The 72,089-nt window shown below is 33.1% G+C and overlaps 2 protein-coding genes across 2 annotated transcripts in view; both read left to right on the forward strand.

The window, feature by feature from the left end:
* The first annotated feature begins 3,963 nt into the window (after positions 1-3,963).
* On the forward strand, positions 3,964-36,080 carry LOC143071856 (mortality factor 4-like protein 1). Its single transcript, XM_076246469.1, has 13 exons — positions 3,964-4,080; positions 7,074-7,120; positions 7,766-7,833; positions 8,899-8,985; positions 14,521-14,840; positions 15,521-15,633; positions 16,587-16,691; positions 19,135-19,236; positions 20,658-20,743; positions 27,750-27,849; positions 28,259-28,328; positions 32,282-32,366; positions 33,511-36,080. The coding sequence occupies exons 1-13, from the start codon at positions 4,053-4,055 to the stop codon at positions 33,599-33,601; spliced, it is 1,302 nt and encodes a 433-aa protein (XP_076102584.1). The 5' UTR covers positions 3,964-4,052; the 3' UTR covers positions 33,602-36,080.
* Positions 36,081-70,588: 34,508 nt separating this feature from the next.
* Positions 70,589-72,089, forward strand: part of LOC143071857 (F-box only protein 33-like) — a 21,485-nt gene continuing 19,984 nt past the window's right edge. Inside the window, exon 1 of the mRNA XM_076246470.1 lies at positions 70,589-71,004. Coding sequence (XP_076102585.1) covers positions 70,619-71,004 — 386 coding nt within the window. The 5' untranslated portion in view covers positions 70,589-70,618. The remainder of the gene's footprint in view (positions 71,005-72,089) is intronic.

Below are 72,089 nucleotides of genomic sequence, written 5' to 3' on the forward strand. Positions count from 1 at the left end.
ACTGTCCTGAACATGTTGTAGTTATATTTTTGTATGTTTTTCAAATTACGGACACATGTTAGAGTATTTTATGTAAAGTTTATTTAGAAGAGAGCTTTATTTCGATTATTGTAATAAGTTCTTATGAACTATTTTTGCACCGACGTTGCGCACCTTTTCGTAGTTATTGGGCTGTATCGACGTCATTTGATCAGACGTTAAGTGCAAAGATATGTACCTTATAAGGAAGTCTCCTTATTAGGTCATTGATTTCATCCCATATTTGGAATATTTCTCACGCGAAATAACAACACTAGCGTAAGATTTATAATATTTTACGTCAGTTCCAGCTTGTCCCTGCCGCCGGTTAGCAGCTTTATTTACTTTCTCATAAATTTCAAGGTACAGTTGTCTTTCTAAAGCAGAAGTTTTAATATCTTTTAAGTTCCAGAATATTGCAATATTTATGCAATATAATTATTTATGCAGTTCATTTAATTGTTCCAGTTTCCAGTTTTTAACGGAGGCAGAAATTTAATAGTTTTAAAGAGAATAAAGTTTGATAATGAATTTTAACTTTAAATAGGAGAAAGGTGCGTAAAGTCGGCAATAGTGTCCGTTTGTTTTAAATAGTCAGGGTTGTTGTTAAGGGGTTAGGAACATTGTGACTTATTTATTTGCGTAGTATTTTACTTGTATTTACATAGAGAGTTGCTGATAGTATCTGTGTTTGTTGAATGCTGATTTTGGTGTAGCTGTTTTAAAGAATTCTCTGTTTGTCTAATCTATACGAAATATTGTTAATTATTGATCGCTGCTTTAAGAGATTTATATCTGTCCATTCTTGTTCCTGTTGTTTTTTTATATTATGTCTGGTGAATAAAACTTGTTATACATTTGAAGCGACTTTGTGTTTACATTCAGAACATCAAACTAAGACTGATCTGATACTTAATTACAATACATATAAAAATACCATCGTTTTACACACACACATAAAAAGGAGACCGTTTGCCGACCTAGAAACTATATTTGTGTGATATGCAGTATGCAGTAGCGGTAGCAGTAGTAATTCTGAGCATTCATATTTCCTGTTTATTTCTTTTGGTTTGTTGTTGGTGTCTGTCTGGTCTGTTGGTTGGTTTGGTTTGGTTGGTTAGAAAGGTTCTCTCACCGGTTAGCGAAAACGTTACAATATTTATTATCCAAAGTTAGATAACGACGGTGTGCGGTTAAAGTGAGATTCTTTTAATCTTTGTCCTGCTTTATGACTCTTCAAAAGCTATTATTACTAAGTTTTAGGGAACCAATTTGCGTACTTGAAATGAAATGCCCCCTGAAGTTGAATATTTTTTTTATGGTTTATCAGGTTTTTTAGCTGTCCAAATGGAGCTATTTTACTTCATTTCAGAGACACAATTTTCAAACCTTAAAATGAAAATGCATACTTCACAAAACTTTAATTATCAAATTCAAGTTATTATGACCAGGTTGTTGGACACCTCTGTCATATTAGTTAGTTTCTGGGGGAAAACTAGCCGTAGTTGAGATAAAATCCAAGTCGCTGGAAAGTTTACATATTTATTCACATCCATATATTCCAAATATTAAAACATAACTGAATAACAACATACAAACAAATATAAAATACAAATTCAAAAGACTGATTGACATACGGAAAATGAACCAATCAAACATCTTTTTATCAAATAATATTAGTTCGCGTTTAGCCGAAAGGACTCGGAATAATAATAAAAAGCTAATATTATAAAAATATACAAAATCCTAAATGTGAACTTTGAACGAACAATTGTCGGGTCATATTATTAGAGCGTAACACAGTTTGTTTACACTGAAAGTTTTATTCGGTTAGGCTTTGTCAAATGCTTTAAAGGGATTTTGCTGTGCCTGGTCGAATCCCATCTCTTTAGCACTTATATGCATATAATATTGCAACATTGTGACTTCTATGTAGATGTATGTGTTGCATAGAGAGACTACACAATCTGCTTTCCGTCATTGTTCACCTGTTCCATGTTTTAATTGCATGACATATTGCGTTTGAATGCTTGCTCTATCGAATATTTTTACCCAACCTCCTTAATAGGCGTAAGAGTAACAACCAGTACTATTAAAATAAAGCATGATTTTAACCATTTGTTTGTTTTTTTTTCAGTGTTTTTTTCTTCATTTTTTCTTTTTTTTCTCGGTTTGCAATAGGAGGCAACTGCATACATGTCTCTATGTAATTTACGGCCCTGATCATGATGGACTACTGTTAGATTTGTTACAGTCAGTCCTGTCTACTTAATTCTTTATATATAAGTTTGCTATATAGACAACTTTTTAAATATATGATGAGTTGCTACTTTTATAGTGATCACGATTTATATAGCAGCATGTTTGGTCCGCCTTTTTCTATATAAACTTGCCCTATTTTCTTCGAGCCAACCTAGTCAGGGCAGTATATTTGTCAGTTATCCTCTTCCCAGGAGATTACAACACAAAACCCCTAATATGTAGAGTTTTCATCTTGATAAACACGTAGGAATATACTACATTTAATGTTCGTAATTGTAATTGTAAGTTTTAACAACCTTTATTTAAGGGCATATTACTGAGCTACGAAATAAAGAAAAAATAAAGAATGATTTTTTTTGTTCAGTGATTACAGTTAAAATAATAAAGCATGCGAACCAAGAGTTTAAATGCCTTGCTTGCCAACTTTGTTTGGTTGTTTGCTCAGTCATTGTAATTAAGATTGACACCTGAATTCAATGTAGAGGCGAAGTAACAGTTTGTTTACTATATAAAAAAAATAGTGGTTGGACAATGGATATTATATTGGAAACAATTTTGATATTAATTGACCAATAAAATCTTTGTGTATAGTAAACAAACTGTTATACTCCACCTACCCATTGAATTTAGCTGTCAATCTTAATTACAATGTCTGAGCAAAAAATAAACAAAGTTGCCAAGCAAGGCATTTATAATCTTGGTTTGCATGCTTTATTATTTTAACTGTAATGAAAGTGAAATAGCGAGTGATAATTCGCTTTTAGAATTGCATCCAATTTGGTTCAATTTGGTCAGGGAAAGTAAAGTAGGACTGGATCATATCGCTGATGGATTATGCACTTACAAGTGATTAATTCGACCTCATTGAATCCGTAATTACTGGGTATGTGATCTTTAATGAAACCTCTCTCTGCTAAAGATTGGCAAAACTAGTATAATATTCTGAGCTATTCCAAAGGAATATAACGTTAACATTGAGTGTTAAATAAGGATGAACCATTATACTGCCTAATTCAAACAACAACAAAAAACCCTCTTATACAGGTAAAACGGTGATTGGCATACTTTTTTAATCTCCGTATGAAATCTAACAGACCTAGAAAATCCAATTGCACGTGGTCGCTATCTATTTATATTCCTATCGGGTTTGATAACGGCCGACGGCAGTCTTTGGAGATCATCTCGGTGGTTAATTAGACAACGTCTAAAATATGTTGAAACATATCATTATATCCATGTTTAACCAATGAGAACACTGGGAAATTTTGCAGAATAAAGGAGAAAAGTACAAAATTGAAAAAAAGGGAAGATAAAACGAAGAATAGAGAATAATTTGGCGCTAAAATATAAAGAAAAGAGACTATTGTAAAAAAGCAAGAATAGAGAAAATGTACGTAATGACTTAAAGAATAAAGATATCAAAGGTCTCCAGACTCTCTTGTATACTTTCTCATGTTTCTCGTGAAATTATTTTCTTGAAAAGATCTTCATAGTTGCCGGATATTGTTTAGGTCAAAATGCAATTAAAAATTAAAAAAAATACATATATGTTTTAAACTGTAGACCTATCTGTTCAACTTTTCAAATCCGTTTCAATTTTCAATCTATTTTGAGCTATTTGGGAGAAATAACTTAGAATACTGTATCAATTTTTATTTCCGTCTTTTCTTACTTCCGTGTTTTAGACAGTCTCAAATTATTTCACACACAAATTGATGACGTAAACACATGTGCAAACATTTTCCCTTAATATCTAAGCTTGGATAAACGAAATGCCGCCTAAATATAAGTTCCAAGAAGGTAGTTGATGCAATAATTAAGCAATAATGTGAATCTGACATTTATAAATAGATTTGCATCCTGTCTTTTCGCTGCGATGGATTTTTGTTTTGTTGCAAATTATTCCAAAAATTATACAAACACAACAAATTTATCTCGCTTACACCAAAAAGTCACAGGCACTTGTTTCTATCTATGTGCGGTTTACTTTCCACACCCGTACGAAAAATCACCTTGACAGAAACAAGTGCCTGTGCAAACAGTCCAGAAAAAAATACCCCCCTCCCCCTTTCCCCATTTTACATGTCATGCCTAAGTTTTCCTCTAGAATATTTATCTGTTTAGCTATAAATGACTTATTTCAGGAAGATTTTACAAGTGAAAGATGTGGAAGGAACATTTAGGGAGCTACCATTTGATTTTTATGGGGGGGCTAGGATGAAATTTGAAAAAAATAGGCAGGACAGGAGTTTTGAGTAAAAAAAAAAGGCAGGATGAGACAATTGCCAAAAAAAAAAGTCAGGACGACAATTTTGGTAAAAAAAAGTCAGGATAAACTAAAAAAAAAAAAGCAGGACCAAACAGAGTGAAAAATAAAAAGGCAGGACAGAGTTTACAGCTAAAAAAAAATGCAGGACAAAATTTTTCATCCTAGCCCCCCCATAAAAATCAAATGGTAGCTCCCTTATTTAAAAAACCATTTCTACATTTGTAAATTGTACATTTCACTATTTTAGTATTTGTCTGCTATTACTGGACATTTCAAAGGTTCCCTTATAATTTAATATAATTTTGGCATCATATTAAATAGAAAGTATCTGACACCACTAAGAAAAAATGATTGTTGTATGACATCAATAGTTCAACAGGCGCAGGTCTTGGGTTAGTCATGTTAATACATAATTTCATGCTTGCATCACATCTGAAGATTGACCAATCGGATAATTAGATTGTGTTTATCTATTTGAATATTGGAGTTGAAGCGGTGGCAAATCCTCGGGTTTTACCATATATAGGTACACAAACTTAAAACTTAATTTATTTTTTGTTGAATCATTAAAATAAAATTTGAGATCGTTTTTTCAAATCTCCTTATCATACTAGACATGTGTTTTAAAAATCTTTGTGATATCTTTTACCGTTTGGTTTTAAATTGGAATTAAAAATTGTATTTTCCCATAGAGTTTGAGGTAAAATCCCGAGAATTTCACCTCCTAGAAATTTCAAGTGCCAGGATGTTCGAAAATATGTATTGGTGCAACAATTAAGGTGTATTGTACTGTTTTCATTATTCCGTTTGGAAATCAGAGATGCATCTTTGCTTGAAACCATATAAGACTTGCATTTGGCTGGGTCTGTCAATAGAACAGGAACAGAGGTATCAGACCTGCCAACTATCCCGATTTTCGCGGTATCATCCCGATTTTTATCCCTCAACCCGAATCCCGATATCGGGATCGTAAAACTAGTCAAAATCCCGATTTTCACCAAATATACCCGAAAAAATTATTGTTTACCAATTTTAAAGTTTTTCTGATCAATTAAAAAAGATCTATAATTTTACCTGGGGACATATTATGACAAGTTAACGACCCTACGCTAATCAACAGTCACAACAGGTGTCATAATTAGTGGTTGTATGTAATCAGATTACCTAATGGTTCGTATCAGTCCTCAAAATTAATTTGTATACACAAATTTGGTCAAACAGCCTTTCAATTTTAATCAATTTATCATACAAGCACAATTTGCAACATTTGCCGTAGTTCCACAACAAAATCATAATTAATAGAAAGATGAGAACTGTAATGAACTCTCCAGAAAACATCGTTTATCTTGAAATCCGTTTAATTTTTGAAACCAGACGTTGTGTGTCTGTTGATTTAAAATCGACGCCATTTTGTATTCACTTCTACTGTGTTACTGTATAAGCCTCCGCCGGTAAGAGAACCTCTGAATACAAAGAAAGATAACTCAATTTTATCCATTTTCTCATTGATACTGACAAGACCATAAGTAAGACTAAATCAAAATCTGTCTTCATCCTTCTAACTTTAGGACATGTAGTTTTAGGTCTTTTGAGTCAAGGATCATAGATAAGAAGGTCTTTGGACGGGGAAAAGGGGGGGGGGGGTCTCTACTTTGAATCCTTTATTTTTAATGCCATTTTTCTCTATTCTTCAGTTATTTTGTCAATTTTATAATTTAATAGTACAAGAATCATGCAAATAAAAGAAATCAAGGCCTACAAGCTCATCATTAGTATACCAAAAGAAAAAAGAAGAGAACTTAGACTATTTTAGGAGTAAAAAACAATGCACACAGAAAAGTCGCTAAAATTGTAACCCTTAAAAATCTGGTCGCGGGCTAAATCCCCCATGGAGATTTTCAAAAGTTGGCAGGTCTGAGTTATTTGTAATCATAAGATTTTATTCTACCGGTTTTGACCCAGCCACATTCTTTGGGTGTCTGACCAAAGTCAGGAGCCTGTAGTTCAGCTGTTGTCCTTGTTTTATGTCTGTCATACTTGTTTTTATGCCTCACCTACAATAGTAGAGGGGCATTATGTTTTTTGGTCTGTGCTTTTGTTCATTGTCCGTCTGTCCCGCTTAAGTTAAAGTTCTGGTCAAGGTAGTTTTTGATGAAGTTGAAGTCCAATCAACTTGAAACTTAGTACACAAGCTCACTAAGATATGATCTTTCTTATTTTAATGCCAAATTAGAGTTTTTATCCCAATTTCAGGGTCCACTGAAAATAGAAAATGAAAGTGATAGTTGGGCATCTTTGTAGTTCTATCATCACTATGGACATGATGGACACTGTCTTGTTTTCCATTGTTTCAAATTGTTTTTAAGAGTCAGAATCTTTTGTAGTTATTGTTACACATAGTAGCCACTTAATGGATCATTAATTTAATATTGAACATGCATGTTGATGATTTGGTGAAATATTAGTGATTATTGTTTTTCTTTTTAAGTAAACATGAAAGTAACAAATATGATATTTTTTACAGGAGAGAAAGTTCTTTGCTTCCATGGACCTTTATTATATGAAGCAAAGGTATGTATCTGTATGTCTCTAATTTTTGTGCTATATTCACATTTCTTGTTCGGTGTGAGAAAAGTATTTCTCCTCTATAGTGAAATATCTGTTCTCTGCAAATGATCGGTCAAAAATTAATTGTGAAGTCAAATTTTCTTGGTTTCTTCTGAATTTTCTATTGTGACAACACGAAAAAAGGCAACCATGCTTAATGATGTCACATATAACATGTATAAAGAACACAATTTTCTGCAAATATTTGAAAAAGGAACAAGCTTAAGCCTCCTGTTAAATACTAGAATTTATCAGTTTTGAGGGGAGAAATATCGTAACACACTTGTTGCAACGGTGAAATCTATACTTCTCTTCTTATGCTACATGTATTTAGTTATAATGCACAAATAAATGTGTATACATTTGCTGTAAGATTTCTTTGATTGGCAGCACATTAATAGTAATGTGTTCTTATTATTTTAGAATTGGTTCTACACTCTCCCCTGAAATAGTTTTGGCTTAATAATACACTAAACATACCATCTTCTGTTGTATTAATAGATTTGTTTTTTGCAAAGGTAACATTTAAAAATGAGTTGATAATCATACAAATTAGTTTTATATTTAGAATTTGAAGTCACTTTTCTTAATTAATTTGCTTTTTTTCAGTGTGTTAAAGCAGAAGTAAAAGACAAAATAGTGAGATACTTCATACACTACAATGGGTGGAATAAAAAGTAAGTATTTCATTTACAATTTAATCATTATAAGCAAACTATAAGACACACATTAACAATTTAATCATTATTAAAGGCAAACTATAAGACACACAGTAACCAATAAAATTCCTGATAAGACGACCTTTTAACACAAAAAGGTTATTTTTATGCCCCACCTACAATAGTAGAGGGACATTATGTTTTCTGGTCTGTGGCTCCGTTCGTCCGTCCGTCCGTCTGTGGTTCCTTTCGTCCGTCCAGGTTAAAGTTTTTGGACAAGGTAGTTTTTGATGAAGCTGAAGTCCAATCAACTTTAAACTTAGTACACATGTTGCTTATGAGATGATCTTTCTCATTTTTAAGCCAAATTAGACTTTTGACCCCAATTTCACGGTCTACTGAACATAGAAAATGAAAGTGGGAGTTTCAGGTTAAAGTTTTTGGTCAAGGTAGTTTTTGATGAAGCTGAAGTCCAATCAACTTTAAACTTAGTACACTTGTTGCTTATGATATGATCTTTCTAATGTTAATGCCAAATTAGACTTTTTACCCCAATTTCATGGTCCACTGAACATAGAAAATGAAAGTGGGAGTTTTAGGTTAAAGTTTTTGGTCAAGGTAGTTTTTGATGAAATTGAAGTCCAATCAACTTGAAACTTATGTTCTTTATAGTATAATCTTTCTAATTTTAATGCCAAATTAGATTATTACCCAATTTCACGGTCCATGGAACATGGAAAAGGATAGTGCGAGTGGGGCATCTGTGTACTTTGGACACATTCTTGTTTTCTCTAATGAAATGTTGTATGTCATGTATGTATTGAGATTGTAACAGAAAGAAAAAGAATATTACTGGAAGATGAAGAATTCTAATATGTTAATAAAAGTTCGGCAAAATATATTTAATTGAACTGAAAATTAAGTTAACTTTATAAACAGAAGAGGAATTCAATTAAAATCTGACAAAGGGTAGCAGAAGTACTTTATGGAGTTGCTGAATAATTTTCATCAACTCATTTGTATTTCATGAAATGAAATTTATTGTTTATTTTTGAAAGCTTTTTAATGCATAATATTTTGTAGTTGGGACGAATGGGTACCAGAAACTAGAGTATTGAAGTGCAATGAAGCTGGACATCAAAAACAGAAGGAACTACAAAAAGCGCACCAGTAGGTTTTATTATAACATTTGAGTTTAAGATAGTACTATACATGCAATCGAAATGTTTTTTTTTTCTAATGCCTTTAAAACTGAAGCTGATTTGGACAGTAGTACAGTTAACTCTCGTTGTCTCGAACTCGGTTGACTCGAAATTTCGGATGAGTCGAAGTTTTCACGTGGTCCCGAACTTTATTCCATACAAAAGTATGTAATTCGACTCCTGATGAGTCGAAATTGGATGAGTCGAAATTTCGGTTGAGTCGAACTAAATCTACGGTCCCAAGGTTAACAAAAGCATTCAAAATTCATTTTTTATCTCGAACTAATACACATATGTCAAAACATGACCTCCGGGATTTAAATGGATTGAAGAGTTAATCTGACAATACACGTGTAATTAAATTTCCGGTCATTGACCACTGTATTGATTTATGACATGCTATTTCCATGAGTGTTTACCTAAGATTATCTTTTATAGAATTTTGATAAATAATTAGTGATACATTGTTAATGTTCATGAAAAAGTATTTAAAATGTTTACAAAACAATTAATTTGTGATTTACACTAATGAGCTTGGGTGTGTATAAAGTGAGGATTATGGCTTCCGTTGATAATCACCTAAAAACTACTCAAACGGCGTCTTTGATATTGTTATATTTTCTTTTGAAAAGAAAGAGTGAGATAAAACAAAATGAATAGAAATCAAAATTTTCTTAAATCTTTTGTATCCGAGAATAAACAATTTTGTCAGCTATAACCGACCTGAATAACGAAACTATCGATCGGAATTTACACTCTTGGAAAAGCCATAGGATTTTTTTTTAATTGAAACAATTGAATAAGTAAAAATAATGTCATTATAATAATAAAAGACTGTGACATACAAATACATCGATCTGATACTAGAATATCGATCCCCTTGCCATATTCACCCGGATTTATTTTAGCTTTACCAAGCTAAGCAAGAGTTGTGTCCCTTAGATTGTCGAACTTCCGGTGTTCGTTTGAGTCGAACTACGTGTATCTCGAAATATTTCTCTGGTCCGGCTGACTTCGACATAACGAGAGTCGACTGTATTAATACACATGGAAAAATGTATTGCAACAAAGAATTGAAATTCAAATTAAAAAAACACTCTTTATTTTTTTGTGATATAATTTGTTGAAATAGAACTAGTTAAACATGATTTAAATCTCACCTGAGTTTAATCAATAAATATCAATTTGATAAGTTCTTATCTGCACATGCAGCTACTGTACTCGTAAACAATAAAATAGATGTTTTTATCCTCATTGTTTTCAACACTTTAAATAACCAAGTTTATAAAGTTATGTAATTGACACCTTGTAATGGGTCCTCCACAACTCTTAACTGCAGCAAGATGACAGTTTATAAGCATGAGAGAAGCAGGTATGTCGCTGTGAAAATTGCACATATTGTTGGTCATCACCATTCCACTATAAGTTGTTTTGAGAATAAAAATCAGGCAACAAAAGATGTTAAAGACCCATTCGCAGTCACGTCTCAGTCATTACAGCTGAACGGACGTGCTGGGCCAGCTCTCCTTTACCCGCTATCTTCGATGAGGGTTTACAGTTAGATGAACAACGACATACTACTTAAGATGACAGAAACCAATCCATGCCGTACAGATAGACGTAGTAGTTGGCGTACCCGCGTTAACATGCACTCCAAAACCATTGTATCATGGGGAGTGTTATGCCGATTAACGTCCGAGGGCTGTATCCTAGGCTGTTGGGTGATACGACCTTCATTTCACTGCCTCACGGCTTTGGTCCTGATAAGGCTTCCTGTCATCTTTAGAACTACGTCCACCATTCATCTACCAGTACTCACTCATCGAGGTTAGCGGGCTGCCAAGCTGACCAAACTGGCCCTAAAAGCAGCCGTTGTGAAGAAGTAAAATCCAAAATAGTAAACAAACCAAAATCAACTCACCAAAACCAAGATGGCGGCCTCCATTCGGCGTCCTTACTACCTGTTCCTGACCCACGGCAGAAATTATTCAAACGCTCACCAATCGCCTTCGGCACCGAGCCGACCGTGCGAGGGCTGTATAGCCAGTCAAGGTCGTTAAACACTTCCATTTGTTTGTTAAAGACCTGCCAAGATCAATAAGACCCCCTTTAACATCTGCTAGAGATAATCAAGTATATTGAATGTTGGTCAGAAGGAAACCCATGACAAACAATACAATCCTAATAAGAGATTGGTTGCCATATAGGAGACTCTGAACAAGAACTGTTCGAAATCGACTCATCGCTACTGGTTATCGTGAGATAAGACCATTTCAGGGACCTTTTCTTACGAACAGACATACAGTGGCCAGTATCCAATGCAGGGTTGGGGAAATGCTATGCCCGACTCGCCCGACTTGTACATTTGAACAACGGGACAAGTAATTATTTTTGTCTTGGTTGCCCGTGGACAAGTAAAAAAATATACAAGACAAAGTTCAAATCCAACAACAACATAAAATTAATTTCAAAACGTATAAAGATGTTTAATTTATGTAAAATAAACCAATGTTCAGCAAGTAAAAACATCAATGTTCATGACGATAAATATTACATGATACCGGAAATAGATCGATTACCAAAATAAATAAAAATAAGTATGCGAACCCGAGTCGTGTAACATTGCATTGGCTTTGTCCATTGACCCGGGATCGTCGATTAAGTTTCATCCATCATTTACTGGAAGTGTCATTTCTTTAAATTTTGTATCGAGATTAAGATTGACAAATACTTAATAAAAAGCTGAGCAAGCAAGGCAAAAAGAATTTTAAATTTTGTATCGAGATTCAGATTGACAAATACTTAATAAAAAGCTGAGCAAGCAAGGCAAAAAGAATCATGAGTCAAGTAGAAAACCTTAAATGCAAATGGAGGACACAGAGTATTTAAAAAAAAAAACGGAAGCAAGAATTTCAGACATCGTGGATATCAGATTGCCCCTGGATATCTATAGATGGAAATTCGGAAAATAAATTAAGTTTTTGTCTTATTTATAAATGAAAGGTCAACATAATATGTTGTCAAACTGGTAAATAGAAGGGACGCTTTAATTGCACATCAAGACAATAATAAATAATCAAGAAAAAACAAGTGTGTCAGTTGAGAGAAACACCACAAAATCAATAGTTAATCTATTATTTAGTTAACATTTCTTCAATCACTGTCCTAAAATTTAGTATAATTATTATGTACCTACTGGCTACAATTTTTATTCCAAAACTGCTGCAAAATTGTCCTTTACATGTCATTTAATTGGTTGGTTTGCTGTTAGGTTTCTGTCCCATTAATGTTAACCCATTTCCTACTTTTCTAAATTTTTGACACATATAAACAAATGGATTTCATTTGTTTGTGATACACAATAGTGCTAAGTAAGAATCATATATTAGCTAACAAGAAATACTTCAATATTTATTGGAATCATCAGGGCAAGTAAAATTTTTAAATTTACTTGCCCAGGGACAAGTGCTCACAACAAATATTTCCACACCCCTGAAAGTAGTGCAGAGCTCGCCAAAGTTGGAAATTAGCATCGTGGAGGAAGATTCATTGTTCCAATGGAATTCAGTTTATCTTCCTTGGCCAGATCGTAGCCCGGAATTGAACCATATCGAGCATATGTGGGACACTATTGGGCGTAAAGTGTGCAAAAAGACACCCCCAGTTCAAACAGGTCATAAAATAAACAATGCCCTTCATCAGGAATGGTTGCGGTTACCTCCGCAACAAATTAGTCGACTGGTGGCAGGAATCGGAAGATGTTCAGAAGTGGTTATCCGTTTGAATGGAGGCTGCACCAAGTATAAATTTTTTGGCGTATAATGATCAACCGTGATGTCAACAATCATCCTAAGATTAATTTTGAAATGTCTGACATTGTAAAGTTCGACTACAGTAAAAGTTGTAAAATGCATTTTTTTGTACAAAAAATACTTCAGTTTGTTATCAAAAAAATTGTGGTTAGATAAAACAATTTTTTTCATACATTTATTTATTCGTTTTAATGCCAATGTTATCATTAACTATGTTTCAATTTTATTTTACAAATATTTTATCAAATTCTATCCAAAATAAGTGGTTGATTTTTCAAAGTTTAAAAAAATCAAGGTGTTGCAATACTTTCAGGGGTGTGGAAATATTTGTTGTGAGCACTTGTCCCTGGGCAAGTAAAACTATAAATTTTACTTGTCCGGAAAAAAAGTTACTTGTTCTGATGATCCCAATAAATATTGAAGTATTTCTTGTTAGCTAATATGTGATTCTTACTAAGCACTGTTAAAATTGTGCCTCACAAACAAATGAAATCCATTTGTCTATATGTGTAAAAAAAATAGGAAAGTAAGAAATGGGTTAACATCAATGGGACAGAAACCTAACAGCAAACCAACCAATGAAATGACATGTAAAGGACAATTTTGCAGCAGTTTTTGAATAAAGATTGTAGCCAGTAGGTACATATGCTCAATTTGAGGAGAGGACAGTAATTGAAGAAATGTAAACTAGTAAATAATATTAAAAACTATTGATGCTGTGGTGTTTTTCTCAACTGACACTCTTGTTATTGATTATTTATTATTGTCTTGATGATCCATTAAAGCGTCCCTTTTAATTTACCACTTCGACAACAAATAATATTGACCTTTCATCAATAAATAAGACAAAAACTTAATTCATTTTGTGAGTTTCCATCCTAGATAGCCAGGGGCAATCTGATATCCACAATGTTTGAAATTCTCTGTTTTTTATTTTAAATACTCTGTGTCCTCCATTTGCGTTTTATGTTTTCTACTCGACTCATTACTCTTTTTGTCTTGCTTACCTGGCTTAATATTTAAAAGTATTTATCAATCTGAATTTCAATACAAAATTTAAAGAAATGACACTTCCGGTAAATGATGGATAAAACTTAATCAGTGATCCTGGGTCAATGGACAAAGCCAATGCAATTTTACGCGACTCGGGTTCGTATACTTATTTGAATTTATTTTGGTAATCCATCTATTTCCGGTATTATGTAATATTTATCGTCATGAACATTGATGTTTTTACTAGCTGACCATTGGTTTCTTTTACATAAATTAAACATTTTTATACGTTTTGAAATCAATTTTATATTTTTGTTGGAATTGAACTTTGTTTTGTATATTTTTTTACTTGTCCACAGGCAACCAAGACAAAAATAATTACTTGCCCGGTTGTTCAAATGTACGAGTCGGGCGAGTCGGGCATAGCATTTCCACACCACTGACTTTTTTCCATGTGTATAGTATAGTCTCTTAAGAGAATCTGAGTTATCTCAAAATATGCTTCCTTTAATTTCAGCCCTAGCCATAATTTTCATAGTTCTTTCTTAAAATTTGTGTATTAAACCTCATCTTGCTTTTATCATCTTGGCTTCTAAGGTATAATTAATTTCACTATTTTTATGTAAACTCCTACATGTAGGCATACACTTACAAGTCATTAATTGTAAATTTGAATATGTTCTGGTTTCCTGTTGTAGAAGTCAGAAAAAAGCAAAAGCAGCTGCTAGAAAAGCTGAACGAGAAAAGGAAAAAGCTGATAAACAAGATAAAGACAAGAAAGATAAGGACAAAGATAAAGACAAAGATAAGGACAAGGAAAAAGATAAAGACAAGGAAAAAGACAAACCAAAAGAAAAAGAAAAACCGAAAGAAAAAGAAAAAGTTGAGAAAGAAAAGGGAGATAAGGAGAGACCAGCTACACCTACTGTAGAGAAGCTGAAGAAGGAGAAAGCCAAAGAGACACCTAAAGACCAGCTACAAACACCAGACAAAACAAAGAAAGATAAAGAAGAAAAAGGTATTGGAAGAACAACTACACACACTGTAAATAAGGAGACCAGTTACACACACTGAAGAAAGAAGTTGCTAGTAACACACACTGTGTGCTGTAGAAAAAGGGACCAGTTACATGCACTTTAAACAAGAGACAAGTTACACAAACTATGAAAAAAGAAGACCAATTAGAAACTGTGTAGAAAAAAGAGACCACTAACATACTGTGTAGAAAAAATAGTGACCACTTACACAGTGTAGAAAAATGAGACCACTCACACAGTGTAGAAAAAATACCTATTACATATTGTGTAGAAAAAAAAGAGAGACCACTTACACAGTGTAGAAAATGAGACCACTCACACAGTGTAGAAAAAAGAGACCACTAACATTCAGTACTGTAGAAAAAAAGAGACCACTTAAAGAGTGTAGAAAAAATATACACTAAGAATAGTAACATATTCTGTAGAATAAATAGTACATTAAGAGACCAGCAAAACGTACTGTAGAATAAATAGTACACAAAACTTAACCATGTAAGACTGCATTATTGAACTCTTTTTTTTCCACATCTTACTTGGGAATAAACAACATGAAAAGATATTTTCAGGGTGATTTTTTTGGCTCTTAATTGATGGTAGGTGATTGAAAATTAATTTTGAGATTACTTGTATAGGATTATATATAATGCTGTTATCATTCCAGGGAAGGATAGTACTGCTTCAACACCAGTTTCATCACAAGATTCTACTGCAGAAACCAAACGTAAACGAGGGCGGGTAGATACACCAGTAGATACATTATCAGTCTCATCAGTGGTAAGATTTATATATACTAATAAATTTTATGATTTTCCACTGCACTCTAAATAATTTTTATGCCTTTTTTATGCCCCATTTCGTGAATGAAAAAAAAAGTTTAAAATCATTCAATATGTAATTTCAAGACCGTCGAAGGAAGACACCACTAAAACAAGTGCCGTGCTACACTTTACATGTAGCATATGCTTTTCTCCTAGTTTATCCTGAAATTCGTTTGTTCAATCCAGCTGCCATTTTGTGGTGATTATCTATAAGTGAACTTTCATATATGTTTTCTGGTCTGTGCATCTGTTCGTCCATCCATTCGTTTGTTTGTCCATCTGTTCACCCGTTTGTTCGTCCGTCCATCTGTCCTGCTTCATGTTAAAGTTTTTGGTCACGGTAATTTTTGATGAAGTTGAAGTCCAATCAACTTGAAATTAGTAAACATGTTCCCTATGATATGATCTTTCTAATTTTAATGCCAAATTAGAAATTTTATCCCATTTTCAAGGTCTACTGAACATAGAAAATGATAGTGCGGATGGGGCATCCGTGTACATGGGACACATTCTTGTTATTGTAAAAAAATGAATATAAGAGGATGTGGTATGATTGCCAGTTAAGACTATTACCCACCACAGACCAAATGCAGATGATGTTAATAACTTTAGGTCAAACAGTAGCCAACGACATTGAACCACCATATTACATATTCCGGACTTGGGTCAGGCATGTAAAGAATATAATGGGCAGAAAAATATACACAGAAAACCCACAAATATCCTACCTTAAAGGGCCTTCCTTGAAATGGCACTTTTGTTATCCTTACGAGTGACTGATAAAAAGATATTTGACTATATTCAGTCTACTTTTTTCAATAGAATCCTATGGCATTTAGCTATAATTTTAGAACAATTAAAGTCTGACAACTTTCCTTATATAAATTCCTTTATCATATTAAATTGCAGGCATCATCACAAGACAGTACAACTAGTCATACTAGTATCACATCAACTCCAACAAATGTAGATCAGAAGAGGAAGAGAGCTAGGGCGGAACCTACTGTAGAAACGGTAATAATATTATAGTAATCTACCATGGAAATTATAGGAAAATCTTCTGTAGACACTTCCACTTCCACATTTATAGTCAAATTTTTATGAAATTTACATCAGTAATACCTAGGACGAGATTAAAATCAGCAAATATGAAATAATTTTACAGGAGTTAAGACCCTGGAATTGATAATTATATTGATAATAATAGTGTTCATGCTCACTTTGGATTTTATGAAAAATGTAAAAAAAACATCAATGAAAAATAAAGTGAATTTTTGCCCTTAGGCCATCATTAAAATAGGGGATGCAGCTGTAAAACCCTGTTCTCTTGATTGATAAATAAACTGTGCAACTTCATATTCAAATCACCTCATTTTCAGTATGAAATTTTGCTGTTACACTATACAAAGATTTCATTTTCCTTAAATGAAGTCCTTTGTTTTATGTAAAGTTGTGTAAATGATATCTTCAAATTTGTGTATAGTTCACCAGATTTCTAGTAAATTCTTTTACACCACAATGACTTTGTTTTTATGTACTTTTTATGCCCCACCTGAGATAGTAGAGGGGCATTATGTTTTCTGGTCTGTGTGTCCATCCTTCCATTTGTCTGTTCGTCCGTCTGTCCCGCCTCTGGTTTAAGTTTTTGGTCAAGGTAGTTTTTGATGAAGTTGAAGTCACATTAACTTGAAACGTAGTACACATGTTCCCCATGATATGATCTTTCTAATTATAATGCCAAATTCAAGTTTTCATCCCAATTTCACAGTCCACTGAACATAGAAAATGATAGTGCAAAGTTCAGGTTAAAGTTTTGGTTAAAGTTTTTGGTCAAGGTAGTTTTTGATGAAGTTGAAGTCACATCAACTTGAAACTTAGTACACATGTTCCCTATGATATGATCTTTCTAATATTAATTCCAAATTAAAGTTTTGACCCCAATTTCACGGTCCAATGAACATGGAAAATGATAGTGCCAGTGGGGCATCCATGTACTATGGATACATTCTTGTTTTAGAATAAAGTTATTGACCATTAACTAGTGTTGGATAATCGGTTGAAATTACCAACCGATTATCTATTACAATTGGTTGACAGCAACCAACCGACTATCGGTTATAATCGCATCATAATACCTTGCCCTTTTTTCAAATTAAATCATTCATTTAGTCTCATTGTACATGTCTAATGTGTATATTCCTTATCATTGCAGAGTTTATATATTCATATTTGATCTTTTATTTCCTTTTCATGTTCTGTCGTACTAAATTATAATCCTGATACCTTTGATAACTATTTATTTAGCAGTTAAAACAATAATTAATAAGAATCAAGATTCATATTGATCTCATAATTACAACATTAATTACCAACTAACATTTCTAAATTTCAATTGTGTAACTCACAATACAATTTAAATAACATAGCTGTATAAACATTTGAATGCTTCTAATTAAGAAAAGATATATAAAGTTTTTAACTTTAAGAAATTTAAGATTAACAGAAAAAAATAAAACAATGCATTTGCATTATAATATATACAGTAAACATAGGGGATTAAGCCAATGTCTGTTAATTCGTGTATAATCTTTTTTTTCACTTTTGTGATCATTATTTTTTCTGTTAATTGTGTCATTCGTGCGTCTGAACTTATAATTGCAAGAATGCGGAATTATTACATAGTTGAACCGTATCCGATTCGTGATTCTTATATTTTTCAATATGGCTGACAAATTTCGGACACTTTACAAAAATAAACGATGTTTGGCAAGCAATTTGGAAAGGAATATGACGTTTTTGATGCTACAAATAGATAAAACATTAATAAAAGGCAAGTTGCAACACGTTCTAATGAAGCAAAGAAATTATTTTGTCTAAAATCAGAATGATTTTATGTACGTTCTCAAGTTGCAAGTACCGGTATTGAAAGAAAGTTATTAATTTTAAATAATATTCCATCAATCTGCAAATATTTATAGTCAATGTACTTGTCACGTTTTTAAAGAAGGAAATTGGTTATGTCTTTAATTATAGGATGTTTGACATTGTTATTGTCATGGATCCTGATATTTTTTGTTATTATTTGTTTGCTGCGCATGTAAAATGCAAACCGGAAACGGACCGGAAGTTGATAAGCTAAAAGTCCGGAAATCTTTAACGACAATCGATCAAACAAAATCTCAATCGATTATCGACATCGCCAGGCCCAACCAACTGATTTCCGACTTATTCCGATCATTGGAACAACACTACCATTAACCCAACTCAGAAAGGGAAAAGCCTACAACAATTAGCATATTAAAACACATTGTTGATTGTTCTTTCATTGTTATCTTGTTGTTATCATTCAAGTCAGGTAAAATTGAATTGAAAATTTTAATTTGAAATTTATAAAAATCATGAACTGTGTCAACAAAATGTTTTCAATGTAAACAAATTGCTACTTATTTTTTAATAGGAGGAATCTTATATGACAAAAATTGAAGTAAAGATAAAAATGCCTGATGAAATGAAGCCTTTACTTGTGGATGATTGGGATTTAATAACAAGACAGAAACAGGTAAATACTGGGGAAGTCATAGCAACAGTCTGTTAGACAAGAGTACATGTCTTGTAAAATAAGGTAGGGATCAGTATAAACTGGTTAAAGTACTTTAAGTGGAAATTGTCATAAATTGAAATGGGTATTCTCCTTTATAAGAAATTGTGTGAAGGACAATTTCTTTAACTAGTATTCATTGTTCATCTGCAAATATGGTAGTGTTCTTCACCAGACAAAAGGCACCTTTGTTTATTGCTAAAACATTGGAACAACCATTGTATACCAAAGGCTTTTTAGTTGGATTTTTTTACTTTGATTTACATAATCAATTAATAGGCTAATTTGATTGTACAGCACATTGTTAATTCATCCTGCATTTATTTACTACTTTTTATGATAAATGTTTTTATGAAACCGTTGATGTGTATAGAATTTTTCTAGTAGTAATTATCTTATCAGAAAGAGTTTTTAGATATTTTAACAGATTACATGTAGATATTTCTAGTTCATTAGGTAATACAATGAAACTAAGTTAGACAGCATACTTTGATAATATGTAGGGATGTCAACGAGTACTCAAGTATTGCTGGGTAGAACCCAGTATCGAATACCTAAATGATACTCTACTAATCAGTCTCCTGTTAGAATGTTGTTGCTTTTTTAAGCTTAAACCAAACATATTTTTTGAGAACGCCTCCCAGGAAATAAGTTATTAATCAAAATCAATAAAATTAAAAATATGATTCAAAGTTTGCTTTTAACTGTTATTTAAAACGGAACAAGAGCACTTTTCCAAATCTTACACTTTAACTAATTTTAGTCATTCCCCTGTCTCTATACTGTCAGAACATATATTTTCACCAGTCAGACTATTAGTTACCTAACAAAGTTGCGAAATCGCCTGGTCCCAGAAAAAGTTGACTATATGAAATAAGAACTAATTCGGTGTGCCCCGTCTGGACCCTCAGAAAATGATTAAAGGCATCAGTAAAATCAAAGATTATTATTATAAGTTCGAATCATCAGCCCTTTGTTGGTTATTGAATGTGTTTTTCTTACGGTTCCCAAATAATGTTTTTGAGTTAAAAAAATCTATAGATATTAATTAATTACTTGATTAGATTATTGCCAGTTTACATAATTAATCCATGTAGTTAATTAGCTACTAATTATGGTATAAAATTACATGGACTATTATCTAGGCCCAGGTTATAATATTGAGGGTTATACATTCATAAGACAACGACCAACGAAAGCTAAAATGGGCATGCTATTGAGTTTCCAATTTGTGAATGTTTTACCAAGCGAGTACTCGAGTATCGCTTGGTAAATCCAATGAGTACTCGATAAGTTCATCTTCACCAAGTTGACATCCCTAATAATAAGATTTAACTATCAGTGGGAACATTCAATACCAGTTCATCATGTTTTAATTGTAGCTTGTGTCCCTACCATGCAAAACAACAGTTGATGATATACTTGATGAGTATGTCAAGACAAAGACAAAAGGAAATAATCCAAACAAGTTAGTACTAAACAGACCTCTATTATCTTTTACACAATCAATATGTAACTAATGTGTTAAAGAAGACATGCTAATCAGAAGGAAAAATGACAAATTGATGCAACATTTGAACAATGAAATAGTCTTATTGTTACAAATAAAGGCAAAAGTAGTATACCTCTGTTCGGAATTCATAAATCGATTGAGAAAAAAAAATATCCGGGTTAAAAACTAAAACTGAGGGAAACACATCAAATATAAGAGGAGAACTACAACACAACACTAAAATGTAAAACTTACAGAAACAAATCATAATATAACATTGGCCATTTCCTGACTTGGTATAGGACATATTAAGAAAAAAATGGTGGTTTGAACCTGGTTTTGTGGCTAGCCAAACCTCCTGCTTTTATGGCAATGTTAAATATAACATTAAAATGACAAGGACTACAATACAAATAAAAAGGAGAACGTATAGAACAGAGGAACACACAAATAATAGCTATCAAAAGGTACCAGGTTTATAATTTAATATGCCAGACGCACGGTTCGTCCACACAGGACTAACCAGTGACGCTCAGATCAAAAAGATTTGAAAGCCAAAACAAGTACAAAGTTGAAGAGCATTGAGAACCAAAAGTTCCAAAAAGTTGTGCCTAATACGACTAAGGTTTTCTGCCTGGGACAAGTACATCCTTAGGGATGACATCAAAAGTTCAATGAAGGATAAAAAACTTAATTCACATAGTTTTTTCACTGACCCCCACACCCCCTCTTAACTTAATTTGGGAAAAAATGATTGACCAATAGGGATATATGTAAAATCAATTTTAGATTAACAAAACTTGCAGCAATGTTGACCCCCCATCCCACCCCCAAACTATTTGATTTAAGTTTTTTATCCTACATCGATCTTTTGATGTCGTCCCTTATTATTTAGAATAATTCATACTTTTGCAAACAGTAAATTTATAAACATGACTATATATTTAGATATACATGATAACACCCAAGTGGTGACTAACTACAGAATAACATAAAAAGTCACAGCTGAGTTAGCCAAAAACAATAAACGCACAAAGTGACGTCACAATTGAATTTCTAAAAATTTCCAAATATAGGATAGAATTCGAGATTAGATTTGTAATACTGATATAACATTTATTAATAACATGAAAATTACAATACTAATTATTAACACATGACATGGGTAAAATCTCTTTGTTCTTACTGTGCTATAATCTGGATAATGCACAGCTTAGGTGTGCATTAACTTCCTCAGATAACATTTATTAATAACATGAAAATTACAATATTAAATATTAACACATGACATGGGTAAAATCTCTTTGTTCTTACTGCGCTATAATCTGGATAATGCACAGCTTAGGTGTGCATTAACTTCCTCAGATATACTGCGTTCAAAAGTACTTTGACCTTTAGGGGGCAGACCCTGGATTTTGGAACGTTTGTAATTTCATAAAATTAAAAAGATTTAACCGAGTGTAGCGAGACTAAAAAACAACCTTTGCCGATTTTATTCTAGATTTTATTCTAGAACATGATATGTTTTCAAGACAAAGGGTGGGGGGATAAAATAAAATAACATCAATATAATTTTTAAATCAGTGTTTCACAGTCAAACCGGATAACAATTATTTTTTTGTAACTTCTGTCAAAAAGGGATGTATATTAATATATGTACAAATAAATTAAATCTGATGTGGATTATTTTTATACTATATGGCTTTTATTACGACTAATGTATGCCGGCTTTTTATACAACTGCAAAAATTGAAAATTTTTTGGTCGTATATTTGTATCAATTGGCGTTGTCGTCGTTGTCATAAGACATTTGATTTTCGCACTCTAACTTTAGTAAAATTAAGTAGAAATCTATGAAATTTAAACACAAGTTTTTAAACTGACCATAAAAGGAAGGTTGGGATTGATTTTGGGTGATTTGGTCCCAACAGTTTAGGAATAAGGGGCCAAAAAAGGCCCAAATAAGCATTTTTCTTGGTTTTCGCACAATAACTTTAGTAAAAGTGAATAGAAATCTATGAAATTTTAACATAAGGTCTATGACCACAAAAGGAAGGTTGGGATAGATTTTAAGAGTTTTAGTCCCAACAGTTTTGGAATAAGGGGCCAAAAAGGGCCCAAATAAGCATTATTCTTGGTTTTCGCTCAATAACTTTAGTATAAGTAAACAGAAATCAATGAAATTTAAACACAAGGTTTATGAACACAAAAGTAAGGTTGGGATTGATTTTGGGAGTTGAGGTCCCAACAGTTTAGGGATTAGGGGCCAAAAAGGGGCCCAAATAAGCATTTTTCTTGGTTTTCGCACCATAACTTAAGTATAAGTAAATAGAAATCTATGAAATTTATACACAAGGTTTATGACCATAAAAGGAAGGTTGGGATTGATTTTTGGAGTTTTGTTCCCAATAGTTTAGGAATAAGGGGTCCAAAGGGTCCAAAATTAAACTTTGAATTCATCAAAAATTGAATAATTGGGGTTCTTTGATATGCCGAATCTAACTGTGTATATAGATTCTTATTTTTTGGTCCTGTTTTCAAATTGGTCTACATTAAGGTCCAAAGGGTCCAAAATTAAACTTAATTTGATTTTAACAAAAATTGAATCCAAGGGGTTCTTTGATGCTGAATCAAAAAATGTACTTAGATTTTTGATTTTTGGCCCAGTTTTCAAGTTGGTCCAAATCGGGGTCCAAAATTAAACTTTGTTTGATTTCATTCAAAATTGAATAATTGGGGTTCTTTGATATGCCAAATCTAACTGTGTATGTAGATTCTTAATTTTTGGTCCCGTTTTCAAATTGGTCTTCATTAAGGTCCAAAAGGTCCAAAATTAAAGTAAGTTTGATTTTAACAAAAATTGAATTCTTGGGCTTCTTTGATATGCTGAATCTAAACATGTACTTAGATTTTTGATTATGGGCCCAGTTTTCAAGTTGGTCCAAATCAGGATCCAAAATTATTATATTAAGTATTGTGCAATAACAAGAAATTTTCAATTGCACAGTACTCTGCAATAGCAAGAAATCTTCAATTGCACAGTATTACGCAATAGCAAGAAATCTTCAATTGCACAGTATTGTGCAAAAGCAAGTATTTTCAATTGCACAGTATTGTGCAATAGCAAGAAATATCTAATTGCACAGTATTGCGCAATAGCAAGAAATTTTCAATTGGAGTTATCTTTCTTTGTCCAGAATAGTAGTTGAATCAACTTAAATCATTGTTTTATACAATATACAATGTATATTCACTTTTACTACCAACTGATAAATTAAAACAATCTTTACCATTCAGTGATAACACACACTTTTTTTACATTTTAATATTTTATGATGTATTTAAATGAGTAGTTATTGTTGCAAACTCCATTAGAAATTTGAATTGAGATCAGTTTTGGAATAAGGGAAAAGGGCATGTGAAAAAAAAAATTGGGTGGGGGGTGTTCAATTTTTGTCATTTCAGATTTCATAAATAAAAAGAAAATTTCTTCAAACATTTTTTTGAGAGGATTAATATTCAACAGCATAGTGAATTGCTCAAAGGCAAAAAACAAATTTTAAGTTCATTAGACAACATTCATTCTGTGTCAGAAACCTATGCTGTGTCAACTATTTAATCACAATCCAAATTTAGAGCTGAATCCAGCTTGAATGTTGTGTCCATAATTGCCCCAACTGTTCATGGTTCAACCTCTGCGGTCGTATAAAGCTGCGGAACATCTGGTTTATTATGGGCCCAGTTTTCAAGTTGGTCCAAATCGTGGTCCTAAATTAAACTTTGTTTGATATCAACAAAAATTGAATCCTTGGGGTTCTTTGATATGCTGAATTGAAGCATGTACTTATAATTTTTATTATGGGCCGTTTTCAAGTTGGTTCAAATCGTGGTCCAAAATTAAACTTTGTTTGATATCAACAAAAGTTGAATCCTTGGGGTTCTTTGATATGCTGAATCTAAACCTGTATTAAGATTTTTGATTATAGGCCCAGTTTTCAAGTTGGTCCAAATTGCGGTCCAAAATTAAACTTTGTTTGATTTCAACAAAAATTGTATATATGGGGTTCTTTGATATATGCTTAATCTTACCATATATTTAGATTTTTGATGTTTGGGCCCGGTTATCAGATTGGTCCACATTGAGGTCTAAAAGGTCCAAAATTGAACTTTATTTGATTTCATCAAAAATTGAATTCTTGGGGTTCTATGATATGCTGAAAACTAACCATGTATTTAGATTTTGGATATTGGACCATAATAGGTAATGTCCAATTTGAAATTTAAAGTTTTTAAGTTTAAGTTCTTAGACCACATTCATTATGTGTCAGAAACCTGTGTTGTGTCAACTATTTAGTCACAATTCAAATTCAGAGCTGTATCAAGCTTGAATGTTGTGTCCATACTTGCCCCAATGTTCAGGGTTTGAACTCTGTGGGCGTATAAAGCTACGCCCTGCGGAGCATCTGGTTATATTAAAAATTACATGTATTGTATAACTCATTTACCAAGTATAATATAGACCTAGGGTAATATGATTAAGGTCTTTGGTGAATGACCTTGAAATTGAGCTAAAGGTCAAAGTTAAATTTGATGTTCTAGATTTTGCTTTAACTTCATATTTAAACATGATAAACATCGATAAAGTCATTTGGACTTTTTATTAGGTTGCAATTTACATGACCTTGAAAAGCCAACTGGAAGTGACTTTGTGTAAACCGGAAATAGCTTGGTTTTTGTACTTATTTGATGTAAAGTGTATTGAACAATATATGTTTGGAATCAGTGTCAAATAAACTATATCAAGTAAAACCGGATGTGACATATTTCAAACTAGAAGTAACATTTTATCTCCCTTATTTAGAAAAAAATGTATAGAAACCATATATTTTTGGAATCAGTTTACAATAAGCTATCATTTGATGCTTGATATGATATTTCAAACTGAATTCTCCTAGTTCTATATCAAAATTGATCTTTATGGGTGGAAAGACCTTCAATGGGTGGAAAGACCTTCAATTGTTCTCTGAACAATTGGTTTTTAATTATATTATGAATGCATAATACTGTGATATTTTGAGGTTTATATGATTTGATTTGAAGCATATGCTGTAAACATACAATGACAAAAAAGTAATTCTATTTGGTACCATTATTAAGGTCTTTCCTCTCCGCGAGGAAAGACCTTATTGTTTTTCTCCTGTTTTTTTTTTGTTTTTTTTCCATCCAGCATTTGTTTAACATGGCCTCCCCTTGTTTCTATTGGAGTTATCAAGACCAAATATGGACCATCGGTAGACCTCATCATGAAGTATTACCAGATGAGGCTGTGTAGGATTGCATCATCCCCTTTAGAAGTTATCTCCCTTTTATTGGTTTTTTTCGACATGGCCCCCCCTCGTTGTTTTTGAAGATATCATGACCTTATTTGGACAATAGTTAGATCTCATCATGATGTGTTACCATATGAGGCTGCTAAGGATTTCATCATTCCCTATGAGAGTTATGTCCCCTTGAAGCAATTTCTTTCTTTTACATTTTTCTCAAAAAGTATTCAAGATAGAATCGATTTGAAAACGGCAACATGTACAGGACCAGATGGCAATGTTAATTAACATATACAATCATTTTGTTGTTAACCCTTATAAGGAGTTATTTCCCTTGAAAAAATATAAACAATTTTTGAAAAATTGTATCTCGAGTCCGACTGTCTGTTCAAAAGTTACGACGGGATGATTCTTAAAAGTATAGTATTGTGTGTATATCTTTTTAAAGGTAACAGATATCAACCTACTATAAACTGCAAAGATGATCAGTAGTTCAAGACCTTCAATTTGAGGTCAATGTCAGGTCATGATGAAATTTCACCTTGACCTTCACATTTTACTATGACCTTGACCTTGTAATATTTGAAAGGTCAAGTGGTCCTGAGTTGAATGGTGATAGTCCCATGTCTCTACGACTTCCGGTTCTCAAGTTTTGTATTGCATCATATATTTGATGATTAATTGTGACCTTGGTGAACTTTGAAATTGTCCCAATTCTTTTTCTATAATGTTGTCCTTCAACTGTAGATCATTTATCATTTAACAGATTTGAGATATCTATTGTCGTTTTAGAGATAATGCAGTTTGAAGTTTTTCGAGCGGAGGCATGTATTTCTGAATCATCAAGAGCTTACCACTTAAAATGTTTTAGAAATTGAAGAGGTTGACATAGTTATATGTTTGACCAAATACCAAAAACATTCCATGGAAAAAAACACCAAAAAATCAATTTGAAATTTTCAAGTTTTGCATTGACTTTGTAAGTTTCATAACTTCTATTTATATAATTGATATTGCATCATTATTTGCACTTTGTCAAATGGGGTCATCTGATATATCAAATTGAAGGTCTTAATAAACTCTACTTAAAAATGAAAATTTTAAACCCCCTTTTCATCCCAGGGGGACGGGTGGGGTCATTTAGTGCAAACATTCAAATTTCTCAGATGGTAAGGTTGTCGCATATCAAATGAAAGAACATAAAGCGTACATTTCAAATTTCAAATTGACGTCTCCCAAAAATGGGTTGGATGGGGTCATTGAGTGCAAAAAATAAATGTTCTTTTAAGGTAGGGTTGTTGTATATCAAATGAAAGGTCATGATGTGTACATTTGAAATATCAAATTCCCGACCTCCAAAAATTTGTTGGATAGGGTTATTAAGTGCAAAAATCAAACTTTCAAGAACATGGTGTTGTCGCATATCAAACGAAAGCTCATCTACTCTGTTCCATATATCATAATTCCGATCTCAAAAATGTAGACGGATGAGGTCATTAAGTGTAAAAAGCGAAAAGTTTCAGAAGGTGTGCTTGTCGTATATCAAACGAAAGGTCGTACAAAGTACAATACGAAAACATCACTTTTACAGGAAAGACCTTTCAATTGTTTTACAAACAGTTGAGATACTAGTTTTAGTTTATCTTTCTCTTCTCCAGAGATGCCATAATAGAGATTACACAAGGTATCAGAGAATATTTCAATATAATGTTAGGAACACAATTATTGTACAAATTTGAAAGACCACAGTATGGAGAGGTAAGCTATGCTTAATTTAAAACCTTAGCTCAGAAAAGAGAAAATAAACGTATATGTAATTCAGTTTTTGGTGAAAAGACACCTATGGAGATCTAGAAATATAAAGTATCTTCAGTTTTACATTTAAGTGTTTATCAAAATATGTTTATGATTTGTAAATGTTATGTTTACATATAGAATAACTGCACATAGTCTGAAAATATAAATTTTATTTTTATAAGGCTTAGAAACAGGTAGAAAGTGAGGCTTTGTTGATAATTTGTAATTGAGATCACCTACACTCCTCCCACACTAAAAGGGAAGACATGTAAATTAGAGTGGCAGATAGATAGGACTATGAAAGTATTAACCCAAACTGATGTAATAAAAATGAAATATGATAATGACGAGTTATTCATTTTATTTTCAGATACTTAAAGATCATGTAGACACACCCATGTCAAGTATATATGGATCCATACACTTGTTACGACTTTTTGGTGAGTATGGTTTTATTGTCGAGCCTGCAACTTTTGTTGCAGAAAGCTCGACATAGGGATAGTGATCCGGCGGCGGCGGCGGCGGTGTTAGCTCACTTCTTAAAAGCTATATATTTTAGAAGGTGGAAGACCTGGATGCTTCATATTTTGTATATAGATGCCTCATGTTACGAAGTTTCCATCAGTCACATGTCCATTGTCCTTGACCTCATTTTCATGGTTCAGTGACCACTTGAAAAAAAAGTTCAGATTTTTTGTAATGTTAAATTCTCTCTTACCGTAAGTAATAGGATAACTATATTTCGTATGTGCGTACCTTGCAAGGTCCTCATGCCCGTCAGACAGTTTTCACTTGACCTCGACCTCATTTCATGGATCAGTGAACAAGGTTAAGTTTTGGTGGTCAAGTCCATATCTCAGATACTATAAGCAATAGGTCTAGTATATTCGGTGTATGGAAGGACTGTAAGGTGTACATGTCCAACTGGCAGGTGTCATCTGACCTTGACCTCATTTTCATGGTTCAGTGGTTATAGTAAAGTTTTTGTGTTTTGGTCTGTTTTTCTCATACTTTATGCAATAGGTTTACTATATTTGTTGTATGGAATGATTGTAAGGTGTACATGTCTAGCGGGCAGATGTCATCTGACCTTGACCTCATTTTCATGGTTCAGTGGTTATAGTTAAATTTTTGTGTTTTGGTCTGTTTTTCTCATACTTTATGCAATAGGTTTACTATAATTGTTGGATGGAATGATTTTAAGGTGTACATGTCTAGCGGGCAGATGTCATCTGACCTTGACCTCATTTTCATGGTTCAGTGGTCAAAGTTAAGTTTTTGAGTTTTGGTCTTTTTATCTAATACTATATGTCATAGGTCAACTATATTTGGTGTATGGAAATATTTTATGATCTATATGTCAGTCGCGCAGGTTTTATTTGACCTTGACCTGGTTTTCACGGTTCATTGCTCAGTGTTAAGTTTTTGTGTTTTGGTCTATTTTCTTAAACTATAAGCAATAGGCTCAACTATATTTGTCATGTTTGTTGTATGGAAGCATTGTTAGCTGTACATGTCTGCCTGGCATATGGTTCAACTGACCTTGACCTCATTTTCATGATTTATGTTAAGTTTATGTGACAGTCATAATAAAGCTTTATATTTAGGAGTATCAACATAATATCAATGATTAGTAAAGAAGGCGAGACATTTCAGTGTGTGCACTCTTGTTTCATTAATAAGTATTACTGTTACAAGGAACAACAAATGCTTAAAAAGTATTTTGAACTCTACAGATTATAGGCTACAGTATAAGAATCAGCTCCAATCATTAGGTCTATTTTATATTCAGATTGTAATAGTGCAAAAGAAATTTGTAGATTATACAAAAAAACATAAATGCTTGTTCAAATATCCTTTTTATACACATGTTTATGGGACATCATCATCAACATGTTGGACAATAACTCAAAAACACTTTAACCAATTTGCATGAAACTTTTTTTGGGGGAGGTCCATTTTTCAGACAATAACTTAAAATGCTTTAATTTTGGGGAATCGTTTATATCTGGGACAATATCCCTAATACGTCTCCAATAGAGGAACACAAAATATGTGTGTAAACAAAAAATCTATGTGTATTGATATTGGACATGTGTTTCAATTTTTAACAAGTGACTGAGCTTAACTATTTGTGTTGATCTGGAAAGTATAGGACCTTAGAATAAATGTGTTAAAACTATGGAGTTATTATATGCATTCAATGTATTAAATTTCAAAGAAATTATTGTATGAAAAAAGGGACTTTTACCATGAAGAGCTGCATTACAAAAGGATTTTCGGGGTATGCTAATTTACAGAAAAAATGAATCACACTTCATACCCCGAAAATTTAACCACATATGTGAAAATGTCTCGTCTTCAAAACAAGCTATCATACATATACAATGGTTCTAGCTGTTTATCTGGATTATCACACCTCCATGACCTCAATCAGGGAGAGATCCGTTTGCGCCAAAAATGTGTCCTTTTGCGCCACAACTTTTTTTTCTCCAATGCTATGTTTGCGCCACATGTTTTAAAATTACATGGTTTCAATTGTGCCAAAAATAAAACATACGATTGCGATAATATTAGAAGAAAAATGACTTCCTTTTATTCGGACTTGGAACTGGCCGTTCACATTGCAAATGTTTCATTTTCTGAAACATAGCTTAAGCTTACTGCTGCTACATAGGTACTTCCCAATTTAATGTATGTAGTATCATAATGATTCCTAATAATAAAGCCCATACGCATGGTGGGAACAAAGCACTACATGTTAACAACATATGTGGCTAAAACATATTCATTAAAAGCTTCTATTTTCTTCTCTATTGGCATATCTTTATTAAATATTCAACAAAGCAATAAGTTTTTATTCCCTCTCTGTACATTGACTGTCTAGTGCATTTTAAGTCATTTCTCTGCAGATGCTCATTTCCATGGTGAAATTTTCGAACAAATGATACTTTTTAAGCCAAAAATAAGAATAAATATATATCAATCATTAATATCTATCATAGATATGTGTACAGGTAAATTGGCGCAAATAAGTTCGGAATATTGGCGCAATTTATACATTTCGAAAACAAAATTTGGCGCAAATGATACCCCTGAAAAACAGTAATTGGCGCAAAAGGACTGCTGCCCTCAATCAAAGGGTCTAATCCATGTCAAAACAAATCAGTGACAGGTTGACCTTGTTCCTAATTAAATTCATTCAGGTTCCAATTATGGGATTATCATGTTTTCAATCTTAGTATTTGTAAGAGAATGATAATCCCTTTCTTCATGGTTAAGTACGATCAATAGTGAGATGTTTGAGAGCACTTTGCTATATTCTAAATTTCTTGAATGGTTTTAAACAGTTGTTTTAAAGTTGCAATGTCAAAATATTTTTATAAAAATAAACTTCTCATAGAGTAAATCATCACTTTACAATATTAAGTCACATGACCGATCAACATGACTTGCAATCACCTTATACATTAGAAAAAAATGACATTTTATTTTTTTCAAAACGCGCGTTGTTTATTCAATTTTCATACACTTTTTTCTTCTACTCTCTATGATGAATACATACAAAAACAGTATGTTGTGACAACAAGGAACACAGAGGCTAATTTAACCGACAACAAAAACTATATTGTGTCTTTATTAAGACATAGCAAATTTCTGGATTGCAAAACAGATGGACAAATTTACACAATAAACGTAACTGGAAATTTCTTTGTCAGAGCTTGGACCTGAAAAAAAGGCGAAGAAAAAGGTTTGTAGGCATGTTTAACATGCACCCCTCTTACAAGAAACATGACCCAGGGTATTAATGTGCATGTTATACATACCAAAAGACGGTAATCTGTAAAACGCATTTTTGTTGATTGAGTAGCATTTTCATCAAATGTAAATGTATGTAAATCATTATTTTCACACTTGAAATACATCCTTTAATTTCACTCCTCTGATGTCATACAACAAAAGGCTTTGTTAAGATCCTGTCAATGATGTTGCATCAGGAAGATAGGAGGGGCCTTAGTGGCCAACTAGTCTTAGTAGTTCTACTACAGTAATCACTAGCCAGTCAACACTTTAGGTTGCGAGTTCAAACCCCAATGGTGAAGGTGTGCTTGAGTCCAATCTTTATTTACTAGGAATGTCAGTTTTCATATCGACGGTCGGTGGTTTTCTCCATCAATAAAAGCTGGCTTCAACGAAATACTCCAAAAGAGGCGCTTAAAGGTAACGTTAAAAAACACCAACAATCAATCAGGAAGATATGAGAAATTCTCATATTTGAATTCTTCAATTGATTCAACCAGACCTACAATATTCTAAGTTATTATATTTGTGGTGTAGCAGTATTATGTCACTTTTCAAGCTTAATATCATGATATTTCTGTTATCATTTCAGTAAATCTGGGTGGATCATTAGCATATACAGCATTGGATGAAAAAAGTATCCAACTTTTACTGACTCACATACAGGACTTCCTCAAGTAAGATAAGAAAGTTGTTCACATACCTAAGATCTAAAGTTCTACCTAACAACAACAAAAACCTTATGGTCAGTGTTAGTTTGAGATTTTTGGTCATTTGGCATTCTTCATTTTTCTTTTTGTAAATACATTTAAAAAAAGATCTGTCCTTTTGGAAATTGTAGGCTAATTTGAATATATTTAATCACAATCACTCTGTGGTATCTACTTTCAAAATAATACATGAGTCTGACGTTTCTGTTGACCAGCAAACATGAACACTTTAGTGAAACATAGATTGAAGTTTGGTGGCATCACTTTTACTGTTCTCGAGTTATGCCACTTTATAAAGTAATATGCAAGTGAGGAATCATCTGTGCCCCATGGATACATTTTCCATTTTTATGCAGTTAAGCTGCATTATGCGAGCACCTTAGATTTGTGTTCTACCCAATTGATGCTGAAATATGTGCCATTTTTATTAGCTAGCTGGCTACTATGTTATGTATAACTAATTGAACACTTTTTTAATACTTTTTATTCTGGATTACAAAAATTATGACCAGAAAAACCTTAAATGATCTTGGAATCACCCAAAAGTTTTGAAGTTGCACATAGGAAGTAGTGATCATTAGGAATTCTTATGTAGTTTATTATCGCCTGTGCTTTTGTTTAAGATGTCAAAGAACAATTGTATGAAATATTTAATCGCCGAAAATCTCTAAAGACAAGTAGTTAAGATTTCCCAAATGGCAAAAGTCGTAGGAATATTGTTTGTCATCAATACGTAGTACAACAGTTGAGGGAACTACGTCAGTAGTCTATTATATAAGTTCAACTGTTCATGCTGTTTGGCTGCAATTTCAGACGAAATTTTTGTATCTTTTCAAGTTGGAGGCAGGGGTTCAAATAGCGGTGGTCCGAGGTCCCCGACCTTCCATTTTAGAAATGGGACATCAACTTGGTTACTAGCTACACCCGATAATAAAAAATAACTTTGCAAACCTTTTCACCAAAGTCTCAAAATAAACGATCTTAAAACTTATTTTCATCATTATTATTCATGACAGCTTTTCATTTTATTTTAGTATAATTATTGGTTCTTAAGCAGTCTTGTAACAGATACATGTAGTTGCCTTACTTAAAACAACTTTATTTTTTTCAGATATATGCATAGAAATACATCATCGTTATTCAATCAGGTAGACTACTACACTGTGGCGCCACCAGATTATCATCGGAAAGCTCTGATATGAGGACCATTGTCATTCTTATTTTATCCGATATCCTGCAGGCTAAAATTCAATATATTGTTGATGGTACTGCCTGTAACAAGAGTTGCTATTCATGCAGGAGAGATACCTACCTATACCTGCATGTACTTGAGAGCTTAATATTCAGTTGTATATGAAAGCTAGAAAATCTTTAATTGTATACATATCTTCTTGTAGGTACATCTTCCTTATTTGCAAATGTCAGATATCTTTGACATCATTTTAATGGTTCCTTTACTTTATAAAAGAAATCAGCATTCCTTTTTTTTTTGGACCTCCTTGTCACAATGTCTATCCAGAGCCTTATATTATCTGCCACTTCCTCACCTTGGAAGCCCATTTTGGATGATCATTTTCAGGTAGAATAAATAATTGGTTGACTTTAAAATAATCATGTTCTTATCTGCCTGACAATGATTTATGTTACCATTGCCTGAATTTTAATGATTTATTGATGCTAAGTTTTCTGAAAAGGTTTATCCGTTTAAGTTTATAGGTAAGCTATTGTTGATCTAATCACCTACTGTGGCATCTAACTTGAATCATGTGACCTTTAACTCAATTTCAGTGTACTGCTGAAATATTTGTTAACTACACTTAAGTCTGTGAAATCCATAAAGTGTCACCTGACTTTGACCTAACTTTTTCATGGTTCATCTAATACAGTTTGAATAAGGTTTTCAGCTGTCGCCAGTAAATGGAAAACAGATCTTGTGTGTAGAATAGAGGGTTCAATTGGTTTAAACTATTTTAGTTGTTTTAGTTGTTATTCATGTTTTACATAAAGAGTTGATGACTATGTCAGTTTTTGGTGACTGTCAGTTTTTCCATTACTTTTGATAGTAATTTTCCTGTACAGATTTTTGTAAAGGTGTACATGACTGTCATAATTTTTTTATTGTTATAATTAGATTTTCAGCTTCTTTAAGATGTAAGTTTATATACGACCGCAAAAATTGAAATTTTTTTTGTCGTATATTGGTATGACATTGGCGTCGTCGTTTGAAGATATTTGGTTTTTGCACTATAACTTTAGTATAAGTAAATAGAAATCTATGAAATTTCAACACAAGGTTTATGACCATTAAAGGAAGGTTGGGATTGATTTTGGGATTTTTTGTCCCAACAGTTTAGGAATTAGGGACCAAAAAAAAGTCCCAAATAAGCATTTTTCTTGATTTTCGCACAATAACTTTAGTATAAGTAAACAGAAATCTATGCAATTTTAATATAAGGTTAATGACCACAAAAGGAAGGTTGGGATTGATTTGGGGAGTTTTGGTCCCAACAGTTTAGGAATTAGGGACCAAAAAAGGTCCCAAAGAAGCATTTTTCTTGGTTTTGGTCCCAACAGTTTAGGAATTAGGGGCCAAAAGGGGCCAAAATTAAACTTTGTTTGATTTCATCAAAAAATGAATTATTGGGGTCCTGTTTTCAAATTGGTCAACATTAAGGTCCAAAGGGTCCAAAATTAAACTTAGTTTGATTCTAACAAAAATTGAATTCTTGGGGTTCTTTGATATGCTAAATCTAAACATGTACTTAGATTTTTGATTATGGGCCCAGTTTTCAAGTTGGTCCAAATCAGGGTCCAAAATGAAACTTTGTTTGATTTCAACAAAAATTGAATATATTGGGTTCTTCAATATGCTGAATCTAACCATGTATTTAGATTTTTAATATTTGGGCCCGGTTATCAAATTGGTCCACATTGAGGTCTAAAGAGTCTAAAATTGAACGTTATTTGATTTCATCAAATTGAAATCTTGGGGTTCTATGATATGCTGAATCTAACCATGTATTTAGATTTTGGATATTGTACCATAATAGGTAAATGTCTAATTTAAAATTTTTAAGTTTTTAAGTTTAAGTTCTTAGACCACATTCATTCTGTGTCAGAAACCTATGTTGTGTCAACTGTTTAATCACAATCCTAATTCAGAGCTGTATCAAGCTTAAATGTTGTGTCCATACTTGCCCCAACTGTTCAGGGTTTGACCTCTGCAGTCGTATAAAGCTTGCCCTGCGGAGCATCTGGTTTATGTATGCAACTTTATTTAAACTGTTTATGTTTAATAAACCACATTAAGTTCTTTAGATTTACAATAAGCCAGATGTTTCTCATGCTAGATCTGATATTATATGTCTATTCTGTGAGTCTAATTGCACTAGAAGCTCAGTTTGCAATCAGCAAAGAAGGCAATACCTTTCTGCATGTTCAATTATTCTAAAATATTAGTTAATAGGCAAAACCAATTGTGTTCATGATATGTTTTTTCGGAGTGATGAAAGATCATCTGTCTTACCTTCAGTTTGATAAAACATGAGAATATGAGAGACTAGTTGATGAAAATGTTTATTAGAGAGTGATATTTTTTATACAAGAGATTTTATATGGAAAATGTATGATTGAAAACACAAAATGTGTTGATTGATTTGAATAAATGACATAATATGTAAAGTTTGTTTTGATTTATTTATAAAAGATTGTATTTAGTTTTCAGTGTTCTTGAAAAAGCTTGAGATTTTCAGCTAGTCTCATTACCTTGTATCACCAATATATTCTGATATTTATCATCCATTCTTATTCTAGCCATCTGATGGCGGTGTTAGCTAACTTCTTAAAAACTTTATATTTTAGAAGGTAGAAGACCTGGATTCTTCATACTTTGTATATGGAGGCCTCATGATACAAAGTTTCCGTCAGTCATATGTTCAATGTCCTTGACCTCATTTTCATGGTTCAGTGACTACTTGAAAAAAAAGTTAAACTATATTTGGTATGTGCATACCTTGCAAGGTCCTCATGCCCATCAGACAGTTTTCACTTGACCTCGACCTCATTTCATGGATCAGTGAACAAGGTTAAGTTTTGGTGGTCAAGTCCATATCTCAGATACTATAAGCAATAGGTCTAGTATATTTGGTGTATGGGAGGACTATAAGGTGTACATGTCCAACTGGCAGGTGTCATCTGACCTTGACCTCATTTTCATGGTTCAGTGGTTATAGTCAAGTTTTTGTGTTTTGGTCTGTTTTGCTTATACTGTATGCAATTGGTCTACTATATTTGGTGTATGGAATGATTGTAAGGTGTACATGTCTAGCTGGTAGGTGTCATCTGAAATTGACCTCATTTTCATGGTTCAGTGGTCAAAGTTAAGTTTTTGAGTTTTGGTCTATTTTTCTAATACAATAAGCAATAGGCCAACTATATTTTGTGCATGTAAATATTTAATGATCATATGCCAGTCGCGCAGATTTTATTTGACCTTGACCTCATTCTCACAATTGATTGCTCAGTGTTAAGTTTTTGTGTTTTGGTCTGTTTTGCTTATACTGTATGCAATTGGTGTATGGAATGATTGTAAGGTGTTAGCTGGTAGGTGTCATCTGACCTTGACCTCATTTTCATCATCATGGTTCAGTGGTCAAAGTTAAGTTTGTGTGTTTTGGTCTGTTTTTCTTAAACTATAAGCTATAGGTAAACTATATTTGTTGTATAGAAGAATTGTAAGCTGTACTTGTCTGCCTGGCATGGTTTATCATGTTTATCTGACCTTGACATCATTTTCATGGTTCATTGATCAATGTTTGGTTTTCTTGGTTAATGTTAAGTTTATGTGACAGTTGTAATAAAGCTTTACATTTAGGACTATCAACATAAAATCAATGATTAGTAAAGAAGGTGAGACATTTCAGTGTGTGCACTCTTGTTCTTGAATTCTTGGGGTTCTTTTATATGCTGAATCTAATTGTGTATTAAGTTTTTGAAATTTGGGCCCCTTATTTAAATTGGTGAACATGAGGTCCAAAGGCTCCAAAATTAAACTTTGTTTGATTTCATCAAAAATTTAATCATTGGGGTTCTTTGATATGATTAATCTAACCGTGTATTTAGATTTTTTATTTTGGGTCCCGTTTTCAAATTGGTCTACAATAGGGTCCAAAGGGTCTAAAATTAAACTTAGTTTGATTTAAACAATAGAATTCTTGGGGTTCATAGATATGCTGAATCTAAACATGTATTTAGATTTTTGATTATGAGCCCAGTTTCTAAGTTGGTCCAAATTTGGGTCCAAAGTTTAATTTTGTGTTTGATTTCTTCAAAAATTTAGTATATGGGGTTCTTCGATATGCTTAATCTAACCATGTATTTAGATTTTTGGGCCCTGTTATCGAATTGGTCCACATTGAGGTCAAAAGGGTAAAAAAAAAAATAAACTTTGTTAGATTTTATCAAAAATCGAGTTATTTGGGTTCTTTGATATGCAGAATCTAACTGTTTTAAGATATTTTATTTTCGGTCCTGTTTTCAAATTGGTCTACATTAAGGTCCAAAGGATTCAAAATTTAACTTCGTTTGATTTTAACAAAAATTGAATTCTTGGTGTTGTTTGATGGCTAAATCTAAACATGTATTTAGATTTTTGATTATTGGCCCAGTTTTCAAGTCGTTCCAAATTGGGGTCCAAAATTAAACTTTTTGATTTCAACAAAAATTGAATGTATTTGATATGCTAAATATGTAGATTTTTGATTTTTGGGCCCTGTTATCAAATTGGTCCACATTGAAGTCAAAAGGGTCCAAAATAAACTTTATTTTATATAATATCAAAAAATTTAATTTTTGGGATTCTTTGATATGATGAATCAATCCATGTACATGTATTTAGATTTTGGATATTGGAGCATAATAGGTATATTTAAGTTTATTAGACCACATTCATTCTGTGTCAGAAACTTATGCTGTGTCAAATATTTAATAGTAATCTAAATTCAGAGCTTTATCAAGCTTGAATGTTGTGTTCATACTGGCCCCAGTTGTTCAGAGTTCGACCTTTACGGTCGTATTAAGCTGCGCCCTGCGGAGCATTTAATTTCAATTGAATTAATGTAAAAAATTAAAATCAAATGACTGTTTGAATTTAATCAACTTACAGTTCTGCTTCTTTTGAAAAACTTGTGTTTTGATTACCTCTCTTTTTTAGCTCGCATAGCCCAAAGGGCCAAGTGAGCTTTTCTCATCACTTTGTGTCCGTCGTAGTCGTCCTTCGTTATTGGTTAACTTTTACAAAAATCTTCTCTGAAACCACTGGGCCAAATTTATACAACCTTGGCCACAATCATCATTGGGGTATCTAGTTTAAAAAAATGTGTTTGATGACCCAGCCAATCAACCAAGATGGATGCCATAGCTTAAAATAGAACATAGGGGTAAAATGGAGATTTTGGCTTATATCCTGAAACCATAGCATTTAGAGCAACTCTGACATGTGGCAAAATTGATCATCAGGTCATTATCTATCTGTCCTGAAATTTTCAGATGAATCGGACAACCCATTGTTGGGTTGCTGCCCCTGCATTGGTTATTTTGGTGAAATTTTTCAGTTTTTGGTTATTACCTTGAATACTATTAAAGATAGTGATCAACTGTAAACAGCAATAATGTTCAGCAAATTAAGATCTACAAATAAGTAAACATGACCAGAATGGTCAATTGACCCCTTCAGGAGTTACTGTCCTTTATAGTAAATTTTTACCAATTTTTTGTAATTTTTTGTAATCTGAAAAAAATCTTCTCTGAAACTACTGAGACAAATTAAGCCATACTTGGTCAAAATCATTATTAGGGTATAAAAATGTGTCTGATGAACCCACTTGCCAACCAACATGGCCGACAAAGCTAAAAAAAATGTGCATCAGGCTAAGATATATTTGTCCTAAAATTTTCAGACAAATCAGACAAACTGTTGTTAGGATGCTGCCCCTGAATTAATAGTAATTTTAAGGAAATTTTATATTTTTTGGTTATTATTTTGAATTTTATTATAGATAAAGATAAAATGTAAACAGCAATAATGTTCAGCAAAGTAAGATCTTCAAATGAGTCAACATGATCAAAATGGTCAATTGACCTCATAAGGAGATATTGCCCTTTAAAGTTAAATTTTACAATGTTTCGTAAATTTTTGTAATCTTTTACAAAAGTCTTTTCCTAAAAAAACTGAGACAAATTTAAATAAACTTGGTCACAAATAAACATAAGAGTATTTAGCTTTTAAAATGTGTCTGATGACCCTGCCTGCCTGCCTATCAATATGGCCGACATGGCTTATAATAGAACATAGGGGGAAAATGCAGTTTTTAACTTTTTCTCTGAAACTATAGCAAAAGTATAATGGTTGCATTATTTCATGCATTAATTGTAAATAAAAATATCATGTGAGCGACACAGGCTCCTTGGAGCCTCTAGTTTATTTCTGTACGGGAAAACCAGTACTACTTGTCATTAGCACTAACGGTCCATTAAATTTTGCTTACGTATCGATATAATTTTAACGTCTCGTTAATCCTTTGTTCATCTCATAGTTAGTTTTAACGGTCTGTTATGATGTTGTTAACTTGAGTGAAATTTAACGATGGTAGATGGCAGCGTGAAATCATTTAACCAAGGTATAATTAGAAAATGCCTGCTTTCATGATGCTTCCACCAGAGACATATGCTACCACCAAGACCGAGGAAGGACAGAGTTTATAAGGGAACTATTTCGCATTTAAGCAATCTAAATGATGATGAACTTACAAGGGTGTATAGATTTGGAAAGGATTCTATTGCATACCTTTGCAATCTACTCCAAGACAGGCTCAGCAGGTCCACTAACAAATCAACAGCACTGACCGTTAAATAGCAAGTATGCATTGCACTCCGTTTCTAACATTTTACCTGTAATTTAACAAAAGTAACCTGTATATAACGTTATTACTGAAAATGAAGAACCTTAAATGATGTGTAGTCCTCCATCAAAACAAATACCAAACACTGGCTGATCTAGAAATTTTCATAAGTGGGGGCCCACTGACTGCCTAAAAAAAGGGGGGCATTCCAGTCACGCGTCAGTGATTCCCTATATAAGCAACCAATTTTTTTCCAAAAAAGGGGGCCCGGGCCCTCTTGCCCCCCCCCCCAAATCCGACTGCCAAATGATTTGCTATGTATATAAAAAAAAAGCACGTGGTATGGCCAATGAGACAACTCTCCACAAGAGACCAAAATAACACAGATATTAACAACTATAGGTCACTGTTCAGCCTTCAACAGTGAGCAAAGCCCTCACCTCATAGTCAGCTTTAAAAGGCCCTGAACTGACAATGTAAAACAATTCAAACGAGAAAACTAACGGCCTAATTTATGTACATGCATAGCTTTTGTCTTGCCAGTGGTTAAATTTGCAGAATGTGAGGCGTTGATTACTATCCTGCATCATATTCATGGTTCACTGTTTAGGTTTCTTTTCGGTATGTTTCTCAGAAACTATAAGCAATAATAGATCATCATCTGTATTTGGTATATGGAATGATTATAAGGTGCACATGTCTGTTTGATAATTCAAAATATTTCTTTTGACTAGTGTTGTCAACCAGTGAATAAATAGATATAAGAAGCTGTGGTATGAGTGCCAATGAGACAACTCTTCAGCCAAGTCACAATTTGTAAAAATTAACCATCATAGATCGAAGTACAGTCTTCAACAAGGGCCTTAGATCACACCGAACAGCAAGCTATATTAAAAGTGACCTAAAAATGACTATTGTAAAATGATTAAAACAGGAAAACCAACGGTCTAATCTATATAAAAAGTGAGAAACACTTCTGAATATTATCAACAAACAACAACTACTGAACATCAGACCCCTGTTGAAATCAGTGTACATTATCAAAGGGACTAAATCTTATTCCCCAGAGTACTAAAGTTGACAGATCAGTTACACAAAGACATCATTAGATCATACCGACTTTAATGTATAAAAAGACAACCTTGTCAAATATTCAAAACAAAAAAGCAATCATTCAATAATCTGTTTTAATGAGAACAATAGCACCTGGAAAAGGTAAACATGTGCATGCTACATCTGATCTTGATCTTTTTTCATGTTTCATTGGGAAATTTTTTCATTTTTTTTTTTTTTTTCATTGGAAAATGTTTTTGATTTTTTTTCTCAGCATCTTCGCTAGCCAACTAGCAAAGGTGATTTCTCAGATACTGTAAGAAAAAGGGTCAATATATTTAGTTCAATAAATGGTTGTAAGATGTATATTTCTGTCTGACAGGTTTCATCTGACCTTAACCAAGTTTTCATGTTTCATTGGTTAATATATTAAGTATTCATGTTTTTGTCGACCCTGCGTCGTAAGTTGCAGAAAGCTCGACCTAAGTATAGTGATTAGGCGTCATTGTTAACTAACTTCTTAAAAGCTTCATATTTTAGAAGGTGGAAGACCTGGATACTTCATACTTATAGTATCTAATGCCTTCTGTTACGAAGATTTCGTCTGTCACATGTCCATTGTACTTGACCTCATTTTCATGGTTCAGTGGTCAAAGTAAGCTTAGTTTTTGAGTTTTTGTCTTTTTTTCTAATACTAAATGCAATAGGTCATCTATATATTTGATGTATGGAAATATTTTATAAAGTACATGTCAGTCTCATAGGTTTTATTTGACCTTGACCTCAATGTCATGGTTCATTGCTCAGTGTTACTTGAAGTTTTCATGATTAAGTTTGTTTCTTAGATACTGTAAGCAATAGGTCAACTTCACTGTATATTTAATGCATAGATTGATTGTAAAGTGTACATGTCTGTCTGGCATGTTTCATCAGACCTTGACCTAATTTTCATGGTTCATTGGTCAATGTTTGGTTTTCTTGGTTAAGTCTGTTTCTTTGAAACTATAAGCAATAGGTCAACTATATTTAGTGTATTAAATGATTGTTAGGTGTACATGCATTTCTCATTTGGGTTTTCGGACCTTGGATCATGTTAAGTTTATGGGATAGTTGTAGTAAAGCTTTATAATTAGGACTATCAACATAATATCAATTGTTAGTAAAGAATGCGAGACATTTAAGAGTGTCTATTTATCGGTCTGTTATCTGTAAGCAACAGGTCAACTATATTTGGTGTATTCATTGATTGCATGGTGAATATGACTGCCTGATCCGGTTCGTGTAGATCAGAGTAAAATCCTTCATATTAAAGGCTTTCAGAATATATTCAATCAATACAAGTAAAGCAGGCAAGATGTTTTAGGGTGTGGGCACTCTGAAACTTAATATGTTAGCAATCTGTCAGAAATCAATAAATTCCTAAAAAGAGGGGCGAAAGATACCAGAGGGACATTCAAACTCATAGATCGAAAATAATCTGACAATTCCATGGCTAAAAATGAAAAAGACAAACACCAATAATAGTACACAAGACACAACATAGAAAACTAAAGACTAAGCAACCCCAACCCCACCAAAAACTTGAGGTGATTTCATGTGCTCCAGGAGAGTAAGCAGATCCTGCTGCACATGTGGCACCTGTCGTGTTGGTCGTGCTGTTACACACCCGGTAAATAGTCTTATTCTGTAGGTCATATTCGTGAACAGGGAACAGGATTTTAGTTAATACGACATAGGGAAAATATCCAATATCATCTGTGAAACGGATATTCCATAAGGGTCAACCAACTGGTGATGGCGTCTGTAAATTTACTAAATGATGTTTTCAACTTCACCACTTGAAACTCCTGGTTTTATAGCTTCCTTGTGAGCAGCAACCCTCTATCAAGGAAATCATGATAAGAAATACAAGCTCGAGAATATCTTATCAATTGGGAGATAAATACTCTGCACGCAAGAGCTGCTGGAATGTTGCTACATAGAACTGAAAAGCTCACAATTGGGAAGCTGAAATCATCTCTTTCAACGTTAAGTTTTGTTTTCAACCGACCCTCATTGTCAATTTCTGGATGTAAGTCAAGATATGAGCTAGACTCAACCGTATATTCTTTATCTCTAGTTCGATAGGATAGATGCGTTGGACATAGTCACCAAATTTTGAATTATTTAGTGAGAGAACATCATCTACATAGCGGAAGTAAAGTTAAAGGATACTGTTAACTTCTTTTCTTTCTTCCTAAGAAGTTCCTGTATAAAACCAGCTTCATAAGAATAAAGGAAGAAGTCGACAAGAAGAGGAGCACAATTGGGTCCCATTGGGAGTGTCGGTAGTTTGTGGAAAAATACGTTAAGACAAATACTTGTATCTATGTTGGCCATTCTTTTTTTATTTATCAAAGCAATACCAACACTTTCGGGGTTACAACTCTCGGAACATATCCCCTAGATCGGCAACTAAATTTCTCGGAAAACAAGTGACAGTATAAATCAAAGAGCAGATTGCTCTGAAGGGTACGATTGCCATTGTTTTCATTGACACATGTATACATGTAGCTGGATAATATTATTTTCAAAACTAATTCAACTGCACATGTAAAATGTAATTTACGTAATCTGAATAGTTACAGAATAGCCAATCCCGGATACAAGTGTAACAGTATGAACAATGTACTTATTGTGTTTTATTTTTGTACTATCAATTCCAAGTTTACTTTCTACAACAGTCACTGAGACTCAGGGTGAGAGAAGGTATTTCACTTGAGAGAAGGTATTTAAACTGATACCACCTGACATATTATCAAGACATACAAACGTTCACTCTTTCCAAATACCATCTTGCAAGACCAGCATGATGTATGCCCAGACTATGAAAGGTGCTGGTTGTGAGCCTGCAAACATTTAAACCACGTCATATTCTGTATTACATTGTATAAAGTGTACAGTCTGTGATGCACTGGCTGCCACTTTTCCTGTATACATGTATCATATTTATTTTTGCTTATTGTTTTATAAATAACTGTACTATATGCATTAGTAACGAACGACAACTTATAAATTTTGACATACGCAAGCATTATTCTGTGTCAAATTATAACTATAATGAACAATTTAATGTACTAACATATATAAAGCAGTAAATAAAGATACTTACTCGCTTGATTTTACATTCAGATGTTCCTTTAGCGAAAAAAAACGAATATTTATGTTTTGTTATTGATTGTCAATAAAAAATCTTAACACAACCATGTCTAACTTAACCAAACCATGACAAAATCACTGTACTAAACGCAGTGGGTATGGAAGAGACAGTAATTACATTAGTTACCAAATGATTATGATCGAATATATTTCACATCTTTGATTTTGGATTCATTTTGTAGCTAGGAGAGCAACACATAATAGGTAAATTTTTCCATGTGTTTTTTTTTCTAAATGAGAGATAGATTTGATAACATGATATAAGGAACCTGTAATTCAGTGGTTGTCGATTGTTTGTGTGTTACATATTCGCTTTTTGTTTATTTTTTTTTGTACATAAATAAGGCCGTTACTTTTCTCGTTTGAATTGTTTTACATTGTCATTTCGGGGCCTTTTATAGCTGATAATGGGTTTATTGGCTTTGCTCATTGTTAATGGTCATATGGTGACCTGTAGTTGTTAATTTCTGTGTCATTTTGGTCTCTTGTGGAGAATTGTCTCATTGGCAATCATACCACATCTTTTTTTTATATGTATTTGCTTACTATTTGTATGCTTCTATTTGTATATTATTTTGTGGTGGATCATCAGTATCATTAGTAAAATGTTTTGTTAAAATGTTCCTCATATTAGAATACATTTAATGGTTTTTAGTAATGACAATGCCTGACATGATGCTTTGGGCTATATGATCTAGGAAGAGAACCTTTGTGCTGATTTTTTTATCAATTCTTTGATAATATCCCCTCCAAATCTGGTAGAAAAAAAAAGAAAAAAATTGACCAATATGACAATGATTTCACCAAAAGAACCTTTGTGAGCATGCTTCAAAGACTCATTATAACTGCTCCAAACGTAATCTGATAGAATTTCAAGCATGTCAAGTGGATATTATCAAAAGCTTAATTAATCTTAATGTGTCTAAATATCTAAAAAGTAATAGTATTCAAAAGATTATGCAAAATTATTCTCTTTTCATTTTTTTCTGTTATATGGATACTGATATAAGTGATACATGTATATGTACCAATACAATTTTTGTTGTAGTATGAAAGTGTAGTAATTAACATTTACTGTATCAATGTTAATTAACACAAATTAAGAAATAAACAAATGAATGAAAAATGTTCAACATGTACAATAAAATATAGTTTTAGAAATCGATTAGATAGGCCAGATAGGCCTTATAATTTTTTTTTTAACATAATTGAAGGACCATTTACACTCAGGACCAAGTCATCAGTAGGCAGTATAGATGTATTAAAACAACCTAGCATCATATTGCAAGTAGCGGGAGTAGCATTGTCAGGTAAATTTGGTCTTTTTTTTAAATTTGGCCAATGAACAATCGAAATAGAATGCTTTTATCTCCCTATTACTTATATTGTACACAGAGGTGATACTTCTTTTACAAATCCTTGTACATGAGAGTTGACTGTCAAATCTTTATTTCACAAAAAATGAATTGCAATAACAATGAACTTAGCTCAAAGCAAAGTACTTTAATAATACACTTAGACAAAGAGCTAAATCCAGTGATATACTTTGTACTACAGGTCCTTCACGAACACCCATCGACCAAAACCATATCTCAGTAACATGCCATACTACATGGTTGGATCTGGGAACAGTATATCTAACGGATATATATATGTTCCTGGTTGGATCAGAAGTTCTGAAAATGACATGATTTTTTTTTAATCGTATTTTAAGTATATATGCACAGGTTAAAACTTTCTTGTGGTATAATCATTCGGTATCTATATAGCAACTATCAATTTGCTTCATGCACAAATTGATACAGGTTGAGTGCCCCTCTGTTGGAAATAAGAACACACCTCCACCTAATTTTAGTCAACTGATGAACAAACATCCAGAACTATAAAATGTTATCTAAGACTTGTCAGTGTCTATTTACCATTGCCACTGAATCAGTGATATATGTACACATAATTATATACATGTAAGACTTAAGGCCGTGTTCACATTGACCTAAACTCGGTGTTGTGTAAGTGTAACTCACACGTAAACTAAACAAAATTACGTTCCCATTGATAAAATTCAATGTTTACATGTAGTGTAAATCATGTTTTGTCTACATGCAGTCGATACTCGATGTAGGCCTTGTGTAGATTAAGTGTACACAAAACTAGGCATTTAAAACATTAGTTTCATCGTGTATATTTAAGGAAGAAACAATTTTTGAATAAAATTGATATTTATAAAGTTCTTTACAGAAATATTTGTCTAAACTTGATATTTTTTTTTTTTTTTAAACTTAACGTAGCTTTATTAAGCCCTTATCAAGACTCAAAGCAGCATCATTGCCGAACACATAATTCATTTGAAAATTAAGGTCTTTCCGAATCGACTTGACTTGCACAGAAATGTTTGATACTGGTCTTTACTTAAACAACGATTCACTATAAATGCATGACTTAAAAAGTGTGTCCTGAGGTAAATGTATTGTTTGTCTAGTACATGTATTTCGGATCCGTTAAATTACCCTTAAAACTAAAAAAAAAACATTACCCCCTCCCTTTGTCAAATACTCCTTGGAGAAGAAATACCATTTGAAACAAACAGAAAAGATAGGAATATAGTGATCCCTAATATATCATTCCTTCTTCTCCTTCAATCTCTGTACGGATGTAATTTGCATTGGCTTTATGAGAATAAAAAAATATATTCTTCGCCTGTAAGCACGCCGGTACAGCCTACGTTTAATCGAGACATCTTTATTTTTAAACTTCTGCAAATCATCAAAATGGCTTTCATAAAGAAGCAACCACTTAACTTTAAAAAAAGGGGGGGGGGGGTATTTTGTTAATTTATCTGAGCCAGAAATTTTGCCGCGCAAACGTTTTATTCCGGGGTTTTTTCCGATGCTGGTAATCAATTTTTTTTCAACATTTAACACTATAATGTACGGAAGCGTATTAGGGACATAGAAAAAATAAAAGTGGCAGTGAACTTTTTTTTCAAAGTCGAAATTTTGACATTTCAAATCTTAAAATTTCGACTTTAACTCGAAATTTTAACTTTCCTTATCTTGAAATTTTGACTTTATAAAATCTTGAAATTTCGACTTTTAAAAAAGTCGAAATTTTGACTTTTTTAGAATTTGAAATTTTGACTTTATAAAAAGATAATGTATGGGGAAACTCTTGATTTAGAATATTTTTGTATCATCTGTAGGACCTTTTTTTTTATCCAATTGGGGTTCGGAATATTTCCATCGATACCCCCCCCCCCCCCCCCCGATTTGAAATCAAATGGTCGTTCCCTTACTGCTAGAAAAGTTGTCCGAAAAATTTGACTACTCTAGTTCAGGGAAAGCTTGTTCGCGACCTAGAATTCTGAGTGGGTCAAGCGTTTAATTAAAATTCATGCGAGAATATGCGAGATTTGGATGAACTGGGGGGAAAGTCATATATGGTACACATCAATATTCGGTGTGGACGCCTGCCGCTTTCCCGTGTGCAGAAATGTATTTTTTTGTCGATTGAGAATAATTCCAGAAACATGCTGGCGTAATGGCATTAATTGCCAAAACAGTATATCATACAATGGTGACACTATACATAATTTATTGTTTTTAGCGTTTTTTCGGGAGAATATAAATAAACAACCTAAACCATATGATTGTCATGTAAGATGGAGCTTTTTGAAAAGTTGTTGCTGGTCATAACACATAGTCGTAATGAATGATATTATGCGATGTATTCAATAAAAATAAACATCATGGCTTCATAAATGTTATGTTTTCAATATTGTATAAATAATCTGACCGTTAAACCTTGGTACAGTATATATACGTTCCTTGTTCAAACCATAATAAAACAAGTTTCCATAAAAGCAAACTGCTACAGATCGTCATATGGAATTAAAATCGTAGCAAAAAAGCCGCACCCATTTATAAGAATCTTATGCATCATGTTATACAGAATTAAAATCTGCTATTCATTAGCTTTCTTTATATTCTAAATTTAACTAGTAAAAATGAACAAAACAATAAGAAAATACTTGTTTTTTATTATTATGAAATGGAGAAAAATGACTTGTCTAAGAAAATGTTGATACCTTGCTATCCCTAATAAGATATATACAATGTATTTACTCTGACTGTTGCATTTTGAACAAACGAGTGAAAGTCCAGCGCAATGTAGAACAAAATAGTTTCAACATTCATATATCATTATCATGATCTTGACCTGCATGGATATGCATTTAACTTGCAACTGGACGATTAAACAAAACGGTTATTGATGACTGCACGAAAATCTTTAACCTCAGACAAAACCTGAAATTAACTGTTCAGGAAAAACGAAGTCCATCTCGTAGTAACATACGAAAAATGAAAATAAATATTTGCAAAATTTTGCCCTGGATACTGTATTTTGGACATAAAGAAGCTCCCAATTTCCCGAAATTCCATTATGTTTGACAACGATTTTGATGTAAAATAAAACTTTAACCACAGACTGAACCTAAATGCTGAATTAGTCGGCGTTAATGCTGACGACGGAACCTTATAGCATCGCTAAGTATCGCTTTCGGGAAACTTGTCAAAAAGAAGGATGTATGTCAAAAGATCCAAGTAGGCAGCTATTTCACTCATAAATCTTAAAGACCTCCTTGCTTTCGACAAGACGACTATAATTGTTTTCTTTTTGTCTAGGGGGGGGGGGGGGGTCTTTTTTCTATAGTAATTGTAGTATAACAAAAAAAAAATCGCATTTAGTATCATTTTTCTACCTACTAACGTGAATTTTCTAACACAAAAATAAATATACGACAGAACTGTTCTTTAATAGTATGTAATCACGGCCGACACTCGGCTAACCGAGAGATTGGTCGGTTAATCTATATTGAGTATGCGGCTATATCCGCGGTTGGTCTGTTAATCGGGTTGGCTAAAGTCTGTTAATCAGGTGTTATCGAGAAAATTATTGAAAGTTCAGCATGTTTCATTGTATAACTTTCTAAATATATTTTCATCATAAAAAGAATTCATGTCTAACAAAACAATTCAATGTACTGAATTCAGTGGTGTAATTATTATTTTTCTAGCTTCGATGTACGATCTATAAAATGAAAAGGCGGGTTACTCATCAATAAATTCATACACATTTTACACACATAAAATGTACACAAAATGACACATTGGTTAAATTTACTTGCATTCAATATTTTGAACATCGAAAAAAGAAAGGCATTATGTTTGTTAACATATTGATATCATTGTGTGAAAAATCTACACGAAAATCTGTATTTTGGTGACATAAATCAATCTTTATTTAAAACCTGGTCTGTTAATGGGTCGGATGTATAAAACCCGGTCTGTTAATTGGTCTGTTAAGAGTTATGAATGGCAATAAAAGTATAATTTTATTGCTATATGTGGTGTTATCGGATGAAATGAGTAGGCTCAAGACGAGCGGTTAAAATATACGAAAACAACACACGAGCAATGAAACATAACATATACGGAAACAACACATGAAATTGAAAATTGATAAAAATGGTTTCAAAAAGTGTAATATTAAAGATATATTAATTTCATCCAAGAATGATCGCATATATCATGTTGATTCTGTTTAATTGTCATGAATGACACAAATTTGTCATCTACATTGGTAACCAGTATATAAATCAGAGATAAACGTCGTAATATAACTAAACATCAGTAAGTAAAATATATTGGGATGACACAATATGAAAAATAAAGAAAGAATAATGAGTAAGATAAATAAAATGTAGAAAAAATGACATAATAATTTAAAGAATACAGAATAAACAATACCCCCAATACGGACCCTCATGGTATACACGACAATCTGGATGGAAACGTAGAATATAGAATAATATATAAGGACAGTAGAGAGTGATACATTACTAAAAACGAGAGAAAAATAATACTTGTTGAAGAATACACACATGAAACTTCGATGGCTGTTGAAACAGTAACGGATTGCGATGTACTTATATTGGTGATAAATTCTAGAAGTTTACATGCGGACAACTATGGTGGCAGGTAAATGCCATTTTGCGTTTAAGCGCTTTAGCGTTTTCGCCTTACATATTCTATATGGCGAAAACGCGAAATTGCGAAGTCGAAAACGCGAAAACACGAAACCGATTTCCCGTTTTCGACTTCCCGTTTTCGTGTTTTCGACTTCGCGATTTCGCCTTTTCGCGATTTCGCGTTTTCGCCCTATAGAATATGAAAGGCGAAATCGCGAAAACGCGAAATGGACTTCAACGGCCACCATAGACAACTTTAATATCTCCGTTAAGTTTCCGCTAATTTTAATTCGTATTCACAAAGCCTCCGTTAGTTAACGCACCCGTTAACGTCTCCGTTAAGTGTTCCGTTAAACCCGATAATTAACGGGTATGTTGACGTACCCGTTAAACGGGCACTTTTTATAGTGTTTTGTATATGAATTAGAATTTTACCATATAACATATCTTATATGCAATACGAAATCGAATACGAAATTATTTCAATGATTACTGAAGAACAGGCATAAACATATGCAAGGTTTACAATATTTGGGTTTATATCGATTTTTTCAGATTATTTACTCTATATCCATTTGTTTTCTTGATCCTATGATTTTTTGTCAGTCACTATAATATTAACCACTTTTTCAATAATCCTTTTAGATAACACGGTTGTATTTCCTGGCCCATAAGGGATAATGGTAGCCTTTTTAGAATTTTCACCACTTTATAACACTGCCACAAATTCTACATACCATGACAGTTAACTGAAGTGCTTTCATTGTACTATTAGTATACAGAAATGAATTTGAATATGCATCATGACCGTCTACTTTTTTGTATATCTTTAAAAACCCTAGGCTACTAATGCGTTTAGGTCTTCTTCATGCAGTGAATACAAAATTAAAAAAAAAATCTCAAAAATTCATTTTCACCTGTATGTAAAATTATTTCATATTTTTTCTACATCAGTTTGGGAAAGTATGTTCAGTTGATACCGTATGTTTTCCCAATAACACTGTTCAGATACATTTTACTTAAGTACCTATATTCTCGAATGCAAACACTACTGTGCTACCTCCAGCTCAAAAGCCGAGTCTCTCAGTACATTTCCAAACCGTCGTATGTCGTATTCTTTAATATAGGTGGCTGTTCCTCAAGATGACATTTGATTTAACGTCATTAAACAGAAATCGTGAGCTTATTCGATGAATAGAAGAAATCTGTACAGAATTTACAATACAGAAAAAACAAAATCAACGGTTAATGTTTATTTGAAATAATTTTTGTGATGATCATATACTGGCTTAGTCGTGGGTCACGAATCAACGAATTATATAGATAATCATCACAAAACGATGAACGGATCCAACAGTAGAATTTCTTGATAACTCATGCTGAATGTAAAGTGCACTCCGACATTTGCATTGGTTGTGTTTCGTTCGACATATTTTCCGTATTCAAAATGACCTTAACGTGACCATCTCGTAAAAACCCGGTGATAGCAATACGTTATACACGTTCTCAATATCCATGCTTCTTTGTTGATTGTTTACTATAGGTGACAATCGGTAAACTACGGCTTCAAAACACGACAATTAATGAGCTGCCATATTTTTACTTCATAACAGACATGAGAAAAAATGACGATTATACCATATTTTTGCGTAAAAAAGGATAAAATCGTGCACAGAAGACTAAGTTTATGATATATATACATGCATTGGTTCACAAATTTGATAAACATTATTTTTTCACCAGTCACTCGTTTCATATGACTTTAAAATAGCGAGAATATAAATTGAGAACCGCAACATATTCTGTGCATGTTGATTGATCCATATTTTATTGGCAGTGTCTGCGCGTACCCGCATGCGGGTACGAATAGTCAAATTACCGTCTAAGCTGCGCGTACCCACATCTGGTTTTCTATTAAAATGCCGTCGGATCGGGAATGAAACGTGAAATATATACGGAATTTGTTGCAATTAGTGAACAAATTGATTAAAACTACTCAGAATTTTTATTTTATTTTATTTTATTTTGATTGATACCAATTTCAATGAAAGTCTGTGTATTAGAAGTTCTACACGTAGGGGTAAAATTGTCAACACACATGAGTGTTTGAATGTTCAGAATGATCATAATAATAATTTTTAATTATTTTCGCCCATAACTTGTTTTTCCTTTGATATATTTTAGCTCCATTCTTAATCTCTATTCTTTTAAGTTTAAATTAATGTCAGGGCATTTTTTTGTTTTCTATAAACCTCATCCAAACCCTCTCGTACTAGAAATTTTTCTCACACAAAATTAAATAATTTACCCGATTCAATGGTAAAGTAATCTATCGGTAAAGACTCGTGAGCTGGATCATCATCTATTATACTGATCCTGCTAGCAATGGGGTAGGACACAATGAATACATAGTCATTTTTTTTTTAATTCTCCTACAAATTTAGATTACAGAAAACTACCGTAATAGGGATTTCTTAGTAGAGGGGGGGGAAATGTTTCCATAAGTTTAGAATTCGCAAAGGGTATGAATCAGTAGCAGCAACCATACAAAACATGTTGGTATACCGTTATTAGTGTTTAGTAGCGACAAATCTAGTCTACTGTATAAGTTGAAAAAAGATTAAAAGATCATACAGGAATTTATTTATTTTTACCGTTTCCTCGGTTGCCTCAACTTAAGCTACACCAATGATGGGTGCTGGACTATTGGGGTGTCGGACGAATGTGGTGTCGAACTGAATAGCGGGGCGACTGCCTAATAAAACTACGACTTCAGTTAATATATCATCTTGTCTATACGTGGCAAAGAAGACTCGAGTAACTTCCCTTGAATTTGTATCACACACGGGCTATTTTCAAAAAGTCTTTCCATCTTTACTTAAATGCATGTATAATATAAAAAAAAAGATGCGGTATGATTGCCAATGAGACATCTCTACACAGGAAACCGATTGACAAATACATTAACAACTTATAGGTCACAACATGAACAAAGCCCATACCTTATGGTCAGCTATAAAAGTGACTCTACTCAAATTTATACTTGACCTGAGTTTTGTGGTGATACATATTGTGTATAAGTTTCATAAAATATGGTTGAGGCAAATTTAAGGTAGAGATCAGAAACGAACAAATCAGCAATCTTTCTATTTGTTAAGGGGCATAACTTTAGAAAATAAAAATGACACCCCCAAAATTCAAACTTGATCTGTATCTTGTGGTAATAAGCAATTTGTCCATTTGTGAAGGGGCATACTAGTCAGGCGCGGATCCAGAGGGGGGTTCCGGGGGTTGGAACCCCCCTTTTTTTTTGGCCGATCAATGCATTTGAATGGGAGCATATAGCTGGAACCCCCCTTTACTCTGGGTTGGGAACCCCCCCTTTTTAAAATGGCTGGATCCGCCCCTGCTAGTAACATTGAACGGTTAAAGTGACAACACCAAATCTTAAAATTGATCTATATTTTTTGGTAATTAGCATAGTGTATGAGATTAATAACATTTGGTTGAGGTTAACTTAGGTTAAGAGAACGGAAACGAAAAATTCAGCAATTTTTCAATTTGTATTGGGACATACATGTTACTCTAGAATAGTTACAGTGACACCACCAAAATGTAATCTTGATCTGTTTGTTATGGTAATGACCATTGTGTACAAGTTTCATAACATTTGAATGAGACAAACTAAAGTTAGAGAACGGAAACCAACTTTGGGATCTACGGACGGATGTACAGACGGACAACGATTAAACTGTATGCCCCATCCACTACGGCGGGGAATACAAATGAACAAAAAAAATGGTAACACATCAACAAACGACAACCACTGAATCACAGACTCCTGACTTGGGACAGGCACATACATACAGAATGTGTCGGGGTTAAACGTGTTAGCGGGATCCCAACCCTCCCCTAACTTGGACAGTGGTATAACAGTACAACATAAGAACGAAGTATAAAAATCAGCTGAAATAGGCCTAATTAACTCATCAGATGGATACAAATAAAAATACATATAACAAAAACACAGAGTGGACGTGGCCGGGTACTTGTATATCCCTTCAACAAAAAGACACTAAGTACAGATCTTTGAGTACTCGCAGTTACTGACAGCTAGCTCAAAGCCACTAACAACTAATAAAAAAAAAATCATGCATCTAAGACTAAAAAGTATATTATTATAACCTTATTTGTTCAGACTTAAAATTAAAAAAATAACAATTGCTTCACTTTTGTTGCTTTTTGTCGAGCCTGTGACTTTTGTTGAAGATAGCTCGACATAGGGATGGTGGACCGAAGTCGGCGGCTTTAACTAACTTCTTAAAAAGCTTATTTCAGATAATATAAGCAATAGGTCAAGACGTTACGCTCGATCATTGGTGACGCTATCTGATTTCATGTACATGTACCTCTGACCAATAATTGGCTTAAAATATGAAAAATACCGGGGAGATCAACTGGCTTTTTGTGTTTAAATCTTCGGATCACTTAAAACATTATTTTTACGGTAGCTTATTAGTTTTTATTCACTTTTGTCAATAAGCTTTCCAAAAACAAACGAGACAAATCGTATGTTTTTGCGTGTAGACGGGTAACATACTAATATATTTTTTTAGGGTTCCTCCTGATTTCGGATACCCACAAGTAAATAAAATATAAAAATTGTATACCATTTGGAAGAGGAACGTTAGGGCTTTGTGATGTCATATTTGTATAAGGTAATCAACGCCATTTTCAAATCGAGTAGACCTTGGAAGAAGCCCTTTCAGCTTGTAGACACTGAAGGAAAAATATAAGCCCTTTGAGGCATAACAGGTGATAACCCATTGATAGCGAGATTATTTGTCATCGAAGTCCTTCATATCAAATATCATAATGTAAAACAAACTTGGAAAATACTTTAAAAACATTGATTCCCAATTTAAAAGAATGAATTCAATGAAAACTTCGACATCACAATCAAAAGCAAAGCCCCGAAAAACACTGTCACAACAACGTTTAAAAAAACCATACTCTACTTGAAATTATCAATATCGAATAAAAATATGTCAAGCATATTATCTAGTCAGAAAATACTACATGTCCGTTAATCTGGAACATCTGAACGGCATTTATTCATATAGCTGTTTCTTTTTTAGCATTACATAAAATAATATTTTGTATATATGAGTCCCCACAGGGCTCCCGTCACAAAACTTTTAACTAACGTTTAACGTTAGTAATTTCGATGGTTTTTAAAGAAAACGATTAAAAAAAAAAAAAAAAAAGATTGTGCATTTCAGAACGGAGAAATGAAGCCAATATAATAAATTCCTAATAAAAGAGAAACGAAAGAATGCATTTGTTTATATTTTTGTCAATTTATTTCGATTAATGATGCGATGGAAGGGTGTCTACCAAAATGTCACAAAAATGGCATCTTCATTTTTTTTTCTAAAATACTAAAAACAAGTTGTTACAAATCTTTAGAAATAAGTGAAAACTGTATAATTGTTAAAAAAAATCTTTATTGAGTGAAATTTAGAGTTAAAATCGGTCAAAATTCCAAGAGAGAATTGCTTTTTATAAATACTAGTACTTAAGAAATCTCACAGAGAAGTATGAGCCACATTCTTGCAAAATTATAAAAAAAAAGTTGTCCTGTCTACTTCTATATATGATAATCTCTAAATTTAGAATAACCTAACGACACTTATTCAACTAACGCTTTTTTCAATATCCTTCGTATAACCGCCTTATGTCTTCTACGTCAAAGGAGTGTCTGAATCCAACTCTACTATACAGATAAATTGTGTCGCAGGTTTCAGAATATTGATATTTGGTATAAGGTCAGAATTATGAGAGAAACACAAATTCATGCAGACTATAGGTAAAATATTTTTTTTTATGACGGGATGGTCGTCATGAAGATTTTGGAAAATAATCTGCTAGCCTAGCCAGAGCTTATAAAATAATCTTTCCGATTACAGAATGAAATGTATATTCTTTTCCAAAAATTGCAGGAAATAGTTATTTACAAAATGGAGATAAACTAATCAAGCAACAGGTGAAAAAGAATGTTATGTTCGCGAAAATTCCAAGCACTCTTCCACAGAAATTGAAAATATCGTCGCCTTAAGTATGCTATTGCAAAAAAGTTTGTTTATTATTATTTTTTCAGCAACAAGTCTGTTTTGAGAAAATACTAAATACATACAACAGATATATTGATTGTGCCATAAAAGGATTGCAACTCGAATAAATCGCAAGTGACGTTAAATATTTTGAGTTGTCGGTGCAGTGGTTTTTGATTTGTTTTCATTGTTCAGAATTAAATAAGAATATATATTTCAGTTTATCTTGTCACTAGAAATATCATTTGCATAAGTTATCATTCACAGCTATAAATTTAATCATAATTCTGATTTGCTTATACATTACACCATTGGCATCGGAATTATCATGCGAATCCAAAAGACAAAATTTTATCCTAATGTGGTTCCAAAAGAGAAAACAATCATTTTACTAAAACGACCGTAACATAATTTGATTGATTGACTGACACAATTTCAATTGTCCAACCCATTAACAGACTTTATTTCCATAATTTTCACTAAAACGTTGTATTATTCACGTTATTTTACAATTATGAAATATTTACTAATGTCAATTTATTTTTTAGAACCACAGTACTATTTTTTGTCCTTTAAATGATATCTAAATTTGTTTGTTTCGCCTTTTATTAAAAAAAATTGCTATGCGTATAAGCATGAATTGCGCGACGCCTTTTAGTTTTACTGAAAACTGCGCAGACTAAGAAATGTTTTTACAAGTGCAAAATGTTCTATGATAGATATCATTTTGTCTGACACTTTTCTTTTTTGATTTGGTTCTTATAACATGCCAAAAATCTGTATATTTAATAGAGTTTAACATTAAATTAAGCGTTTTACTCTTAACAGACGTATAACCAACCCGATTAACAGACCAATCGCCCATATAGCCGCATACTCAATATAGATTATCCGACCAATCTCTCGGTTAGCCGAGTGTCGGCTGTGGTAATCAAATGCCAAACTATATATGTATATATATGTGTGTGAAAATTAACTTTCTGAAGATACAACTAAAAAATATAAAGAATTTTTTTCTGTTTCAGACCTTAATAAATCTCATTGAAATTAACTAGATATTCTGTATACAATATTATATATGCTTCACAATATATCAAAATAAAATGCTGAACGACCCAGATCCCCCTCCTGTCAAAAATTGTCAATATCCGATGCATTTGAATTAAGCACAAAAAAATTATGTAAATACACGCACGCATGCAATCAGGGCTAGCATTTTGAACACATATTTTAATGGTACCTAACTGTCAGAACATGATTACGATTATTAAGGGTATATTAATTGTCTCTAACTGTCGCCTGGTGAGATTAATAGTTTCAGGTAAAACTTAATGATACCATATGCCCTAGGTGTTGATTGACTTTTATTTTTATGACCTAAGATCAGTTCCTCAGATATGGTAATGAAATAGCACCCGTACCTTCTTGAATATACAGACGATCTGCTAAGTGAACATCACAGCATGAATCTGTCTATTTTTGCGTGAAGGTAACACTCAAAGTCAGGTGACATATATCAAACCGTTCCTTTTGTAATTAAGATTAAATAACATAACGGTCAAAATAGTCTGTTTTAATATGTCAGTGGAATCTTCAGGTTCAGAAGAATGTAACAAACTTTGTATTTATAAAGATCTATAAACGATATAAAGTAGTATTTGGTTTTGAACGATACTTAGATTTTCATTGTAATGTATAGATATTAACAAAATTGCGTAGCGACACACTTAGATTAAATGTTGAAGTTGGTCGTTATATGAATACTCAAAGAGAGAATAGAATTTGTATATGTTGCAATATGAATGTTTTGGAGGATGAATATCATTTTGTTTTATTATGTCCAACGTATAGATCTGTGCGTATAGAATTTCATATTTATTCTACTCTGATTCTACTATTCTTGGCCAAATCGGCACAAGTTAGATGATTTATTCTAAATCTCTGACAGTGAAACTATGCATTTATTCAAATACAGCCGCTTGGAAAATTAGATCACATATAATGTCATAATATTATTGTATACTCTGTAACTTCTGTTCTCTGCTGCCATATGTTTTGTTTGTCATATGTTGTATATATATTTTCGTTTGCCATAGCATGTGAAAATAAAGTATGCATTAATCAGACTGCAGTAATAACGTTCGATGCCGATCTGATAAATCAATAAACTGATAATGCCCCCAGTTTATCAAATCTCGTATCTAATTAGTCGATAACGCAAAATCACGATCGATCTTGCACATGCGCATTGTTTTCCTGAACTAGAGTATTCGGTTCTACGTAATGAACATTTAAATAACATAGAGTTTACAAGTGTGAACAAATCTTATGTACAGGTAATTAAACAAGGTGTGTAGATGTGAACAAATTTAATGTGTCCATTACATTAAACTAATTGTAAACATGTTTACTGTACACGGCGTTTGGTGTGAACACGGCCTAAAATTTTAAAGTATATATATATGTGGCAATATTGGAATTAAGAGTTATTTGTTAGCTCCCTTGTTAGCTTGAGCGTATTTACATTTAATATAATTACAATTGTTGACATGAAAACTTTCACCTGTGTTTATGTACACAATAAATTGACTCCTTTTCTGAACCGGTTATTCATAGTTAAGGTGGTATGGGTGTCTTCCTCCATCTTGGATTGTAAAAAACAGAGAACCAAAGGTCCAGATTTTCTATCAAGTTAGCAAAATTTGATGCAGGAATGAAAATTTTAAATGTTAATGTTCATTTAAAAGAACCAATTTATAAGAATATAACTTATAATTATTAAATATTTTTGCAAATATTGATTATTTTTGGTTGTTTTTAATTTTCTTTAAATTGGCATTTTAAGGGGAAGTAACTCTGAAACCGTGCATTTTCTGAAGGATTCTACATGGAATTTTCCTATTTTGTATTTTAGCTGGAAAAAACGTACGGTGACCCTATCTTTTCTTTTGATATTCTCAAAGCATTGTCTGAAAGCTATCTTTTCCTTAAGTATTTAACAATTCTATCATTTTGTTTAGTTTCTAATAACAAAATGGTGTTTTTCCCTGTATAATCCATACAAAATGTGTCATTTTGTCACGTCCAATAGCTTGAAAGAATGCACGGTGACCTATCATTTTTATTATATTTTTCAACATATATCAATAGATACTACGTTTTGGCAAAGTATGAACAAATTCTATCATTTTTAAAGGTAAGATGGTGTTTGAAATTGGTTGAATTGCAAATCTTATTTCAAGAAAGTACCATTTGTTAAGTCATTTTGTTATTAATTGTATACTGAATTCACATTTTATTCATTGTCCAGAATTCATACTATCCTCGAAGGTAATTATCAGTGTTCATTACAGCCATGCTGTTTACTATAACTGTTCTGGACCAAATCGTCTCTTAAATGGTTTTGGCATTATTAAGGGTTCAAACGCTAGGACTTGGGTATAAAATGGTTTAAATGATACAGTTTAAAAGCCCTACTTAAAGTAAGACATTTCCCCCACTTTATTTAACTTCTGTATTGTTGTACAACTAACTGTCATAATATTAGAATATTTATTGTGTATTTTGGTATGAAATAAATATGATAATTTAGGTATTATTTCTTTAAGACATTCCTTCCTAGAATGCTGGCTTATACTTGTCCAAATCATTATCCGGTCAAGTATTAGCTTTGTCCTCCCAGAGAATTGTCCGTTATGTCGGTTGTTGTAGACACTTGTCCCCTAGTGTGACAAGGTGTCCAGGGCAGAACTGGTCTTCGTAGTTTATGTAAAGAACCTGGGTTAATTTGGTTATTTGGTGGCTGCGCTAGCATTAAGTAAAAAGGTATCCGGAAAACGTTACTTTTACTTGAATGTTAGATCAGTCCGTTCACATTTTTGGTGCCGTGACCATACAAATTGCCCTTAACATTCCTGTTATTTTGTAAAATGGCATATTCAATGGATTATGCAAGCGGTATAAGCCAGCATGAAAAAGCAAAAATTGAGCATTCTGATAGATTTTCAGATAAAGATGAAGTCAAGTATAGACATGAAAAAGATTTCAATTTTAGTACTCCGTTAAAATCATTTGTCACTTTATCTGAAACCTATGCTGATGCTATGTAAGGGATAAATCTATATTGAAACAACCAGATTATAAATTAGATAGAAAATGTACTCCAAAAAGATACCAAGAACCACATTTTAGTAGGAGACCAAGTTATGAATTGTATGATGATAGGGATAGATTAAATAAGAACCAAGGATCAGATTATCCCCCAAACAAGAGATATATTGATAAGGATACATTTTCAGAGGACTATCAATCCTTAAATAGGTATTCAACTGAAAAATACCCCAGTTATGATTTAAATAGGCATGAAGCAGTTAAGCACACATCTTCTCTTGATAACTTGCCAAAACCTGTTACCTTACATGAAAAACGTATAGTAAGAAGAGAAAAAGAGCCTCAATCATTTGATGACAAAACTATTGACTGGCAAGACTATTTGGTTCATTTTGAACAAGTTGCAGAATGGAATGAATGGAATGATTTAGAAAGAGCTAAACAAATTGTTATGAGTCTAAGAGGTCCTGCTCAGAAAATTTTGAGTACTTTAAGTAAACAAGACCTTGGAAATTATAATAAAATTAAAGAAAGTTTAAATAATAGATTTAGTCCTAGAGAAAGAGAAGCCGCATATGTTTGCGAATTTGAAGCAAGAAGACATTCTAAAGACGAAACTGTTTCTGAGTATGGTCAAGCTTTAAGAAGGTTAGGTTACTTGGCTTTTCCAAATGAAAAACAAGATTCTGAAATGATGGAAAAAGTTCTAATAAATTATAAATTCATTATAGGATTAAATAACTTGGATTTACAAAAGCATGTCCAGTTTCAACGTGCAAACGCGTTGGATACTGCAATTTCATACGCAATTGAATATGAAGCATTTATTAATCCTCAAAATAATATGAGAAAGCCAATGCTCACTAGCAATGAAGTCCCCATCCAAGCAATTAAGGATAATAAAAAGGAAAGTACAGAGTTATTAACTCTTGATCAAGTTGCTAAACTAATTGATGAAAAATTAAGTCAACTTAAATATGTTAAAACAGAAACCGAAAATAGGAACGGATATTACCAAAATAGGCCTCCTAGATTTAATAATAGGGGCAGAGGAAGGTATTATAGGAATCAAAACAGCACGACTGACAGAGTCTGCTATAAATGTAATGAGATAGGACATATTCAGTACTATTGTCCATTGAACAATCAGGGAAACGATTAAAAGCTGATTTAGAGGCCAATACCTCAGCTGTTAAAAATTTAGAAAGGCCACAAACCAAAATTGAAAATTTGATATCAGATTCAATTAAGAGAGTTCAAATCAATTTAGTGAATCAAAATTGTCTTTTCGCTTTTTGCAAAATTGATGAAATTGATGTTAAATTTCTTGTTGATACTGGATCACCAGTTTCTCTGATTTCTTTTGATACTTTTGAGAAATTAAAACTAAGTTCTCAGTTGATTAGCCTAGATAGTATATTAACAACTGCCAATGGCAATGCTTTAAGTGTTAAAGGCAAATGTATTTTGAATATAGCAATAGGTCCTTTACTAGTTAAACAAGAAGTTATTGTAGCTGATATAAAAGGGTCATCTGGGATCTTAGGAATGATGATTTCTTTGAACAAAATGAAATTGATATTCAAATTAAAAGCCAATGCTTAAGTATCAATGGTCAGAGTATTCCTCTTTTTAAAGAAAATAGTTCCCAGTGTTCAAGAATTCAGATAGCTATGCATGTTTCAACTCCTGCAAATAATGAAATGATTATTGAAGCATCTAAAAGAGATTCATTTGTAGATGGTATTGGCATTATTCAATCTAATTAAAAACCGATCTCTCATCGCTCCCGTTTTCTGATATGTCGCGTGGGAGATCTAACGAAACCCCCTTTGAGGTCACATGTGAGTGACATCGTAGGTGTGTCTTTTTCGACCAATGAAATTGAGTCTTCCACGATCTTGAAAGTTTAACATAAGGTAAAGGGATGTAACTCAATTTATTTACGACGAACTCGTCAGTCAAGATAATTCATAAACTTTTTTGATTGGGTTATTAATAGGTCGTCAACTCATTTGCATATCATTATAAATTCATAACTTTTAGTTCACTCACATGTGACCTCAAAGCCGGTTTCGTTAGATCTCCCACGCGACATATCAGAAACAGGAGCGATGAGAGATCGGTTTTTAATTAGATTGGGCATTATTGAACCATTAGAATGGATGAAAAGTAAAGGTCTTTTGGTGGCAAAAAGCCTAGTTGATACAGAAAATACAATTTACCTAGCTATCATGAATTTGAATTCAAAATCAGTTAAACTTAAACAAGGTGAACAGATTGGACACTTGATGACAATTGAACAAGTTTTTGATGAGGATAATGCCGAGTCACAAACAGATTCAAAATCCAATGACATATCAGAACAAGTTAATACTTTAAAAGATATTGAATTGCCCGAGCATTTAAAATCTATGTTAGATAAAGTATCATCAGACTTAAAAGATGAAGAGAAGCAAAAACTGTCTTCACTAATACATGAGTATAAAGATATATTCGTTGGTCCTGATGGTTCTCTTGGGCGAACTGATAGAGTAAAACACTATATAGATACATGTGATGCAAAACCTGTAAAGATATCTCCACGAAGAGTAGCTTTGAAACAGAGGGATGTACTTGAAGAAGAATTGAAAAAAATGATTGACAAAAATTTAATTGAACCTAGCTGTAGTCCATGGGCAGCACCAGTGTGCCTTGTGAAGAAAAGGGATGGGTCTATTCGATTCTGTGTGGACTTTAGAAAATTAAATGAAAGAACAGTAAAAGACGCCTACCCTTTACCGCGTATTGATGACACTCTTGATACCTTGAGCGGCAGAAAGTGGTTTTCATGCGTAGATGCGTGGTTATTTTCAGGTAGAGGTTGCCGAAGAAGACAAATACAAAACTGCTTTTTCGACACATAAAGGCTTATATCAGTTTCTTGTAATGCCGATGGGTTTATGCAACTCTCCCGCTACATTTAGCCGGCTCATGAATCAGGTTTTAGGTAGTTTACAATGGCATCGTTGTCTTTGCTATCTGGATGACGTCATAATTTATGGAAAAGATTTTGAAACAGCTTTTGATAATTTGAAAACCGTATTTCAGTGTTTTAGAGAAGCAAATCTTAAACTGAAACCGAGTAAATGCTCGTTTTTTCAAACAGAAGTCAAATTTTTGGGACACATTGTCTCTGCAGAAGGCATCAAATGCGATTCAGAAAAGATTCAATCGGTTCAGAATTGGCATACACCATCAAATGTCAAAGAGTTACGAAGTTTTTTAGGCTTCGCGGGTTATTACCGCCGTTTCATACCAGATTTTGCAACTATCGCTCATCCTCTGACACAGCTAACTCAAAAGAATAAATCTTTTGTTTGGGATGATAAATGTAAAATCGCATTTGAGACTTTAAAAGAATGCTTAACAACTGCACCAACATTATCATTTCCAAGAGAAGATGGCGTTTACATACTTGATACAGATGCTAGTCAAACAGGAGTAGGAGCTGTTCTTTCGCAAATCCAGAATGGTGAGGAACATGTCATTGCATATTCCAGCCGAACTTTAAACAGAGCACAAAAACAATATTGTACCACAAAACGTGAACTGCTAGCGGTCATTATTTTCTTATGCCAATTCAGACATTATTTATATGGCCAAAAATTTACTTTACGTACAGATCATGCATCGCTCAAGTGGCTCAAAAACTTCAAAAACCCGGAAAGTATGATCGCGAGATGGATTTCTATCATAAACACATACGACATGGAAATTCAACACCACAAGGGTTCATTGCATACAAACGCAGATGGTTTATCGCGCACACCAAAACGGAAATGTAAACGAATCAATTGTCCAGAATGTACCGAAATGAAAACAGATATAGAATATTTTGAAAATGTCAAAACTACGGATTGTATTGATGACCTGAATACCGTCAAGGATGGCTATGCCTCTTGCTTAAGTGTTCAATCAGTTACCAATGACACGGAAACTGACGGCGACACTGATAGCGTCAGAGGTTGTCTTGCGACCCATTTAGCTATCAGACCGGTCAATGTCAATACAGAAGAACTTATTTTTGACATAAAATCAAACTGGCTCAGTTATTGGTCGAATTCGCAATTAAGAGAAATGCAAGAGAATGACCAAAATATAAGTTTTATATTGAACAGTTTGTTACAATCTGACGAAAAACCCAAAAAGTGCGAAATTCAAAACAAATCAAAAGATACAAAAAATTCTTTATGGGTTATGGGAATCCTTGACCATTCAGAATAACCTGTTATGCAATTTTTTTGAAAGAGAAAATCAGGGCTTGTTTATCAATTTGTAGCTCCGGAACAGATACGAAATTTCATTTTTCAACAGTTACATTGTACAACATATTCAGCTCATTTTGGAAGAGACAAAACTTTAGATCTCATAAAGAAAAGATTTTATTGGCCAAATATGTCAGATTCTATAAAGTTATGGATAAATAGTTGTGATATTTGTGCTAAAGGGAAACCTGGACCAGGGAAAGGGAAATCACCTTTGAAATCTAGTGTTTCTACATATCCTTTAGACAGAATAGCAATTGATATCATAGGTCCTTTGCCCATTACTACGGGTGGAAATGAATACATTATGGTAGTGGAAGATTATTTCACTAAATGGACAGAATCTCATGCAATACCAAATCACCAAGCTCTTACAGTATAGCTGATAAACTTGTTACAGAATTCATTTGCAGATTTGGTTGTCCATTCCAAATTCATACAGATCAAGGCCGAGAATTTGAATCTGGACCCCAAAATCAATCCCAACCTTCCTTTAGTGATATTGAACCTTCTGTTTAAAATTTATAAAAATCCATTCACTAAAACTTAAGTTATTGTCTGGAAACTAAATGTGTCTTCGGACGAAGAGACGACAACATCATACCATTACACGACGCAAAAACTTTTGTTTGCTGTCGTATACAAATTGTCACTTGACCAACAGAAAAACCTTACATATTTATGTATGTCCAATGCATTATTGGAACTGATTTAAGCTCTGTTAGATTCAAGTCACTTAATATCACTTACTATTGTTGGCTGACAAGATGATCTGTCCCACTTTAACTGTTTCCATTGTGGCATCAGTTATTTTGTATTGTGGAGTCAAAATTTTACAGGAACCTGGGTGATGTCCAGTCATGGCAGACAAATAGCAATCAGATGTTTAGGAAAACATGACCTAAAACATCCTTCATTAAGACACAAATATATGGAAACCGAATCAAAATCACAAAACAGCTGTTACTTTAATTGGACCAAAAAGTATATATGACTTTTAAACAAATGTAGTCCAGATGTTTCTTAAAGTAAGAAAATCGAAGGAAAACAGGTCATTTTTAGCAATCATCGAGAAAAAAATCTGCGATCACAATGTATTTAATGTTAATAATTATAGGTCAAAGTACAGCCTTCATGGCGGAGCCTTGGCTCACCCCGAACAGTAATCTCAGCTTGTTTTTGCATAAAAATCAAGTTGCTTCCAGGTTCAAGCAATACTGATGTTTCTTAAAGTAAGGAAAACGGGTCATTTTTAGCTATTGACTGAGAGAGAAAAAATCGGCGGGGGAGGGGGGGGGAGGGGGGGGGCACAGGGCCTCAAATTAGTCGACAAACTGATAGTAATGCAACATCAGTATATTAAATATCAATGATCCATCACAAGTGATTCCTATATCTGCCAACTAACTTTAGCATGAGAAAAAATATCGATAATTGTTTATGCCATCGTCATTGTCGCCGGAAAAGCAGTCCCTATGTCTCGAATTCCGTGACTTTCGTCACAGGCAAGACAAAACAAAACTTGTCTGAAACGACTTTTAAAAGTATGCCCGAAACCCGGGGCCCGAAATGACAACATGACCGAAAACACTTTTAAAAGTATGGCCGAAACCCGGGGCCCGAAATGACAACATGACCGAAACGACTTTTAAAAGTATGGCCGTACCCCGTGTCAAGCATAGCCGACATCCAGCATGTGGCGTTCTACACGGTGTAATTGTAATAAGGTAGAAAATTAATGAAAAGTAATATTGTAATATGTATTTGAAATGCGATTTGTTTTAGATTCGTTTAGTCTATTTTTCAAATTATATAAACGTAATTTCAAGGAGTATGGAGTACGTTTTGAAAGGTGACAAAAAAGGGGAAGTAACTCAAATTGTTGTAAACAATTTTCGTACATAAACTAGGCCGTTATATTATTTTTCTTGTTTGTATTGTTTTGAATTGTCTTTTCGGGGCCTTTTATAGCTGACTACGCGGTATAGGCTTTACTCATCGTTATAGACCGTACGGTAACCTAATTTCTTTGTCATTTGATCTCTTGTGGAGAATTGTCTCAATGGCAATCCGCATACCATATATTCTTTTTATATTTGAAATACACAAATTACTTACGACCTAAAGCTAAGGTAATTAGTGTGTTTGACACCAAAGCTGTCAAGTGAAGCCATACAATTAATGTGTCAGCTGACAGTACACACAGCTAGTTGAACTTCCCTTCCTGTCCATGGAAGCTAGAATTACGAAATTGCCGCCGTATTTCAAAGGAAAATCACTTATGAAATCAGTCTGATGGATTAGGAATCATAATGAAAACGGACCATTTTCGGATTTCCTGGGTTATTTAACGACCTAGCGTGTATCCCGGGTGACCCTCAGAGTTTTGAAACTCTCAGATCACACCCATCGGATACAGGTCAGTTGACAGATATGCAACAGCCGCCTGACAATTTCATAATTAAAGCGGAAAGAAAGGAGAAAATAAAAAATATTTTTAGTAGTTTTAAATAGTATTATACTAAAATATTTTATATCATATACGCCTAGATATCTAATAATTATCTAAAAATATAAGATATATTCTTACTTTGGATTAGTTGCATTGCCATGCGATTTTATTATCAATAGTCATGAGGACCAACTAAAAAGTTACCTGTACCCTGGATTAATAGATTGTACGTGCGTATGCGCATTGCGTATTTTAAGTTCCGTAAAAGTTGGAAGAATTTGGTCAACGCAAGTTTGTCCTTTTACATACTTCATATGAGGGTATAATGTTATATTGACGATTTATTCACTCTATATCTTGAAGAGGGTGGTAAAGGGTTATTTTCGTGCAACGTTTTCGGCCTTTTCATTTTACGTGTTTTCGTGATTTGGTGTTTTATTTCTCGTTTTCTCGTGTTTGGTTCGATGTGCGTGCTTCCTATTTCCCCTTATTTATTTTCCGTGTTTCGTGTCGGTGCTCTTAATTTCTCGTTCTTGCATTGTTCCGCATTTGATTAAAAAGTGAATTGGAAGTAACTCAAAGTCAGTGAGTTATAGTACCTTTTGAAACTTGTGTAATATAATAGAAATTGATGTATATTTTTACCATTCTACTTTCTATTGTATATGTATTTGATACATGCAATAAAGTCCATCATAATAATATTTTTTTTCAAATAGCATACGCTAAAAGGTGACCACAAGGTCTTGATGTCCACTAACAATGTCTACATGATCTCCAAGAACGGCTGTGTAATAACTTCTGGTACTTTTTTTCTTAATATTTACGATTTTATTTCTCGTGCTTCGTTTTTCCCGATTTTTATTTTTCGTGCTACGTTTTTGCGATTTTTATTTCACGTGTTTCCGTGTTCCGTACCCAGGGCCGTAACTACATTGAGGCAAATGAGGCAAATGCCTCATGTTGGAAATTTCAAAAAAAAAAAAAAAAAATCGGAAACAAAACATTGTCTTCACTGAAAGTTTCTTGCAAAAAGCACGTTTTCTTTACTATCTGTTGTTGCCCCTGCATGTTTTCGTGATCCATGTTTCTATTTTACTTTTAGTTTTCAGAGTAGATAGTCTATTGTTTGTACTTCTGTGTCCCGGGTTTTTATTTTGTTTGTACTTCCGTGTCTCGGGTTTGTCTTTTGTTCATTTATTGTCCTACTTTATGACTATAGTCTGAGTGTTGATTTTCATTTGTAAGCGTTTGGTTTTGCAATAGTGCATGTCCACCGATGTCCAGACATTGTGTGAGAAAATATTTTAAGAATATACGATGCTATACTGGACACAGCAAAAAAAATGTCGTTTCTGCATGGAGAATTGAACTTGATATCAAAGAAAACTGGCTCTTTTTTGTAGAAAGATAGCTGACATGGATTAAATTAAAGTAAGACCTCTAATTTCCCCGTATCAAGTCATCTATATAAATTATAAAAACATCAATGCATTGCAATAATACCTTTTACATTGAAGGGTTAAACTTGCATTAAGTTCAGACCCTTTAACAGAAAATAAAGGAACATGGAGTAAACGTGCACGGAACCTAATCTCACACAAAGTCAATGCATAGAAACAAATACAATGATCAATGGTCAAAGTTTTTATTCATGTTCTTCATCTTGATAGTTACTGGAGGGTCTTCAACAATAAAAGAATCATTAATACCGTAAAACAAGGTCAAGATGGTCCTTAGTGACGACTTTTCAGTACTAGTATAATTATAATAGTTGCACTGTCACTATATTTAAATCTAGTGAAAAAAATAATAAAAAAAGTCTAAGCACTATACAAGACAACAACAGATCGACAGACAGATCCGGTTTTAATGATTATGAGATTATGAGATTTACGATTTTTGCTTTATCCTACATATCGGTCTACTTTTAATGTTGTCCCTGTGAAACCTAAAAGTCTTAAATTACAATTAATCTATGTTTTAGCTTTGAGACCAGAATATTGTCGAAAAATAGCTAAAAATTAATTGCGTTTCAATGTAAAAAAAAAAGTCCGGGAAACGCTCAGAATGCACGATTTTGCGTTATTTTTCTCAGAGCTTCAGACCCCTCGCCAAAAATTTTTAGCCTCGCTACGCTCGGCAAATATATTTTGCCTCACTATTAAAAGAGGCTAGTTACGGCCCTGGTACCCCCCTTTACCACCCTCCTTGAATATTGCACACCTTTTAATATCCAGGAATGATTTGAATATTAAATATAAGTATAGTCATTGGTGTTCTATATGTGTCCGGTGCTTAAACACAATGCAAAAAGAAATTTGCAGTATAATTCATATTTAAGAAAATTGAATCTGATTGAATTTTCATTTGTGTCATTTGTCATTTGGTCATTTATATTAAATCAAACATTTAAACTGAATTACTATATTCAATGTTTGTAATTTATGACACAAAATGCATGTCAACTATATTTTGCACCGAAACCTTGCCACTAATGCCGAAATGACAGCATGCATGGCCGAAACAACTTTTAAAAGTATGGCCGAAATGACAGCATGGTCGAAACGACTATGACCGAAACGTCAGCCTGCATGAGCTTGATTTTTTTAAATAGCGTTTATTTGAATTTTTGATTTCATTGTATTGAGTAAGGATTTGTATAGTATATCATACACACAAGCACTAGTCTCAGAATGTTTCCCCCTTTTATACTATAAAAAAATCTGAGATAAGATCATAAGTGCCTGTGATGACTTTGATCATACAGCTCAGTTATTAGACACACGGTTTATTTTGATTATTCTATTGTGACAAGGATTTTTATAGCAAGACTTTAAAATTAAAATACATCGTATTTTTAATCTTTCGAATAAATGCGATTTTAAAGAGAAATGAATAGATATCATAGTTCGTTTCTAATATAAATTCTTTAAAACAAATCTTTTCATATTTTCGCGGTATTTTTTTAAGTGTGTTTATTTGGATTAAACCCGAATATTTCCGAATGTACCCTAAACATAATATCATGTGATCTGACGTAGTTTGCAAGTTTCGAAGATGGCAGCGAGACCAAACTGGAGCTCGTTGCCCAGTGTCCTTATTGTGGATATTTTATCCTACCTTTCGCACACAGACAGACTAAACGCTTCAACAAGTTGTAAAAGATGGAGGAACTGTCTATTTCATCCATTATTTTGGCAGAAGATTAATTTTAGAACAAAATATTCAGACAGACAGAGGACGAAGTTTTTGACAGACAGATGTGGGAGATTCGTCAGACAAGTGGTTATTAATTTTGACTCCCACAATCACAAAGAAGTTCGTGAATGCTCACAGATCTTAGATGTACTTTGTGGAAATAAGAATCTCACAAGTTTTTCGTTGTTGCCTTCAAGTTGTCACATTGAATGGCCTGATACACAATCGACGTATTTTATTGACAGGTAAGCGCCATGACGTAAATATTTACAAATGCCAGCTGTGACCTTTAAATAGTAATTCATCCAATCAAATGTATTTTAAGTATAGATCATAACTGTAAACAAAAGCATGTGCTTGGACATATGCTAGTCCAAATAATTATGACGTCTTGAAAGGCTATTATAATTTTTTCTTTGACGCCTTGCATCGATCAGTCAAGGGTCTAACTTAAATAAGTTATTAGAGAAAAATAACAAACATGTTGTTATTGTGAGCTGAAATATCAAAATACTGTAATAAGGTATGTATGTTACATGTTTTAAAGGGACAATATACAAACTTTAGTTTGTTAAATTTTTCACGAGTTCTATTGATATTATAATTTTCTTTATTTATACCAAACTTTGCAAAGATATTATATGGCAGTTCATAGTTTACCAATCATACATAGCACACCTATGTTATTACAGAAAATATATTCCTGCAAGTAATTCCCAAGTGTCTCATTTACTCTCATATAATAAGTTACATGCATGTAACAACTAAGCCTTCTTTAGTTATTACAGCTTAATTTTCCCTTTAAGGCCTTGTCTCATTGATTTACTATGGTTGATCAAAATTGTATTAATGGAATTAGAAAATTAGAAAATGTAGTTATCAAGGTAATATATTAAGCTACTGCGCAAAGTTTCAAGAATTCCCAAGTGCCCACAAAAGAAAATATTTATGATATATTTGTAGGACTCTGAACCGCGATGGTACTCCGAACAGCGATGGTCACGCTGAAGTTCGATGGTTTGATGCTAAAGTGTGTTTTTGATCACGCTGAAGTGCGATGGTGGCATTGTGACGCTATCTTGTTGATAGCTATGCCGAAGTGCGATGGTGGTAACTCTGAAGTACAATGGTTTACTCAAACTACATTTTTAATACTTTTCATGACGACATAGAAGTCAATGTGTATACTAGAAGCAGTTTTTAGGATAATAAGAGGTTCATAAACTACAAATACTACGAAATACGGGGAACTTAATGGATAAAGAAATGTTAACCTTCTGTTACGATTTTTTATTTCGAAATCTACAAAAGGCCCCTTTTTCACGTAGGA

The sequence above is a fragment of the Mytilus galloprovincialis genome, chromosome 4, assembly GCF_965363235.1.
Source record: "Mytilus galloprovincialis chromosome 4, xbMytGall1.hap1.1, whole genome shotgun sequence".
In the NCBI taxonomy this organism is placed as follows: Eukaryota; Metazoa; Mollusca; class Bivalvia; order Mytilida; family Mytilidae; genus Mytilus; species Mytilus galloprovincialis.

Coding starts and splice junctions, on each gene's coding strand:
- LOC143071856 (XM_076246469.1), top strand. CDS start 4,053: ATGCCGCCTAAATATAAGTTCCAAGAAG. Junction 4,081..7,073: donor TAAATATAAGTTCCAAGAAG/GTAGTTGATGCA, acceptor TATTTTTTACAG/GAGAGAAAGTTCTTTGCTTC. Junction 7,834..8,898: donor TACAATGGGTGGAATAAAAA/GTAAGTATTTCA, acceptor AATATTTTGTAG/TTGGGACGAATGGGTACCAG.